Source organism: Protomyctophum parallelum (assembly GCF_964188405.1).
Source record: "Protomyctophum parallelum genome assembly, chromosome: 14".
Classification (NCBI taxonomy): domain Eukaryota; kingdom Metazoa; phylum Chordata; class Actinopteri; order Myctophiformes; family Myctophidae; genus Protomyctophum; species Protomyctophum parallelum.
This window is the reverse complement of record NC_139709.1, coordinates 44,902,871-44,974,959: the sequence shown is the minus strand read 5'-3', so window position 1 is coordinate 44,974,959 and position 72,089 is coordinate 44,902,871. Positions and strand designations below refer to the sequence as shown.

Genomic DNA, 72,089 nt, shown 5'->3' with positions numbered 1-72,089 from the left:
CAATAGGCGTTAAGATCACGTCCCCTGCCCGGAGAGCATTTGCAAGCAGGGATTACTAAGAACTCAACTCAATTAATGATAAGATTGTAGACATATGTGCAAGTCAAATATTGCAGGGGTTGAACCTGTCGCTCATATGGTTTAATCAGCACGGACGGCCATAGCTTTCATACAAAAGCTACATACAAGCCACGGATAAAATGCTGAATGAAGGGGACCTTTTTTACTCTTTTCTTTTGCCTCTCACATTTAGAACCAGTTTGTTGTTGTTGGTCAAATGGATATGATGCATGGATAATGAATGACTCACCCCCCTAGGAGTCATGGATTCCAGTAGTATGAAGTAGCCTATAACAGTAGTTTTCAACCCTATTCATATCAAGGCCCATTATTTAAGGCCCATTATTTGGCATTTGAAACACGGACCACCTTGATCACTGACTAGAACTTTTATTTGGAGAAAATAAATAAATGGGGCTAAGGAGTCAGGGCTCCATATGACTTCACACAGCAGCTACTGTATCCTACAGCAACACATAAATGGGAGGAATTAATTGGCATTGACTAAATTGGGGAGAAACGGGGGTGAAAGATATTCTATATCTTGGCTAGAGTTAAATATATGAATCATAAATATATTACCCACCTCAATGTTATAAAATAATGTTATAAAACTTTGATCTGATTAGTTTTTCTTGCAGTTGACACCGAATCTGAGAAGAATTTAACATAAAAGCATAAATAATTCAAGAGGACTAAAGAAAGCTAAAAAAGCCTACTCGATTTCATATTTTGGTACTATACTATACCACCATCCCTGTCCACTTTGGGCCCTTTTATTCTTTCTATCTCCCCATCTCTATTCAGTGGCATTAGATTGTGAGGGCACACAGAGGGTAGGCTACAATGGAAGCTTATATGGCTAGCACACCCGGTCTGTTAGCTATTCCACAATTCTTACCCAATAAATGTTAAAGAAAGTGTACTGGAAAGACTGTGTGTGTGTGTGTGTGTGTGTGTGTGTGTGTGTGTGTGTGTGTGTGTGTGTGTGTGTGTGTGTGTGTGTGTGTGTGTGTGTGTGTGTGTGTGTGTGTGTGTGTGTGTGTGTGTGTGTGTGTGTGTGTGTGTGTGTTTGCGTGCGTAACTGTGCATGTGTGCGTTACAAAACAAAACTATAATTAATAATATCATGTCACAATGACATAAAAGATCTCATGACCCAGAAACATAGTGAAGACCTCAGGCTACCTTTCCTTGAACTTGCACCTCAAAGGACCCTCTCACAAACACATCTCACCTCAGAGTCTGAGCATGGAGGAGTGAATAACTCATCTGGTACTCAACGCTCAGTGATGTACACATGCTAAATATAGACAGCCTATACTCTACAGTATACAACTGACATAGGTCAAGCTAACATCAGACAGGGGTTAAGTGGTGTCTCTCTCTCTCTCTCTCTCTCTCTCTCTCTCTCTCTCTCTCTCTCTCTCTCTCTCTCTCTCTCTCTCTCTCTCTCTCTCTCTCTCTCTCTCTCTCTCTCTCTCTCTCTCTCTCTCTCTCTCTCTCTCTCTCTCTCTCTCTCTCTCTCTCTCTCTCTTCCCCCTCTCTCTCTGTACATGTGTTGCATGTGCTTGTATAGCCTACTTGCTGCATGTTAGTGCACACAAAGTGTATTGTAAAACACACACGTGCACTAACATGCAAGCATGCACTCTCTAGATTCTATAATCTAGACTCTTCTCTTACCTCATCTGCCCCCCTGTTTTGATTGATGATCGAATAGTTTATTGAACACTAATGTGAAAACACAGTACAGTAAAAACACTCAAAAAGGATAGCTCACCAAAAAAAGTCCTTGCAGTCTTGTTTCCATTTAGGCCCTATGCAATCATCTCATAGACATGACATGAATAATAACAACAAAATTCAATATCATCAATAACAACAACAAAAAAGTAAAAATGCATGTACAGAGGGGGGGGGGGGAATGAATGGGGGGTCACCTGTTTAAGGGGGAAGGATCATTTCCTCTCCCTTGTAAAATTTGAAAGGTGGATTTTCATGTTTCCTGTTTTAAAAGATGCAAGCGATCATCAGTTTTTGAGGGAGAACCCTAACCTGGGTCCTTACCATAGAGTTATATATAATCGGTCCATACCATACCCATGCTCACTCGACTGATAAGCTTCCTGAATCCTGATAGGCTAAGGCTGCTGCTGTCCCCCAGCTGTGGTCCGTGGACAAACTCCTCCATGTAGTCAGAACTACATATAAACACATTCTCACTCTCATGTGACAGTGATGAGAGTGATGTTGTTTTCGTCGACTATAATACTATGACGAAAAATGTTCGTCGACTACCTTTTTCCACTGAGGAAAACTAAATGGAAACTAAATTAAAACTAAGCTACGATGACTAAAACTAAGACTTATATACTGACTGAATTTCGTCAACAAATAAAAACTAGACTAAAATGTTAGGAAGGGACTAGTGGACAAGAGACCCAGTATAGGCTACCGGTAAGTCATTTTACACTTGGCTGCATGCTGAAAATAACAGATCTACAAGCTCACAACGCATCGCAGTGTGACACGTTGTGAGCTTGTAGATTGAATATTTTCAGCAAGTGTAAAATCTGTCATTACAACGGCATCAAGGCCCAGCAAAATACATTTTAGTCAACTAAATCAAATGGTAGATTTAGTCGACTAAAATTGCATGACACTTAGTCGACAATAAAACATTCCAGGTGACTAAAATCTGACTAAAACTAAATTCAGTCCAAAGACATGACTAAACTAAAATAGAAATGTGCTGTTGATCACAAATGTCAACAACAATAATAATAATAATAATAATAATAATAATAATAATAATAATAATAATAGGGGTAAGATAAGAAGAAGAAGAAGAAGAAGAAGAATGACCCGTTTTTAAGGACTAGCCTACTGCTCTCTTTGCACTCTGATTTCACACTAGCCTAAAGTTGCACTGGAAAAGAATATCTGCTAAATGTCTGAAATTCCATTGTTCTCCACTCGTTAGAGTAGGCTGTGTTTAAAGACAATATGTACAAGACCAATATAAACTAGAAAAAGTGCCCTTCTGGGCACAGGTCTCCACCAGGATAGGAATGTAGGACATTGCAGCTTGCCTTCATCTGGTGGTTGGATAAAAGGGCAACAAAAGTAAACTAGAACTGCACTCTGTCGAGTGCATACTTGCTTGTTGCACACTAGTAGGCCATAAATGGCCAACTAGTGCGCAAGCAGAGCGTGCAAGTACTTTCGACCGCTGTAGGTGTAACTATTTGTTACCTACCTACTTCATACTGCACCGAGGACTGCCATTTGATGTTTATGCAAGAAAACAGCAAATCTGTGCTTGGTTTGCTAGGACCAGATTACACAATTGACCATATTTCTTACGTCATCATTGAGAGCTAGTCATACATATACACAACACGTACTCTGGTCCCAGCAGATCAGGCACAATTTGCTATTTTATGTTATACTGATTATGTAGTATACGTATGGCTAGCTGTAAATGATGACGTAGGACATACATATACATATACTATATAGAGTGTGTAGTTGTAAGTTGATTAGCTGATTACTGTGGTTACTTTGCGCCAAAAACCGTGACAGCTGTCCCGCCATTTGATGTTTATGCAAGAAAACAGCAAATGTTTTGCTGGGACCAAACGACCACAAATGACCATATTTCTTAAATGATGACGTAAGAGATATGGTCATTTGTGGTCGTTTGGTCCCAGCATAACAGGCACAGATTTGATGTTTTTCTGCATAAACATCGAATGGCGGGACAGCTGTCACGGCGGAAGAGACCGGGCGAAATTATTACTTGCGCGCTCTGCTTGCGCAAGTAATAACCCATGAGGAAATAAGGAGAGAGAGAGAGAGAGAGAGAGAGAGAGAGAGAGAGAGAGAGAGAGAGAAACACATGATAGCCTACTAACAAATAAATTGTATTATTATTATTATTATTATTATTCATGTATGAATCCAACGCTATTTATATTTTTAATACAACTGATTCCATTTCTGAGCAAAACGATAACCGCCCGTTGCCCGGCGACGAATCTAACCAATCAGGGTGCGATCAACCGGCCGGGGTATGGGATCACCAGAGCCATAGAAGCTCTGAGCCTGTGCTTTGAGCGAACACCGTTTCTGATTGGTGGAGATGCCCGTTGTAACCATGGTAGCGCCGCAGCGCGTTATTTAAGTTGGGCCAGAGCGTCACTGTCGGGTCGTCCCGTGTTGGTTATGACGTGGTGTCTGGTAGGTTGTGACGTGGCGGCCCGTGTCGGTTTGACGTTGCTTTGTTGACAGAATCACTTTCTGGTTGGTGGAGCTGCGCGGTAACCATGGTAGCGGCGTGGTCGCATCAGTGTGACGTTGCTTTGTTGACAGAATCACTTTCTGGTTGGTGGAGCTGCGTGGTAACCATGGTAGCGGCGTGGTCACATCAGCGACAGTGTGACGTTGCTTTGTTGACAGAATCACCGTTTCTGGTTGGTGGAGCTGCGCGGTAACCATGGTAGCAGCGTGATTTATTTGTTTACTGAACCAGAGCTGATCTGGAATAAAAAGGGCTGCAGCCTGTCACAGACAAACACCTTTGATTTAGTGTTAATGGAAATCCTGTCTACTAGTGCTAGCAAGCAGAATAGTCACACAAGTTTTACCAACTGTATTATGGTGGAAACAACTGACATGGAATCCTCCAGAATTTTCGGAGCACCGCTGAAGAGCCTACAGTGTCATACTGACCACGGGGATGTGCCAAGGTTCCTGGTGGGAGCATGTGCCATGCTGCTGGAGCACACTGACAAAGAGGGCCTGTTCAGACTAGCAGGTTCCAAAACTAAACAAGAAGCACTCAGGGTCCAGCTGGATGCGGGCAAGGAAGAGTGTCTGTCCACAGCAGATCCCCATATTGTGGCCGGCCTGGTGAAGCAGTTCTTCAGGGAGCTTCCAGAACCCATCCTGCCCACCGAGCTGCATGATGCCTTTCTGAAGGCCCAGGAGCTGACCAGTGAGGAGGACAGAACCACCGCCACACTGCTGCTGTCTTGCAAACTGCCTGACAGAAACATCAGCGTGCTGCGCTACCTTTTTGACTTCCTCCACAGTGTGTCCAAGAGGAGTGCAAAGAACAAGATGGACAGCAATAACCTGTCTGTGGTCTTCACCCCTAACCTCCTTCCACCTAACCTCCTTCCACCTGGAGAGGAAACTGAGAAGAACCAACTGAGAAGAACCAACTTGGTTTCCATCTTAAACAACCTCAAGCTGCAGAGAGCAGTCATTCAGTGCTTCATAGAGAATGCTCAGGACTTCGGTGTGTTACCACAGTGCCTCTTGGAGAAAGTCATGTTTGGCGGTGAGACCAGCGAGACCAGCGAGACCAGCGAGACCAGCGATCCACTGCCTCCTCAAGACAGAGAGGAGAACACCCTAGGACAGAGGGCAAAGAAGCAACTTACAAGATTTGCAACTTGGATTCACAGGACATTTGGTTGCTATGTGCCTCCTGCCTCCTAAGACTTCAGCCAGGCTTTCCTGGGTACGGGAAGCGAGTCCAAGAGCTCAAAGTACTTCAGTACATCCGATGTAAGTAATGTAAATTATATGATGATCTGAACAGACTTGAACATTTAACATTTAAGGCCTAAAAATACACTTGCAACAAATTGCTACAAAACCTGTGATCAGCCATTCATTAGGGGCATACTGTAGTTGAAGGATACATTTAGGTCTGCTAATTATGTACCATGCATTTTCAAATCCTATATACTTTACGTATTACTTCAGACCATTTTCCAAATGCTTTATTTTTTACATAATTACGTCATTTACAAATAAATAGCTTATTTAACATTGAGGTTTTCTACAATGTTCTATTTTCATCCTTCCATGTTAGTAAAATGGCAAGCCATGCACTACTCTGTAGTGATGTTTGTGCCTTGAGCAAACTTTCTTTGGACATTGGAAGCAAGTGTGAGAGCAAAGGTCCACAAAAATTACAATTCTTAGTTACACAATTTAGGGTTTATCATTATAATTTAGCAAACTGACAGTCACGTGGTTAGCACGTTTCCCAGGGCTTATTGGGTTAGTTTAGATGCAAAGTATGACACACAGAGCAACTATGAACATTAATATTAGATAATCATAACAATAAGGCTGAACTATATGGTGACTTACTTGAATACATTAATAAGGAAGAGGTGTTACACCAACTTTTATAAATATGAATGTGATTCTACTGACGCACATACAATATGCTGGTCAGACTAGGTCAATAAATGTATATAATCTGTTTGATTGTTGATGTTTGAATTATAAAATAAAATTGTTGCGTGTAAAAAAAAAAGATTACTGACAATAATATACAGTATGAACTTTAATTATGGTAAAGTATAGTAGAAGACAGCCAGCACTCAACAAAAAATTCCTTTTCACATTTTATTTGCCTCTGAGGGAGGCCGTTAAGGTTGAAAAATAAAACTACCGGTATGTGAAAATGTATTGAGTGCTGTGCTGGCCCTATTTTGAAAAACATTTTCAAATATCCGATCTACAAGCTCACAATGTGTCGATTTTGGCTATTTGAACAAAAAATATGTTAAGAAAAAGCCTAAAAAGGTTTTGTCATAAATAAGGGGTAAGGCGGCACCCAAGATAGGGCCATTATATAGTAAATCTGCTGTAGTGGGGCTGCTCAGTGAGTGAATGTCTGGAGCTGTATGAGTACCAAGCAGAAAGAGTTGACTTACAATAAGAACTATTCTGTGTTTTGCTCCAAGGACCTTGACAGCAGCTACTACACAGCCTATGTGAAATCCCTTCTAAAGAAAAAGTCATCAACCCCCAGGTGAACAAATAAGATACATTTACTCTCATGTTATTGGAGTACAGTACTTATGTTGATTTTCTGTGAAATGCACTTCTGGATCACATGGCTCACTTTAAAGGGGAATACCACTCATTTCAACATTGAACTATTATCTTAGGAAAGGAAGAAAAAAACAACTTCTGTTTAGCCTAGAACTGGAGGTATAGAACTATGGGCTCATGTGATAAATATGATTTTCCTGTGCTGTCCAGCTCTACAAGCACAGACAAACCAACACTGTCTCAAAAAGTAGCTGATACACTAAAGAGTTACATTTACACTCCAGAGAAAGGTGAGTCTTTCCGAACAAACATTTGTTTTGTTTTTGTTGTAGTAGTGTTGTGTATGAATGAATGAAAATTTTATTTTCGTGTCATGCCACTTTGGCCCATCCTATATGGGATTATATGACACATTTCACAGAATACACTGAATACAACTGACACTTCCTGTTCATACATATTTGTAAATTATTCGAACAAACAAACAAAGAAAAGAAAACAAATAAAATAAAATAAAACGAAAACAATCATAACAAGGCCATTTTACATGTAAATGGCCCTCCTCCTCATTAAAAAGTCTCTCCCTAATGGAGTTGTAGAATGGACAATAAAAAACAAAATGCATTTAATTTGCTTTAGATCACACAGACTACATAGTCTATCCTCCTCCACCGTGCCTACATATCTATCTTGTGTAATGTAATAAATGTAACAATTTGAGTTTTTATAGTTAGTAAAATAAAAATGCAATTTTTCTTCTAGTATTCCGTTTTCCCCTCAAGCTGTCCATCTCAGCATTTGTTGCCTTTGTGGCAATCTACCATGTAAGTTATCCAAGAATACAATACACTTGCACCTGCACCTAGAGGCTAGAGCACTGTATTATTACCCTTTAGTCTCATCTTATAGTGTGTGTGTGTGTGTGTGTGTGTGTGTGTGTGTGTGTGTGTGTGTGTGTGTGTGTGTGTGTGTGTGTGTGTGTGTGTGTGTGTGTGTGTGTGTGTGAATTAAATAACATAGCTCCTACAGCTCTGTAAATGTACAACTTGTCTCCTTTCAGATGGCATTGTTGCTGGTCGTTCAAGTTATTCCTACTCTCCATATTGTCCATGCTGGCATTGATGAAAACATCGCCTTCCTGCTGCTTGGCTTTGACATCGTCCTCTCTGACGACAGAATGGAGGTTGTCCAAATTGTGACTTTCTATACTTGGTTGTTGGAAGGTGGGTAATTGTTTGCATTGATTGGATGGATGTCAACTGAACCAAATTTACAGTTCTTTGAATTTCCCCCCTCAGACCAATCCGTTGTTATGGGATATTATGTGAATATGGACGCTATATCTTGTATTTCATGCAGATCTGTTTTATTCTCCCTTCATACCATGCTATTGTCGTTGACAGTGTGCTACCTGTGTGCGATGACATTATCGTGTATCGTCAGTCTGGTCATGCTCATGCGATCAATGGTACTTCATAGGTTAGTAGCTATACTTTGATTCCTCATGCAGATCTAGAAGTGTACAATCCATTTAAATTGATCACCGATATATTGTATGCCAAACATCCCTCAGATACAGTTAATTTTCATTCATACTGTATATTTATTAAGTAATCATAACCATTTTTTGCAGTACACTTCATTTTAATTTCGTCCAGAAATAATGCAGGTGTATCTAAGCCCGAACGTTTTTTCCTTTGTGGTTTTAATACCAACATTGATTTGTGGTGTAATCCATGTAATATCATATGACATGGCCGAATAAACCTACTGTATCATTAAATACAGTATTTGAATAATGCCTAGGACTTTTGACTATCACAACTTGGCAGTGAACATAGACTAAAAAAGAATCATCTCCCCATTATCAAACTGTGACGATCGTATTGGAATCCGCAGTGTTATTTTATTTTTTTTAAACATATGTTTATTCATTTTCTTTACAGTACAAATAAGTATTTTCAAAACAATTGACATATATTTTTTCGGGGCTATTTGTTTGGGCTATAGAACCATCATGTGATCACTGGATATTCCTCTTCCTCCATTTCAGATCAAACCTCAAAGGACTTTATAAGGGAGACATTTACAGTATTTATAACAGCCAGAAAACAATCCACCCATCCAACCCTGGCATTGTGTGCTGGATGTAGCCTGGTTAATAAACCAGACTAATATCGCACGGATCCACGGGATATTAGTCTGGGGAGGCTCAGCTTGGATTTCATTTCCAGGGAAACATTTTCTCTTTGACGCAATTGGTCAGAGCTACTGTCAGTCAAAGGTCTCAAGCATTGAACGTCACTGTACCAAAGCCCGCCCATATTGCATACCGTGTCCCTATTGGGCGCACACGTTTTCGTGTGTAGAAAATGGGCGTACAATTGAGCCTCTCCAGACCGAAATCCGCCGGTAGGCAATTTTTTTTTGCCAACGGCTGATTCGGTCTGGTTTATTAACCAGGCTATGCTGGATGGGCTTGACAGGGTACCAGGCTGCAATCATCTCCCTAGGTAAAATCAACCTAAGATATACTTAACTTACCTTGAGGGGGCAAATGCATACACGACTATAATAATAAATTATTGATGAATTAATGATGAACTCATCCATTAATTCATCACAAATTTATCGTGAACTCATTCATCATTGGTCCTCAGCATTACTAATGGTAAAGTCACTATGTGTAATATCATTAGTTAAAGAGGGTATTCCACAACTCCACTTCTAGGCCAAGGATGAGTGCGTAAAAAGATCACAGTGCCATTTCAAATGTTTTAAAGACCATGAAAATATCTATCGACAGTTCAGTTATTGATCTGTGTGCAGTGCACTGACTATGAATTATCCCAATTGATGGTTTTTAGATGGATTGATTATTTTGCATTTTCTTGACAGGAATGGTAATCCAGACTCCCGTGTTCTTCATCTGCTTCGTGTTTTTGGTTTTCTTGATCATTATCCTCTTCGTCTTTGGCCGAAACCTCATTCTCTTCCAAATGGCTGCAAAGGCATGGTGAGCTAACCCCTAAAACCTTTATTCTTAGAAAAACTGACCTGAGTTGCAACTGAACTCTTTTTTCCATCTAAACATCCATGCTAAACCCCTTATCCCTAAACTACTTTGCCTTTTTTACTATAATGAAGCATTTTTGAATAGTGAAAATAGCCAATCTACAAGCTCACAGCGTGTCGATGTAGATCGGCTATAGTTGAACTATTCCAAAACTATTTTCAAAATAGTAAAAAACGGGGTAAGTAGTTTAGGGATAAGGGGTTTAGCATTGACAAAAATAGAGCCCCAAATCTCCTTGCCATAAAAAGCTCACATGTAGATCTGCTATTTTTGGCTAATGTTTTCCCCAGAATATGAATGCAAGTGGTTAAACGTCAGTTTGTTTTCTATGAATTGCCTTCTCTACAGGCAAACCCTGAGTGTAAGTTTAAAGATAGATAGAACTAGAACTGCACTCTGTCGAGTGCATACTTGCTTGTTGCACACTAGTAGGCCATAAATGGCCAACTAGTGCGCAAGCAGAGCGCGCAAGTCCTTTCGACCGCTGTAAACTGTCAAATCTCAGTATCTCTGTGAAGGAACGTTTGAAATGTATAATTTTTAGATGTAACTATTTGCTACCTACCTACTTTATGCATATAAACACCTAGTATTATTAAGTATGATTCAAGTTTCTATCTATATAAGTTTGGGTGAAGAGCTAGTCATACATATACACACCACGTACTCTGGTCCCAGCAGATCAGGCACAACTTGCTATTTTATTTTTACTGATTATGTATACGTATGACTAGCTCTAAATGATGACGTAAGAGATATGGTCATTTGTGGTCGTTTGGTCCCAGCAAAGCAGGCATATACTATATAGGCATATACTATATATAGTATATATATATAGTATATAGGCATATACTATATACGTATACATATTACTATATAGAGTGTGTAGTTGTAAGTTGATTAGTGGTATACTGTGGTTACTTTGCGCCAAAAACTGTGACAGCTGTCAGCCATTTGATGTTTATGCAAGAAAACAGCAAATCTGTGCCTGGTTTGCTGGGACCAAACGACCACAAATGACCATATTTCTTACGTCATCATTAAGAGCTAGTCATACATATACACACCACGTACTCTGGTCCCAGCAGATCAGGCACAATTTGCAATTTTATTTTTTACTGATTATGTATATAGTATACGTATGACTAGCTCTAAATGATGACGTAAGAAATATATATAGTATATATATAGTATATAGGCATATACTTGTATACATATATACTCTATACTCTATACTGTATAAAGTGTGTAGTTGTAAGTTGATTAGCGGTATACTGTGGTTACTTTGCGCCAAAAACCGTGACAGCTGTCCCGCCATTTGATGTTTATGCAAGAAAACAGCTAATCTGTGCCTGGTTTGCTGGGACCAAATGACCACAAATGACCATATTTCTTACGTCATCATTAAGAGCTAGTCATACATATACACACCACGTACTCTGGTCCCAGCAGATCAGGCACAATTTGCTATTTTATTTTTACTGATTATGTATATAGTATACGTATGACTAGCTCTAAATGATGACGTAAGAAATATATATAGTATATATATAGTATATAGGCATATACTATATACGTATACATATATACTCTATACTCTATACTGTATAAAGTGTGTAGTTGTAAGTTGATTAGCGGTATACTGTGGTTACTTTGCGCCAAAAACCGTGACAGCTGTCCCGCCATTTGATGTTTATGCAAGAAAACAGCAAATCTGTGCCTGGTTTGCTGGGACCAAATGACCACAAAAGACCATATTTCTTACGTCATCATTAAGAGCTAGTCATACATATACACACCACGTACTCTGGTCCCAGCAGATCAGGCACAATTTGCTATTTTATTTTTACTGATTATGTATATAGTATACGTATGACTAGCTCTAAATGATGACGTAAGAAATATATATAGTATATAGTATATACTGTAGGCATATACTATATACGTATACATATATACTCTATACTCTATACTGTATAAAGTGTGTAGTTGTAAGTTGATTAGTGGTATACTGTGGTTACTTTGCGCCAAAAACCGTGACAGCTGTCCCGCCATTTGATGTTTATGCAAGAAAACAGCAAATCTGTGCCTGGTTTGCTGGGACCAAATGACCACAAATGACCATATTTCTTACGTCATCATTAAGAGCTAGTCATACATATACACACCACGTACTCTGGTCCCAGCAGATCAGGCACAATTTGCTATTTTATTTTTACTGATTATGTATATAGTATACGTATGACTAGCTCTAAATGATGACGTAAGAAATATGGTCATTTGTGGTCATTTGGTTCCAGCAAAACAGGCACAGATTTGATGTTTTTCTGCATAAACATCGAATGGCGGGACAGCTGTCACGGCGGAAGAGACCGGGCGAAAACATTACTTGCGCGCTCTGCTTGCGCAAGTAACTAGAGAGACTGTGTACCAATTTGCGCGATGTTTGGACAAAATCTGTAGGTGTACTGTGCAAAAACTTGTTTTGCACAAAGCGGCCTCCTGGTGGCGCTATAACAGGCCGTTCTGGAAATCTTGGGGCAGAGGTTCATCGTTGGCATCCAGGGAGTGTGTGTGCAAAATTTGGCATCGACCGGGTTAACGGTGCCGGAGATTAGCTGCTCACGGACACACACACGGACGGACGGACGGAGTGCAAAACATACTCTCCCCCCATGCCTTCGGCCTGGTGGAGACAATAACCAGACAGGAATTAAGCCAAGGAAATAGTTTGATAGAGTTAGAGTGCAATAACTCGCTCATCAGTGTAACAACACCATTCAACACCATTTGTATAGATGAGGTGAACTGTATACATGTGGACAATGACCTCTAGTGGCCAAATATTGAAATGTAAAGTTCAGTAGGCTTGCTACAGCAGCTTGATACTTTGACACTATTTTTTTTGCTTACATTTTGTCACCAGCAGAGGGTGACAACATGTAAGGAGATGTCATACAAATTAAACAAACTTTGCTTGGTGAGTTTTTATCAAAAAGTTATTTGTTGATTTTGAAACCTATAATCAGCAAGGATCTGGTAGCTATAGACACGCAAGACTAGCCAAGTTGTTTGGTTTTGTGTTTGAATTTGTTGTTTGAAGTCAGTCAAGTTTAGTCCACAGACTGGCCCAGAACTATAGCTCTGGTCCATAGCCTAGAGAGAACAGACAGGAGTGGAAGCCTTTGTTGCTGCCCTACATGCCAACACAAAGGGAAGGAAGGAAGGATCCAGGATGGAAGGAAGGAAGGAAGGATCCGAAGAAGGAAAGAAGGAACACATCCACAGGTTATTAAATGTAATATTCATATACCGGTAACCACTGTTCTCAGAAAGGTAGACCTTTCGGTAAGCCCCACCCACTCCACTCTGTCAGACCAGTCACCAGGGTAAGACTATCGAGATGCAACCTTACACCATAATGTCATTCAGAGTGAGAAATGTGACATTTCAAAGTAGAGTAACTTCACGCTTTCCCCCTGTAATTAAGATCATGTTTCACCTCCCTAATTCCATGCACCAGTTCCCCTTTGCGGATATATCTTATCAAACTGTCTGCAAGGGTCTGATAGGGAACAAATTAATTTTAGTACAGTGTTGTGAGCGAATAAAAGTGAACGGTTCACCAGAGTTTAAATCTCAGCATAGAGATTCAGCTGATAGTTTACTTGAGATTGAATCATAGAAGATTTGTTTGCATATGATTGTGTGAGTTTGGTTTCTAAGGCTTCCATGTGGTCAAGCTTCTGTCTCTCTCGATGAAGCTGACACGAGAGGTGCAAGTGTTGCCATGGACGCAGAGCCGCCTGGATCCCTGAATGGGTACAGGCCCACGGGCCCAAAAGTCAGTTGGGCCAACTATTGGGCCAACTAAGAGGTTCTACTCAAACATAAATTATATAAGGATATTACATGAAGGGTTGCTACCTTGTTGATAAAGTAGACTAGAGCAGTGGTCTGGTTCTCAAACCTTTTAATGTGAAGGACCCCCTTGACCTCATCTGAAAATATATTTGTTCCAGGGACCTTCGTGCAAGAACTGTGTTGTTAAAGGATTCAAAGATGATCAAGATGTTTGTAAAACAAAGCTGGATCTACAATATCCCAACCTGTCGTTGTGAGCTTGTAGATCGGCAATTGCATATAGCGTTAAAGTGGTTAAACTGATTTTGATGCCATATTAACTATTTTTGCTGTGAACCCCCTGGAACCTCCTCAATGACGCACAAGGGTGTGTGCTGGACTATAAGGTGTGTGGTGTCATGTGCTGAATCTCAGCTACACAGCACATGCATACAGAGTCTAGACTAGAGTCTGTGTTGCTCATGCAGTGGACAGAGAGCATGGCTCTAGCAAAGTCGATTTTAAAGCTTCCACTCCCTGAATGGCTCAACTAGAGAGTGGGTTCGGGGTTCCATGCCATTTCTAGGTTAATGAGTAGAGAATAGTACTAATTATCAGGGTTAAGGGGTTTAATTCCCTCCTTTGGGACCAGCTGATGAAATAATCTCTACAATGGGTTGTTATGTTGTGCCACTGCAACCTATCTCTAGTGCTTTCTAATTGCGTGCCATCGTAAACGCAAACATATAGTTGTAAACGATGCAGTAAGAGTATCCCTCCGTGAGAAACTCAATTTAGCTTTGATCATAGCAAAGCATAACAATAGACTTAATTACGAATAGCTGATGATACCGCAAGCAGGAAAACATATTGATGAAGTATAATATTAGATTAAATCGTTTGGGAGATATGAGGATCACCCCACACTATAATGGAAACCAACAGTAAATATTTAATCAGCAATTTGGTATGCCTTTCAAATATTCATGAAATCAAATCAAGCTAATCATAATATGATCTTTATTTCACTGTGTAATGAAACACCCCTCTACGTATTTCAATCAAGCATGACCAGACTTAACTGCATTAACTGCAGAGTTCGGAGAGACAATAGAACTTCAGCACTTCCTGGGTTCAGATATTTTACAAGGTCAAAGAGTTGGGAGTCGAACATGAAGTTAACAGCGTCCTTTGTACAGTAGGGAGGGAGATGCAACCACACATGATAATAGATTAAAACAGTCTGTTTTGTATTACGGTATGTCTATGGAGTCACCGGTAACATTACTCTTATAGACCTCCAGGTGTGGTTATAATATTCAAATTCAAATATGTCTTCCCTGTGTATTTTTGGTTTCTTCCTGAGAACTGAAAGATAGAGTCAAAAGGCCCAATCGAAATATCACCACTTTAGTGACATCATAACCCTGCAAAATCAAAATCAGAGTAAATGGCATGAACATTTGAATGCTTTAAATTAGCTAGGATACCAGGTAAACATCCAACCTGGTATCTGTCTGAGGAACATGCTATCTGAATAAGCATCTGTGGTTAAGCGATAACTGTTTATGTGAACAAGTAATCGACATACTGTACACCTGCAGAAGATAGATACAATATCAAAATATATAACAAGAAGGAATGAGGAATGAGGAGTGCTGGGGGTTGAGAGGTGAAGAGGTGAGTTCTCAGGCTATAATTATAAATATACTGTTGTACCTTCACGGTCCATACAAGACCTAATTGAAGCTTGGCGACAAAGAGCACACCTTCAGGGTCAAACAATATTTTTGGCCTCTCATCATAGTGAAACAGTGTATAATGTTTGACCTTAGGGAACACACATGCACAGTGCTGTGTCCTACTTTGTTCATTTAGATGGTTTCATGCTCCCTGCCCCCTGGGACCTTTGCCACGGGCTGAGATACAGTAACCATTGTGTTTTTCATGAGATGCAATAATGGCCTTCTTGCTATATCTGTGTTAACATCAGTTTCAGATCGATTGCACCTTATGAGATATCTGGTTGCAGTGAGGTCCTCTAATATTGTATTCATTTCCACCAGAAAGTTACCTGTTGGTGTCTGCATGGAGGAATGATAATACAATGTTATTTATTATAACATACTTATCTTTGCAGCCTATTCAGTCAATCCTGTACCCTGCAGCCACACACTATTATACGGTAGCCTACTGTACTTTTGCCACAGAATAGTCTACTGCACATGTACATGTCAACAACAGTATGCACTGTGTCCTATTGATGTCCTATTGTCCCTGTGCCATGTGTCAGTATTGAAATTCAGGTAATACAAATATTTATTGTTTTAATACGATTATACTGTACTTAAACATCCACATCCCTTAAGATTAAGAAAGTTGTGTGGTCTTGGAGGTGTGTGTGTGTGTGTGTGTGTGTGTGTGTGTGTGTGTGTGTGTGTGTGTGTGTGTGTGTGTGTGTGTGTGTGTGTGTGTGTGTGTGTGTGTGTGTGTGTGTGTGTGTGTGTGTGCGTGTGCGTGTGTGTGTATTGTCCATTAATAGGTGGTGTCCCTTCCAAATAAAGTAAATCCAAAGATATGCTCAAAGCCAACACTGTATAACTGTGTACTATACGCAATCAGTGACGGACTGTTCTTATCTGGTGTGAGAGCATTGTTCTGCTCTGTCGCTGGAACATTCCACCAATGAACTGGTGATATCAAATTTAATTGGTTTTCAACTACAGGCTTTCATGGCTGCATATGGACAGTAAGTGTAGTAACATCCACATCCAATGAATTCAGCTAGTTGGTTGATTGCAAATGCACGCTTATAGAAGTGGGGGTAGACTGCCGAGTGCATCAACGGATTCCCTGCATATGACAGACTTTGTGTTAGCAAAGCTTGCAGGCTGATCAAAGATTCTAGGTAGGTACCATAGACTGTAAAACCCAACGCGTTTCAGATGCAGGCAAGGGGCAAGTAGCTTCGTAGTCTCAGAGTTAAAGAAAGGAAAGCTTGGGAAATGCTTATAGCCTGAGCTATCAATGGAACAATGGGCTGTGACGAGGATAAAACCTAGTATATATGTCCTTTTAGTATAGCCATGGCCTGTTTAGGGGTTGTGTCTTTCTCAGTGACACAGAGTCAGGAGGTCTGATTACCAAATGGTACGACAACCTACATGAATTGATGTTGTTGGTAAACCACTGTTGCATCTGACACCATGGTGAAAACTGATATTGTCCTAAAACCCTCCAACACAAAATCCTGAAGAATAACATGAACAAGGTGCTTCTCAGATTGATTCTATTCATTGTAACTATCAACATTCAGCACACTATACACATGTGCACTCTGAACTAGCTTACACTGTATTGGTTCGATCACATCATTAGAAATAACTTAAGTGCGAACAATTTGGTGTTTAGTAAGTGAGAATGTGTTTAAGGATTTTGCCAAAAGCTGATGGATTCAACAAATGGGTTTATTCCACTGAATGGTTCAGAGAGAATGGGCCGGGGTTTAGTTTTTAACGCAATTCAGAGAAACTTTAATCGTAAACTAATTTGAGTACTTCAGAATCCAACTCCATTCATAGTGGCATCTCTTAAAATACAATCCTGAAATGCATGCTGCCTGTTTTCAAATTGAAGCACTGAAGCAAGTCGTGAAGCAAACACAGAGATTACAATAATCCTCCAGAAAGTTGAAGAATTAAGAATAAAATGACCTTAAACTAATTCTTATACTGCCTCCTGAGTCGTTCTAGGCCATTCCACAACTCCGGGGAAGGCAAGGGCCCCAGCATCTTAAAAACCCAAGCACAATTTACAATGTAACACTCTCAGGGTTAAAAATGAACATTGACAATTTGTCAGGGTATATATGTGACAAGAAACCGTGTCTAACTCGAGCAAGAACCCATCGGGGAGTCAGTCAGGTGCTGTTCCCAGGGGCTTGAACGACAATCCGCCTGCAAGCACGGAGGATACCTGGAGACAAGAGATAAAGAAAAAGAAAGAAGAACTACATCGTCTTGCTAATCCATTGACGAGAGACTCAGTCATCGGGAACAAAAAGGAACAGGGACCAAAGCGACCCATACGGGGTGATGGCAGCGAGGTTCGAATAAACACAAAGTGACGATAACAAAACAATAAAATGTAGTCACAACTATTTTAATCTTAATTGGAATGTTGTCGTATGTTAAGATTTTATCACCTTGAGAAATTAATGCTGATTGGCAGGGATTAAAGGCAAAGGTGAAGTGGTAATTGGTGGGGATTATGCAAAACAGGTATTATGACGATAAATAGACGGCCTTGTATATCTTAATTTGAAATAGGACATCTCAGCATATACGTCTAAGACTATTAGAAATTATTTGAGCCCCTTTTCCGTGGTGTTTAAAAGTGATCTTTGCATGTAGTTGTAGGCCAAGGTTGAAAGCATGAGAACATGCTGTCCAAACAGAATAGCATGAAGATGTGAAACCTATATAAAGCAGTGGTTCTCAAAGAGAGGTCCGGGGACTCCCAGGGGTCCTTGGGGTGGTTCCAGGGGGTCCCCCCAGCTAAAGTAATTAATATTATATACCATCACAATGAATTTAACCACTTCATCTATTCACGTGTTGGCTATTCAAAAAATGCAGATCTGCAAGCTCACAGCGTGTCACTATAGTGCACCACTGCAGCTCCTCTATTTTTTAACATTTCTAATGGAACCGGCGCTGAAGATACCAATTAATAGATCAAAATAAAGGAGGATCGAAGACCAATGAATGGAAATAAAATCCATACCTATATGAATATTGTAATAGTTTTAAAGAACTATATAAATACCTTCAATAGCCAATAGATAAATGGTTCCTTTTCTCATTGATGGTAGGCCATTCCCCAAAGTTATTCCCCAATGTTATTCAGGCTTTCATTCCAATCAACTATAAGCACCACCTGTTGATTTCACATTTACTATTACTGTATGTTCACCCTGGAGGAAAGAGAGAGAGAGAGAGAGAGAGAGAGAGAGAGAGAGAGAGAGAGAGAGAGAGAGAGAGAGAGAAACACGCACACACACACGCAGTCACGCACGCACGCACGCACGCACGCACGCACACACACACACACACACACACACACACACAGTGACACACACACACACACACACACACACACACCGGGAAGAAAGATAGAAAGGAGAGAAAAAAAAACAAAGGCAGGGAGAGTGAAGAGAAAGATAGAGAAGTTGGAGAGAAATAGATAAGATAGAGATAAATAGCTTCCAGGGGGGAGGGAGAGAGAGAGAGAGAGAGAGAGAGAGAGAGAGAGAGAGAGAGAGCTGTTCATGGTGCTGATTCGTCGACAGGGGTCGTTCAGTCTCTCCAGCTTTTCACACAGCAGGAACTTCAGACACTTTGTCCGCCGCGAGCTGCGTCTCAAAGAGCAACAATCACAAGGACAAACTTCAATTTCGTGTAACTAAATTACTGCTGGAACACAATGGCTGCTCTTAACGGAAACGACGCCCGGGATATGGGAACCTCCGAAAGCCAACAAAGATGCAAGTTCAAAAGGAAGCGTAGAAGAAGATGTCAAAGCAAAGGTTAGTTGTTTTAGTTTTCAACAGCTACGCTATACATTTTTTTTTTTACTTTTGTTGTATGTGATTGATAGGATATCGTAAATAGTTTGTCATGCATATCCCTCAATCCCTGGAACAGACTGCCCTGCCTACAGAGATAAGTTTTCCGTTTTTTGGCTCATAAGAATTGTCTCATCATTGAGAATTCCACAGTTTGATACACGGTATAGAATAGATCATGATGGACTTAAAATTCCTATAGGAATTTTAAGTCCATATCTATGTGATATAATTCTGGAGATCGAACAAATAATTGGTTCGATATATCATGCGTAAAAAGTACATGTGATGTGACAGATGTGTCCGTGCGCTTGTACGCCGACCTCACATGCCCACACTTGATTCTCTCTCTCTCTTTCTCTCGCTCTAATATAATACCATGTTCCATTAGGCTATTGTGTGCATTCCTGTACTCTGTGTTTCTCATATCTTAATATAGTGAAAGTCTCATCACAATGAGAGCTCTGAGCAATCATAATTATAGCAGTCTGGGCAACAGGTCAGCCCTTTAGGATTACTCCCATTGTCATCCCATTTCCAACACTAATCCACAGCAAATGCTGCAGATTACTCCATGATGGCTTTTGTACTCATATCTAAAATGCATATTCAAAGTGCCTGCTAAGCCTATTCCATTTTCATTACTCAGCCATTGCCTTTTTTTTGCTCTCACTATAACCTACTTGGACTAGGAATAAAGGTTCCCATTTCAAAATTGTATCCTTACATGTGACATTTATCTAGAAATTTGATAACTACTGGAAAGTCAAAAGATCCTTCTAAAATGAAATCATATTTTTGAAAAACAAAAGCCATAATGTGATAGTGACCGTTATATAAATAGTATTCCATGCATATGGAGACAGCCAGAGCCATATATGGAGTGTGTCATGAGGCGTGATGTGGCGTGACATGTCACAAGGCGTGACAGGGCGTCTTACTGGTTACTTACTCCATTACTGGTTACTGGTTACTTATTCCATATCATCAGTAAGACGCCCTGAGGGCAAGAAGCGAGGTGATGGCAGACTGCTGGGCGAGCGCTGGCGCCGGCTCGTCATTTCAAAACAACAAATCAACATGTATTGGCTATAAAATGTAGTTTGACGAATTGTTACGATTGTCCTGAATTCAGAGAGGGGGGGTTCCAGCAGATTATACACAGCTGCTACTTCAATGCCCAAAATATGTCAATGTTTTTTGGATGACGTATCCGGCATTCAGCCATGGGATTTGAAGCAGTTTGGATCTGTAAGGAACACAGTTACACACACAGTCAAACTTAGCGGAGCACGTTGGCACGCCATTTCACTGATGGGATTCTGCAATCTGTGGTAGAGGACTCCTTAGTGGCTTTGGGTTCATGGAAACACATTAGCAATGTGCTTCTGGCCATTTAACTAAATCAGCAATAGGGCGTGCAAACCTCGGGGGGTGTTTGGAAATAAGCATGTTGCTAATATCAGGGATGACTTGTATATTATGGGACAAATAGCTGGATAAAAAAATCTGTACTATATGAGTTATGATGGAGTTACACACACAACCCTGGACGAAATGCTGTTAAATGTTGCTCACATTTCATCTGGCCAGGCTGAGATGTTGCAAGTTGTTGCAGCAGGAGATAGAATTCTATACACACATACACATACACGCGCAAACACACACGCACACACACACACACACACACACACACACACACACACACACACACACACACACACACACACACACACACACACACACACACACACACACACACTCGCTTTCTCTATTTCTCATATCTTCAACAACACGCAGGCACACATGCACGTACACACACGCGCAAGCACAGAGACACGTGCGTAAAGGCCCCCCACAGGGCTTCATCCTTCCTCTGCTGGCTTCCCTGCTTCCCTCTCTCTCATCACCCTCACCCCTCTGACACTCTGCAACCTTTGAAGTGTAATTCTAATTAAATAAATACGAGTTTCAAGGCAAATGTACAGTACAACACTGTAAAAAGAAAACTTTTCTTTCCTGATTTGAACTTCCTCTGACATAATGAACAGGGAATGGAAACTCACTGTACCATGTTGAGTTTGAATCTGTTGTTCATGTGTATAATATGTCCTGAGAACAGAGAGGGCTCTGTTTTAGTCAGCATGCTATCAGACAGCTGAGGATTAACCCAAAGAAAGTTAAATGTATAGAATTGGTATTTAGCAAAACATAACACCACTGCAGGCTTCATAGGAACCAGGGCCCGGGGCCTTACTCGCATTACTTGTTTTTTTGATTGATTGAAATCTTTATTAACAGTTTGTAGAATTTACAGTACATTTTAAGCACAAACTCAATACAAAGACTGTCAACTGTGAGTGGACGACCCAATTAAGCATTACACTTGTTTACAACAGGGTCCACATTGTTCAATTCATCAAAACATTTAAAGACATACAAACATTTAGAGACATACAAATAGACATTTCTCTGTAGGTAAAGAACAGAACAGGAATTCATCATATGGGAAGCAAAAAAGGGAAAAGATACAATATACAGTGAGGGAAAATGGGGTGGGGGGTGGGGGGGATTCAGATTTTACAGAGGCCAGTTTCGAATTGCAGCCATCCATAGGTGCCCTTTGAGAGCGGTTTTGAAGGAGTCAAGGGATTCACATGTCTTAATGACTGTTGGTAGGGCGTTCCACATTTTGGTGGCATAGGAGCGAAAAGAATTTAGTCCCTTGTTTGTGCCGAATCTGGGTTGTACATGGTTTGTTGCACTCCCTCTGGTGTTGTGGGTGTGGACTTCGTTTACATTAAGGAAGTATTTAGACAGGTACATGGGTATCTTGGTGGTGTATCGAATCTTGTGGACCAGACCCATTGCAAGATGCTGTACTCTGTCGTCGACCCTAAGCCATCCCAGCCTGTCAAAGTGGGCAGGGGTGAGGTGGGTTCGGGGGGTGAGGCCAAGTAGGAGCCTGACCAGTTTGTTTTGAGAGGTCTGGAGCCTTGTTTTAAGGGCCTTTGAGGTGCTGTGGTACCAAGAGGTGGATGCATAGTCAAAGAAACCTTGTACGAGGGCTCCTGTTAAGGTCTTCAAGGTGTTTTTGCTGACCAGTGAGGAGATCCTGTCGCATTACTTGTTTCTTGTTTTTCTCCCTTTAATTTTTTCAAACTGTTTATGTCAGTAGTTCTCAACTTTTTTGTGCAACAGACCCCCAAATTGATATGTATCTGATCACGGACCCCCCATTTCTTGTAAAGCGACTTTGAGTACCAAGAAAAGCGATATATAAATTGGATGTATTATTGAGGGGCACTAGCCTCTCCAACATCTGGTTTCAGTCATGACGTCATGTGGCAGCCAATTAAGGCTATGTTTGTGTTTTTCATGCGCCCCAAACATAAGCAAAAAGGAACATCAGCATGCCCCCCGTGGCGTCATGTGACAGCTAAGTCTATGGACTTTTTAATGTTTGCTTTAAGCATGCCCCCTGTGACATACAAAAACAAACAAAGACACCCCTCACTTAATTTTGTATTATTTAGCTTTCACAACCAAACACAGGTACCCCAACCTGTATAGCATGGGGCTATTGGACTGACTGTATTACGACACTGAATCCATTGGTTGAACAGTGATAGAGGAAAGGTACCCAAGGGAATTAAGCACATCATAGGCATATAGCCTATCAACTCCAACAACCAAACACAATGTGCAATGAGCCTATATTAACCTCCGTCTCCACTAAACGCACCACTGCGACACCCCCCAGCCCCCCACCCCTCTTCTCTCTCTCTCTCTCTCTCTCTCTCTCTCTCTCTCTCTCTCATTACTTGATGTCAGTGCTTGACTGGTTTTCTCTCCCTTTGACTTTGGGCTTATCAAAAAGTTATTTAATCCACAGATTAAGGCAAACACCATCATTATGATGTATAATCTCCAAAGTAATCTCCATTAAATGATATGAATTTGTTCCAACCTTCCTGACACTTTCTTTAGTAATGTTGGATGTCTTCAACCGTGCAGACAGGAAGGTGCTGCAAAGTACAACCAACGCATACTTACTCAGCTTGCCTTTCTACGAAAACCCGGTTTGTGTTTCAACCATATACAAAACCATTATATTGCAATGACAGATGGCTTCTGATGTTGCTCAAAGTCTGTCTGTCTTATGTTATGTGGTTGTGTTCCACTATCCGTGTGTTGCTGCTATTCAAACCAAACTGAGGAGGCAGAAATTAGATTATTGTAATTTGGGTATTACTATTATGTGTGTTTTACATGTGTGCACTGTGCACCAATCCCCTTGAAAATAAATTCCCCTTATATCTAATTTTATCATCCACACCTGAACATTTACCACAAACAAATCAAATTAACAGGAATGGTACAAATAAGAAGAAAGCAATTGACATGAGAAGTTTGTACTTTTTGTTTGTAGAATCAGCAAACAATAGTCGGCCTTTTTCAGTATCTTCTGTGCTGCCCTTTGAAACGACTTTTTACTTCAATGCAGGAAAACTGGATTTAACTGCTTTTGGAAAGCAATTTACGTGTTCTTGAATCAGAAGTAGGTAATTGCCCTGCTGTGTGTGAGGATCCACAATACATGATGGCTTCTAAACAGTAAAAAAGAGAGAGAGATTATGTTGAAAAGTTGTGAGGATTCAATACTTAAGACATGATTCTATTCTTTGTATGGCTATTCTAAAACATTAATTGTATGTTTTTAATAACTGTGGAAAACACCTTAAGCCATTGACTATACTGGTGGTAACAGACCTGATAAAGAAACAAGAATGGAGATGTTTTCTAGTGAGAGTTGTTGAATTCATAGTGGAAAGTGAGGACAGTTTAATCAAAGTCACACAAAGAGATTTCAGTGCCGGGAGACTTCAAGGCCAACACCTTAAACTAGTTTCCATCCATATGTATTCAAAGATTCTTAAATTGTCACAGAAGCAGTGTAGAAAACACCTCAGAAAATACTGAGCAGGGTTCAATGTGAAGAAACCCCATTCGATTTCAAGTCCAATGCCTTAACCTCTCAGCCATCACAGTTTGCTGATTTGAATACAACAACAACAAGCAGACAAGTTAATAGACACCTTCTGTTGGGACTTTGTCACGTTGAAAATAATGACTTCACTGTATGTACAGTAGCAGACACGTTCTCATCTGATTGGAACGTGTTGATAATTGAATAATACCAGATTAGAGCCCACGTGGAAATATTGAAAGGGGGTGCCGTTTCTTTGATTATGACGGAGACAGTTTCACATAAAACGAGGCTATCACTCTGTTTTGTGAGAGTCAATGCCTTTCAAAAGGATTAAAGTGAGGATTTGAATAGAGTTGCTATTTCAAAAGCACGGATAATGATATCCTCCAAAAATAAAACTTTGTTTTCACTCCCGACGGTGACTCATAACTTTAATTTCAGCACACTGTGCTTAATTTCCTGCCAACAATAATCAGTATAGGTGTTGGAATGGCATGGTAAGATGAGTTGTCAGTCATGGGGTGCAGCCATCAGAACACAAATAAACTCTGTGGAAAACTGAGTGCATCTGTGGTTCCTTCGATGGGCCGAATTGAAAGCATTGTTGGACGAGCGCTTTTCTCCCTTAATACTATGACCCTATGTAGCCTTAATAAAGACTTTACTTAGTTACATTCCACCACTGTCTCTTTCTCTCTCTAACTGACACTGTGGTTTGTCCACATATGTGACAGAACAATCTCATTGTAGGAATGAACAATTGAACAGTACAACACAGGCTGTGGTATAGCTCCTGTTGCAGCCCCGGTGGCCTAATGGATAAGGCACTGGCCTCCTAAGCCAGGGATTATGGGTTCGAGTCCCATCTGGGGTGACTGATAGCAGAGTGGCGCAGCGGAAGCGTGCTGGGCCCATAACCCAGAGGTCGATGGATCGAAACCATCCTCTGCTAAGAGTTTTAAAATAGAAAGTGCACTCTGGGGGAAGCTGATTGCATTTTTGGTGTCTCCAATGTTTGTTTATTTTGCTCCCTTAATACTGACTGTCACAGCCCCGGTGGCCCAATGGATAAGGCCCTGGCCTCCTAGCCCTCTGTTGGGTGAACTTTTTGTATTCCGTATTTTAACCGAAAGGTTCACATGACCCTTTTGACAATTGTGTGGTGACACTTAAAAACCTTTGTGCAAACGTATGCATTTAGCCTAAACCTTTGTTTTAGTCTCCTATATCAGTCTCTCTGTCTTGCATTGCTGGAGGCGGCTATTACCACGCTCTCCACACAGTCCTTTCCTTGTTTCATTTCCCTAATGACTATTACAATGAGAGAGAATTACAGAGGGAAACATTTAAATGGGAGAAAGCTTAAAGCTTGCCTGCTGTCCGTAGTAGTTTTTGTCTGTCTTTACAATGATTTGTTTAGAATATTTGCCTGGAATAAGCTCTTAATGATGCAGAGTATTACTTTTGTAAAATACTTAAGCACAAGCAAGTTAACAGGCACAAATTGTGTGGGGACTTAAGACAGTTTCCTTGAAAAATGTCGAAAGTATGATGTAGTTTACTACTTTGATTGTTTCTGCTAAACAATCATACTGAACACCATGTAAGTGAAAATTAGAGACAACCAGTGGTAGAAACCTTTTGGCCACATAACAGAATTTGATAACTCTTTTGAGATGATTGTTGAAGTATTATGATCACTCCGGAACAAGAAGATTCATCGGCCAGCCCAGAACATGTTTTCACTGTGTTACAGAAAGTATTTGCACGGGTATTTAACTTTTTTTCTTTTTAAAGATTTGTTTTAGGCTTTTCTGCCTTTATTGATAGTATCAAGTGAAGAGAGAAGGGGAGAGAAATGCAGCAAAGGTTGTCATGAACGGGACTGGAACACGCAGTCAGGCCAAAGTCTATAGGCCTATGTGGCATGCACCTGGACCACTTGGCCAGCGGGCAGCCAGGGTGTTGTACCTTTATTCAAAAGATGCAGACAGCAATGTCCTCAAGGGTAATTTAACCAAGAGGGTGTAAAAATGGACCCGCTATCTCACACAGTTAAATTAACATTTGCTTTTGGAATCCCTTTTCCAAACCACTCACCAACTCAGCAACAATCAGTGAGAGGGCCAGTGACATATTTGCTCAAATGAAGGTCCAGGTGGTATATTCCTTATCAGCCCAAACACAGCCCTGCCTGCATGCAATGTGGGTCTGGCAGAGATTACTGAAGCAGCCACTGAAACACCCCTCTGCATCCAGTCAGTGTGGACTTGGAAGCCAGCAGTGGTGGACAATGATATTATACTCAAGTAGAAAAACACAAGTATTCAAAAGCAAGGCAATTGGGTGGCGTAGTGCATGGTGAAGTAGCTGCCCACCACAATGGAGTTTGGGGGTGTTCAAATCTACCCTGGTGCATCTGGCTTTTGTCATCTCTACGAACACAGGCTAGGGGGTAGCACCTGTCAGCAGAGAGTGTTGGGCGGGAGGCTATGTCCTCCCGGTTGAGGCTCCTCACAAGAAGGTGAGTCAGTAGGATTCAGCAGATAACACACAGAAATGTATGTAGGAGGAAATAATTGGCATGTGACTGACTGAATTGGGGAGGAAAAGGGTTTAAATAGCAACAAGAGAAAAAATATTCCAAAAGACAAGTACAAGTGCTAGTGCCCCTCAATAATACATCCAATTTATATAGCGCTTTCTTGGTACTCAAAGTCGCTTTACTTGTGGTTAGGTCATTTTTTTAGTCTGGATCCCTGGCCTGGGCCGACCAAGCGCTCCAGGCACCTATAGGCTGGTAATCCATAGCCTGGTTAATAAACCAGACCGAATCAGCCGTTTCGTAATATCTTGAAAAAACTAAAACTAAGTTTGAGTCCCTTCCTAGAAATTAGTGTAAATTACTTTATACGTCATACTTTAAATGCTTAGTATGAGGTATAAAATACAGCAGCCTTGTGTTCATAAAACAGAAAGATTTGGTATTGGGTAAGACTGGCGATATGTATCTTTCCCTGCTTCGTCTCAACCATTACTCAATGGCTCTGGTCTCAGCCACCGCGGTGGATATTAGACATTCCGTTTTATTTTATTTTTTATGTTGCCACTACTGTTGGAGCAGCCATAAACTACACAGGTTCATCTCGATGTTCTGGGCATCTTTGTAATGTTAGTGTTAGTGAAAAAGCAGGTAAAGGAGTAAAGTTTGAGGCAAACTAACATCAGTCACTCTGCTGTTCACTGTAGTGGAAGAGGTGCGCCTGGTGAGGGTTTTATCCCCGCAGCTACGTCGAGTCCGCCTACAGGAAATACGTAGGCTGCGACCATGAAACTGCTACGGAATCGGTCTATACTGGAAGCCAGGCAACCTTTCAGCACACACAGACAGAGAAGCCCAGTGGACACACCACAGTCAAACTAAGTGCTAATTGCTAATTATTCTGAGCATTTGCGTTAATCTACTCGAATAATCCCAGCAATGTAAATGAATTGTTCTTGAAACCATCTGGTTCACCCTACAGGTCAAACATTGTGAGGAAAATCAGAGCTAAATTATACCAACCAATCATTATACCAACCTAACTTAATACGAGATATGAACCTGACTTCACTTTAACAAGTAAGTATGGAAATACCATAACTTACAACATAATTAGACTTGGAGATCAAGCAATTAAAAACTCCCACATTTAACAAGTCTGGAATGCAAATTCCAGAGCATAAAAATGGACCCATAAGTATTGACCCGTAAGGGTCAATTTCCACACTCTGAGTCAAAATATCACACTCTGGATTTTAATATGCAGCACCAAAACATTGATAATTCACAGTGAAAATAATGCAGTTTGGAGAGATCGCCCAAAAAAAGTTGTCTATTTCTTTGCCCTTGAGGAAAGGCAACGCGCATTACAAGCAAATGAGAGCGCTTCCCATTAATTATGCCTAGCAAATGAGATTATCCACAGCTGTCAGAGAGCCCCCCCACACACACACACACACACACACACACACACACACACACACACACACACACACACACTGATGCCATGCCTAATTTCATTATTCTATTAAATCAGGATCATTAACAATGGCTGGATGAAGAAATTTGACTTCTGAGGTTTGATAAACATGCATGCTTTAGAACAGGGATGTCAAACTCAAATACACAGTGGGCCAAAATAAAGAAATTGGTACAAGTCGAGGGCCGGACTGTGTTTCAACACACGGGCCATTTTTGGTGAGAGGGGTAGCTGAAAGTGAAAGTTGACCACAAGTGATATACTTTCACTGCTGATCAATAGTGAAGAGAAGACGCATGCTTGCGCTTGCGGGCCCTCGATACGTGACAATGCACTCACAGTGCATTGTGGGACTTGTAGTAATATGGTGGTCCGTGCAATATACCAGAGGGCCAGTTCTAATACCAATTAAATATCATCCCGCGGGCCAAAGATAATTCATTCACGGGCCTGATTTGGCCCCCGGGCCTTGAGTTTGACATATATGCTTTAGAATGTGACATACATTTTCTCCTCCTCTCCTCTCCTCTCCTCTCCTCTCCTCTCCTCTCCTCTCCTCTCCTCTCCTCTCGTGTTAATTTTGTTGACTAAGACTAAACAATTTCAGTAGACTAAATAGGACTAACTAACACATAATTATAATAATTATTCAAAAGACGACTAAATCAAAATCTGCTGGAAAAAACGAACACTCCTCTCCTCTGCTCTCCTCCTCTCTCCTGTCTTGTCTCATGAGAATGACAGTCAAATTGACGGTTATGTAAAGTAAGTAACTGTGATGACCGTACACATTTCTACAGTCGGTGCTGGAGTGCCAGCATCACAACACAACTGTAGTCAAGGGGGAAAAAACAGAATAATATTTGTGCTACCAACAAGCACTGAATAAAACATGATTATTAGTAGCTTGTTTATGGTGTTGTATAATTTTCCTTTTTTTTTTTTACAACCCGTGTGAGGCTCATATTTATGATGGGTGCTCATAATTCTGGAAGGTACTATATTTAACACTGTCAATTCTGCAAGCACCCACATGTACCCTCGAGCAGTGGTTCCCAAATTTTAAACTTTAAACAAAAGAAATTGGAATTGTTTGAGGAAAATTTGGGATTTGTTTATAGTTTTAAAAATCTTTTGAAATAATATACAGGCATATATCTGTTTTTAAATAGAAAGAAAAAATCTGATTTACTAGCGACGCATAAAAATTGGTCCACGACACAAAGATGGGTCCCTAGCATCCCTATTCTGGAGAATCAGCTTGTAGATCGGCTATTTTTGACAAAGAGGGAAATACTTGCAGACTTACAGAGATATAAGTATATATTGTTACATCCAAAACCGTTATATAAACAAACTGTGCTCCTATGGATCCAATGTAGTTATTATTTAGTCATTAAACGCCGCTTACAAAGACCTGAATTGTGGAACCTGGGTAATGGAATTCATACCATGTGTCCATCAAAGGCTTGAACGTGCCGCCAATTATGTCAAGGTTGGAGGTTCAATTCTGTGTCGAAAGCCTAATACTCCATAGTACGTGTGGCTTGCTGACTAAGAAGAAGTGATCACTGTTTTTGGTAAGCGACACATACTGTTCTGCGATGGAGTAGCTCTTAATTAAGCTCAACTCAGCCATTGGAGAGCATGGCACAACACCTGCCGAGGTTTAAAGGCAGCTCCTGCTAAACGCTACACAGTGTGGGTGGCAGCAGACGGCAAAGGCGCCGCCACATCACTATAACAAAAGCCTTACGAGAACAAAGGCGTTAAAACCTGTTGAGTCACTTAACAGTTGGATAAAATATAAAAGTATGTGGAATGCCTGAAACCGGCACCCTTTAAATGGTAATAAGTGCAGTGTGCCTAGCAGTAGTTACAAAGGAGTCCTACTTTACATTTCCCAGAATTTGTGCGATCAAACTGACAGGTACATTAGCCAAGGCATTGCCAGGTCGCATCCTGATTAACCCGTACTTACTCTGAACACAAAGCGGAAGAGAGGATGAGTGCATGGGTGTGTGCGCGTGTGCGTGTGTGCGCGTGTGTGTGTGTGTGTGTGTGTGAGTGCGGTGCGGTGCGGTGCAGTGCAGTGCATTGCACATGTGCATGAATATGTGCATGTGTGTGGGAGAGCGAGAGTGCAAACAGAAAACCATAAATGATAGAGAGGAGAGGAATCAGGGGTTACGATGATGAAACTTGAAGACAAACACCATTACTATTTCTATTTCATCCTAAAATAAACATCCTCATTAAGCCGAGATGATGCAGGACATTCCCTCCTCCTCCCCAACCTTCACCTGTCACCTTCAGAAAGCCAAGGAATCACATCATTACAATTACAATTTTACATCCCCCCCGCCCGGCCCTCGCCCATACCAACCCACTGCTTAATAGCCTTGTACGCCTAATATAACAGCAAGTTGCAAGGTTAATGCATAATAGTTTAGTGTACAACTGTTCATTATCTTCATTATCATATGCAGTGCCCCCTATTATAATTTCACACAGACAATACATAAATGCTCTAGAAGTTCTGCCACACCTAGGCAGAAGATTTAGGAAAGAATGTTTGATTCAGTGGTATTAATAGTTTCTTTTTGGAAAAACAAATGGCTTCTGGTCTGCAAGTCATGGAATGTAGAAACCAGGGTACTTAGTTCTGTACAGTTACAGTAGGCTATTGGCATTCCTGGACGCAACTAGTCCCCCGAGAACTTGTGTGTTATAGCTTCAAGTAACCTATATCCTACCAGAAATGTGTCTCCGTCTATTAGCTCACATAATCTCAAGAACCATTTTCAATGTCCCAATTACAGAACATGTTTGCATTTAGCAAAGAGAACACACCATTGTGTGAAAATGTGCTGCTCTTTCCATTAATTAGTCGTTCCATATTGTGAATCCAAGTAAAAGCAATGATCCCTTTTAAGGAGTGCGGCCTCAACATGTACTTTCAGTATGTCGTCATTATTAGGAGTAGTAGATGAAGCAAGAACCTATTACTGCGTGTGCACACTGCCACTACTTCACGGTGCGGTTTAATTCATTGTGGGCGGGAACCCCTTTTGGTGTTTGGTGTTTGGTGTTAGCTATTGAAAAATAGCAGATCTACAAGCTCATAGCGCGCCACCGAGTGTCGCGCTACGAGCTTGTAGGTCTGCTATTTTAGAAAATTCGCAGAACGACTGACATAGAAACATATAGCCTTTTCAGAATACTGTCAGGATGTAGAAGACATTTTTAGAATCTGACCTCAGGTCAGAATGGTTTAACCCATTCTGAACGGGCACCCATTTTGGTGTCAGCATCATGTTATGCTTTAGCTATTTAAAAATAGCAGATCTACAAGCTCATATCGCGCCACCGAGTGGCGCGATACGAGCTTGTAGGTCTGCTATTTTTTGAAAAATCGAAGAGCGACTGACATTTTTAGAATCTGATCTCAGGTCAGAATGGGTTAATCAGACCAGTGTGTGTCCGGTGGAAACCTCGTGTGAATCTGATCTCGGGTCAGAATGGGTTAATTCCGTTCTACATGGTAGAGCTGACATCGGGTACTATAGCACTCTCACAGGCTGCTCCGTGCACTTCTTGCCGTACCAAATGAGCGTTGTGCTAAATAGCTGCAAGGTATCCGATAAATCTAAGGGGAATTGGGGTCATTGGTTCAGGGGCTAACACTAACCCAGATTGCCCCACATATATGTGCAGGGCAATCTGTTAAATTGTCAATGCGGAAGTACCATGTATCTCCCGGCGAAGCCAAGTCTCAACATGAATAATGGAGAAAAGAAAGAGAGAAGATTAGTTTCTCGGACTCATCTGGCATAAACCCTGTAGCGCATTATGTGTCACATCTGTGGGCTATGTTGTTTTAAATGCAGAATATCATACTTGGAGTGAGACACTATTATTACATGTACCACTTATGTAAGAAATAACAAAGACGGGAGGGGGTCATTAAAAAGTGATTACAGATCTTTTGTCAGTGTTCACACATACGTAAAAGTCAAACTAATATCATAATTATCATCATTATAATGGAAAAAGGATGATATGTTATCATTATAGTATAATCATTAAACTCTTCAAAGCTAATAGACACCGCAGGGAGAACGCAGGCTTCTCCAAATCCTTCTCTTCCAATTCCTTGGACGCTGTGAATCACTGCATCCCATCACGTGACAATAAAATGACCACGCCACGTCCGTCCCCTCAAACCCCTTCACAGTGGTGGAAAAAGTACTCAAATGTTGTACTTAAGTAAAAGTATCAATACTGTAATCTAGAAATACTCTGTTACAAGTAAAAGTCCGGAATTCAAAATGTACTTGTAGTAAAAGTACTAAAGTATTGGCATCAAAATGTACCAAAAGTAAAAGTAGTCATTATGCAGAATGTCTCATTTCAGGTTTTCAAATGCAGTCACAGCATGATGAGGTTAATGTATGTTTCTTTTTTTGTAATACTAATCAAAATCTACAAAGTAACTAGTAACTAAAGTTTTAAAATAAATGCAGTGGAGTAAAAGTACAGTATTTGCCTCTGAGATGTAGTGGAGTAGAAGTAAAAGCATTGGAAATTGGAAATTCTCCAGTAAAGTACAAATACCTAAAACATTTACTTAAGTACAGTTGTAATGTACTTAGTTACTTTCCACCACTGCCCCTGTATGCTCCTCCATATTAACCCATTCTGACCGGGCACCCATTTTGGTGTTGGCATCATGTTATGCTTTAGCTATTGAAAAATAGCAGATCTACAAGCTCATATCGCGCCACCGAGTGGCGCGATACGAGCTTGTAGGTCTGCTATTTTTGAAAAAAATCGAAGAACGACTGACATTTTTTTAATCTGATCTCAGGTCAGAATGGGTTAAACTCCAAACTCTGGGATCCTCCTCTGTGTGCTCCCGCTGTCTCTCCACCCTTTCCTTCTTTACCTCTCATCAAAAGTCCTCTCAAACTATTACGGTTCGCTACACACAAATGTAACGATATCACGATGGGAGCTGAATTCAGAAAAGTCTCTCCAGCTTCTCATTTCTAATCAGGCTCCTAGATCTCCCACGTTTGAAATCCTTGGCTCGTACCTTTCAATTACCCCCAGCTCGCTCTGAGCTGCCTCGATGTTTGTTTTCCTCTCCCTTCCCTTTAGAGAGTACTGTAATGGCCTCGCCTTCCTCCTTCCCGGCTTCACATGTTATGTTTGTATCATCGCCATAAATGTGTTTACCTCGAGTCCATCTCATTACTTTTACGGTCGACGGTGAATATGAAACCATACGGTGGAAGCATCACTCACTGTACAGCGATTTCGGTACAGGGCCGGTTTCCTCTGCAGGAAAATGTTGTAATATCCAGTAGGGAAATGTCAATTCAGTATTGTTAACGTTTGTGATGCTCAATTAACAGATGGTGTCGGTGGTGCCGTTGTAGGGCGAAGCAATGGTTTAACAACCGTCATCAACTCCATGAGGCACAGAGACGTTGGAATGACGTCTGCTGAAGAGGGACACGATTCAGGTAAATGAATATGTTTTAGTGTGCCGTCTAGGCGTGCTAGGCCGTTTGTCCATGTCGGCTACTTGGTTCATCAAATATTTATTGACCCATCGACATTAATTATGAAAATACAAAAAAGATGAAATATGGAGATATGTGGAAAGCTCTGGTCAGAACACACAATATGTGGGTTCTAATTTTTCCAGTTCAATCAAAAGTTTAATAGTTGCATCCTAAATGTAAGTCTGTTTTTCTTCATATCTGTTCATTCCTGAAAAGCTGATATTTGGGAGTATTTTCACCACCAACAACACAGTGTTTTCATGCAGAGACGTGCAGCGGAATCGGCTGATTTAAAAGCTCACAATATTGATTTTTGTCAGGTCCCAGTGGTGTGGAGGTAAAAGAGAACCAGGATCACAGAAACCAGGTGGACTGTGAGGTACCAGCAACACATCACCTAGCAGGATGCTTCTGCACAACCCTCCCTACGGGTGGGATGAGACCGCTGAAGAGGAAGCAGCCATTGGTGGACGGACAAGACAGACTGCTTGACCAGAATCAACCTAAGAGAGCCTGTAAGAGAGCAGTGTGGACTGTCAGTCCCAAAAATGCCTTAGTTCAGCTGAACGAGCTGCGGCCAGGCCTGCGCTACGAGATCATGTCCAAGACCGGCCCACTGCACGCGCCAGTGTTTTCTATCGGCGTAGAGGTGAACGGGCTCTGGTTCGAGGGCCGTGGAACAACCAAGAAACAGGCCAAGATGAGGGCAGCGGAGCTGGCTCTGCGTTCCTTCATCCAGTTCCCCAATGCCTCCCAGACTCACCTTGCCATGGGAAACTTCACCAGTCACCCTGTGGATTTCACCGCCGACAGGCTGGACATCCCTGACGTGTTCCTCAAAGACTTTGAGTCATCCTTGCGTGAAAAGTGTGACCTCATGCACCGTAAGCCAGGGAGGACAGAGTTGATCTCCAGCATGTGTAAACGAGGACAACTTGTGCGTCTCAAGTTAGACTTGCTGTCCTCAGCTAATTTAAAGAGGCAGCTGGTTAGTGCTTCACTTTCAGAGCAGCTCAGTCCAGTGGCACTGCTGAACAAACTGCACCCGGGGCTCAGGTACATCTGCCTGACGGAGAGGCTGCAGGGCCGGCCAGTGCGGAGTTTCGTGATGGTGGTCCGGGTGATAGGACAGATATTTGAGGGCTCTGGCCACAGTAAATTGCTGGCTAAGGCCCAGGCAGCCGCTGCAGCGCTGCAGGCTCTCTACCACATCAGCCTGGGGATGGACAGGAGGCTACCGGGCCACACTACCAGCAGAGACAAAAGCCAGCTGCCTCAGGTGAGCAGGTCCATCTTTAAAGTGTGGATCAGTTGTGTGTTTTCACACATACTAATACAATGTTGCAGTCATGAAAATGATAAACCGAAATAAATAAAACAAGTGAGAAACTCCAAGGCAGGAAACGAAGTACCAAACAAAAACCCTGATTTGATATTTTAAAACACGTTTTACCTCATTATTTGGCAGTGTAGTCTCCCCACGCTGAATGGGTCATTGAATTTGCCCTGACTGCTATGGTCATCCAGCCCTCTAAATGGTCTGGATAAATGTGTCTGAGGTGCTTGCAATGCTACCAAATGGACTGTGCAATGTAACACTAAGGCCACTGTGTCCTGAGGCTCAAGAGGTGAATGGTGTCCTGCATGCTCAAGCGTGGCTTCAGAACTACTTCATAATGCCTCTTTGACCGCAAAGAATCTTCCTCATGGCATCTTGCTGTCACGCATTGTAAATTTAAGCAGAATGTCTCACCACACACAAAGAGATGATGCAAGGGGTATTTTTAGATTAGACTGTTTCAGGGTGTGGGAGATGCCTCTGCAGAGGTCTGTCTGTCTGTCTGTCTGTCTGTCGTGAGTCATGGATGTATTTATGTATGTAGGGTATGTCTACCTCCACAAAAGTAGACCAATTACAGGCCGCCCTTTCTAGGTCCATGACATCAAGAAACTGAATAAATGACTGATGAAGTGACAGACAGGGTGTGAAAGTTGTATTAGTTCAAAAGCAGTAATTCTTAATCCATTTGGCTAACAAGCAGCCAGGCTGTTGCAGTGTGTGACTTCTCCATTGAACACCACATTGTGATTTGTTCACAAACTGCACATATTACTATCACTAGCAAGTGAATGGTAATTGGTATACAGTAAAACTGTATACCAATTACTGTATACTGTATACATTCGGTGTAGTGTAGGCTTTTCAGTTACATGATCCCCCTCTGGCTGTCATAATACCTCTTGGTTTTCTTTCACTCCTGCATATGAGTTCTCTCACGGCTCACTCTTCTGCTGATCACTTAGCATAACACCCCCCTACCTCCCCCAACCCATACCCCCATACTCCAATTTGAACTGTCTATCAGCCACTGTGACGCATTAATGAACATTATTACAGCACATTAGGAGGAATCAAGGAGGAGCGGCCGCCAGCCCAAGGAGACGCAGACCAAGCGAGGAGGCGGTGTGAAGAGCATATTAATTTGGCTGATAATTGTTTAACACACTCATTACACATGACCTTGTGTGCCATCGCCATACAGCAGGTATAGCATCTCATGTTCTTTCAGCTTCCTCCCCAAGTCCCCAACTTTATGTGAATGGCTATTAGCACTGGGTGAATGCTTGTAGCCTGCTTCATGATGTATACTGTACTTAGTCATACAACGGAGGGTGCAATAGGCATATCATATCGTCTCTGTTGGGTGGAAACCTGTCCAAAACTGTTACTCTTCAGGATTCAAATTAAAAAATAGCAAAAAGTAGCAGATCTACAAGCTCCAAATGTGTCACTTTGCGCCGCGTTTCGATCTTGTACTACTACTACTTTTGATGCTTTTGTGTGATGCTGTACGATCAAGTAAGGTGTTCATTTACCCCCCCCCCCCCCAAAAAAAAACCCATTCGAATGTGAAGATAAGATGTTTCTGCCTGACAGCAGCGATAAACTCCACTGTTTTTTCAGCCTTATATCTTTATTGGTAGGAGTAATGATACAGCTGCTGTTAAGTCCACCAAAGTGCTGCACAGAAAATCACACAATTAAAAGGGAACACAGAAATATAAGATGATGCTAATAAAATAAACTAATGCAAATTCAACAACTGAGCTAGCAAAAAATCACTATATACTGGGGGACAGATTGATATTTATTCAGTATTCAGCAGGACAAGCATGGTTATGCGTATGCCCATGACAAATATTATTTTCCGTTTCCTAGTATAAAATGTTCAAATTGACTAAACAATCACAAATCTGACAGTGAAGTGGACGTAGAGCGGTGCCCGTGGGGCCTCTACAGCGGTGCCCATTGGGCACTGGCCTACTTGGAATGATGCAAGTTTGGAAATGCGTGCTGCAAGATAACAAAAGGCTGCCTATTACATTAGCCCCGCTCTGAGCTAGCTAGCTGCGACAGAGCAGATCAGAGGCAGGAACGTAGGGACGCGCAGCTAGCCACTGTCGGTGCTGGAGGCGGTACAATGGGATGTCAATAAGGAAGTCAAGGAAGGAAGGAAGAGAGAATTTCAACGCTGCCAAAACGGTCAAACACAGATTAAAAATACTTAATGGCTTCTGCCTTCTGCGCCAAAGGAAAATTATCTGACGTTTCCGTTGTCTCCTATAGCTCCTATATGCTTCTTTTGAAACATATCACAATCACTAAAAAGCCGCAGCACTGACGTTTCCGAAGGTATGTGCGTCTATGTAACATTTAGCCTGGGACAGATGGGACGGGACCCTACGTAAAGTGTTGTGTAAACAAACTGTACGTAGGGTTCCGAGCGGGGCTACCTATTACATAGTGTAATATGGAGTGTTATGGAGCTGCCCACTTCTGATTGATTACTGGAAGTTCATCATGTCTACTGTCTCTGATATCATAGAGGTTGAAATACCACATGATCAAATAATTTGGTTACTGGGTTACATTGATCAACACAAATTCTAACAAAGAGTATTTTGTGTTACTCACCAGTACAGCTGCGAAGAAAATTATCTTGGAAATCTGAAAATTCACCTTCACAGAGACACTGGCTGAATGAGCTTTCATCATACTGTACTCCTGAAAAGATACTGTACAATGTAAGGAGAAAGCCTGCTACTTTTGAAAAGATATGGGGTAGGTTCTTTGAAGTTTTACCTTCAATATCAGTATGAATACTTACTGCTTCTGTTGTTCTGTCTGTTCCAGTGTGTTCGGGCAAAAGAGTCCCCAGGCTACCAGAGCACCATATATTGGTCTGGACTGGACCACAGTGAAATGGCCAGGGGGTGTTTGAGTTATGTATTAGAGCTGCTAATGATAATGGGATATGTTGTTTATCTTGCAATAGTGGCCATAATTTATATTTACTTACCGGTGTAGTGATATAGATTTATAGGCTCATGTGATGTGGGTTATGTGGGGTTCAGAAGTGTTGCATGTTTGACCGGTAATATGGTAGAGTCTGCACTGATTGTTTCAGCTGCCTATAAAAGGCTGCCAGGAAGCACACACCCACTCAGTGTTAGATCAGTGAGAGGGCATGGTGGAGCTGCACACCAACATGTCCTATCTGTTTGCTGCGTGTGTTCTGCCATTTCCCATGCTGTAATCTTCTTTTGGGAATAAACCACGGTGTGGCTGCTTTTTACCTCCTGACTCTGTGCTAATTTCCAGCCGCTTATTGGGCCAAGCCTACATTCTGTAATTCATTGTTTTAAATGATGATGTCTGCATTATCATTAAAAAAAAGAAAAGAAAAAAAGAAAAGGAAAAAAATGCGTTGGAGCCTACAGTGGTGCCTGTTGGGCACTGACCCTTTGTCAGGCATGCCAAAATATGGAATCTATGCAGACGTCAGAATTATGTCAGAACAGGACAGCTCCATATACGTACCCTGGGCAGAGGCCTTTTTGGGCCGGTTCTGGACAACCGTGGGTCCGAACGATTAGACACCGGGCACTGCACCCCCTGCGGTGGTGTGGCATGCGTGTGTTGAATTTGAAGTGGGTGGGAGCGAACGGTTCTCGAGTTACGTGGATCACACACACACACACACACACACACACACACACACACACACACACACACACACACACACACACACACAGACAGACAGAGACATGGTCCAACATACTACTTAGCCTGGCATGGCCAGACTAATATCACTGCATAGATATTAGTCTGGAACTTCGGTGTGGAAGATTTATTTCCCTGGGGCGGTTACAAACAGATTCCCACGTCACAGCAAAAAAAGTCTCACTTTAAATAGTGGGCTCCCATTGGTCAGCGGTCACCCACAACTGGGTGACCAACTGGGTGAGGGAAATGTAATTCAAATTCAGGATTGAGGAGTGCCAGACCCAATCTGTCCAGGCAGGGCATTTTGTTCCTGTGGCAGATTAGTTTGGTTTACAGGCTACATACTACTAGCACTGGTAGTGCTATGCTGGAACAAGGGGAGGTCACATGGGCCTGGTGCCATTAAGGAATACAGAGGGACTTGAACCAACCACCTACCCCTTGAGCTACACTAAAATGTTTGGCTCCTACCAAGCAGCATATCCACACATTTATTTAGTCAGAAATTGGTATAAATATTGAGGGAGACTGGCCCTTGAACCTGCTATATCCATGGGCATCAAATATGATCTGTCTCCACCCACATTAGTGGCTGAGTTGGACAGTTTGACAGATATATTATTATGGATGGCTGCTGTGGCTTCTCCCCTATGCCACGTCGTCAAAGCTTTCCTGCTGCCTGTTTTGATAAAAAAGACAAGAAAAGAACCGGCGTGCAGGACAGCCCACGTTTTTCACTTTGAAAAGAATAACACCCATATCCATGGATATATCCAGATACTGTAGATATTTCCATTGTATTCATTAGGGAATACAACTCTATGATGGGAACTCGTGATTGCTCAGAATGACACCCTTCGTGCCAAAGTATGCCAGACCCAGGGAATATGAGGACACTCGGTCCAAATCCCTCATAACTCTGAGGGAGTTCAGGCAGAGGAGAGAACTCATGACAGTCAATGACAGTCTGTCACACACAGACTCGCTGCAGTGAGTCTGTGTGTAGTGAGTACTGTGGTCCAGGTTTGTTCTGACAGCACCATGTGAATTACTGCAGACATTCATGAGCTTTCCAGTTTTGGTCCGAGGCATAAGAAATAAATACATAAAAAATTGAAAAGCAGAGACCTTGGTGTGCCGTAGCTTTAGGTATTGGAAAAACCCAAGTCAAGGCGAATTTGTTGAGATATAACTGTATAAGTATTAAACCAAAGGGCTTGAACAGAGAGCTTTATTTTTGTAATAGTTTTGTGGAAAAATATAAATTTGTGAGCTAGTCCAGCCACACTGAGAGCTCTTTTATAAGGGAGAACTAACCAACACAGCACATTGACACAGAAAGAACATGAACACCCTACCGAATACTGAGAAAATATCGGACATTTAGTCATTTAATCACCACCTTGTTTGTCTACTTTCAGTAGGCCTACTTGGGATTGAACCCAGAAGCTTGATCCATCCATCCATCTTCAACCGCTTATCCGTAGTCGGGTTGCGGGGGCAACAGCTCCACCAGAGAGCTCCAGACTTCCCTCTCCAGAGCAACATTAGTGACATTAGTGACGAGACGTTCCAAGGCCAGTGAGTCAATGTGTTTCCTCCAACTGCGCCTTGGTCTGCTCCGAGGTCTCCTCCCAGTGGGACGTGCCTCGAGGACCTCCCTAGGGAGACACCCGAAAACCACCTAAGCTGGCTCCTTTCCAGGCGAAGAAGCAGCGACTCTACTCCGAGTCTCTCTTGTGTGACTGAACTTCTCGAGTTACCGGTTTGACAAGTGTGACCATCCTGTATGAGTTAAGCAAACTATTGTTTGAGAGACAGCGTCTAGACCCGAGAGAGAAAAAGAGGGATACATTGATGTGACAAATAGTGAAAATAACTTAGGAAAATCAAATTGAATCAGGGCTATGATGATTTCCATGAGATCCATTTATCATGGTCGAGCATCACTCGATCTGTGTCTGTGTGTTTTGGTTTACATCATGGTCCAACATCACTCTCTCTCCATGTCACATTGTTCATATGGTTGACATTAAGCCTGATGAAGACAGTTTAGCTGATTAAACATCGGTCTTGTCTTTACATGTCTTCATGAATGAATGTATGGCAACTCAATAATGTTTATCCCCACTAGCAGTATGCCTCTACGGATGGCAATTCCCATCTGCCAGCTGATTTGTCCACTGTGGTCCCAAACAAGATAGGCTACTGTATCTTGAAAACTACTAACTGAATTGCTGTGATCGAACCCTGCTGATTTTGTTATCCCATAGCTTTTCCTCTTGTGCCACCCCTTGGCCATTTTGACCTAGGTGTGGTGCTACATTGGTTTACTTGTCACCGTAACTTACTTTATTTCACTTTAAAACTTTTCAGGTAAAGGTTCAACAGACATTGGCCTGGTTGGGTGTAAAGAGCAACAAAGCCTCTAGGGGGCATCCATTTATTCTTGTTCTTAGTTACCATGGTCCCAACGGCACAATGCATGATCCATCTATTTATTCATCGGTTCTCCTGCAGGGCTTTGCAGAGGCAATTTTCCACCTGGTGAGCGAAAAATACAGACAGCTGACAGACAGTTGCTGCTCTACCTCGCAAGCCCGTCATCACAAGGTGCTGGCAGGGATCGTAATGACCAGAGGTGGGTACTGCGACATGTCCCATTGACTTTTAATGCCAAAGGCAAATGTTTCACTGCAGCAGGAGGCAGTTGCAGCATTGAATCAAACAAAGTTATGTGGCATTTTTACAGGGAAAAGAACACAAGCTGAAATCTACACATTTTATAGTCACTGCTAATTTAATCACAACAATTTGTTCATCAGGGAATGTTCGATCCAAGTTTTGATTTGGTGGCTTAATTGTTGCTAGCGGATAAAACCAAATTAAATAATCTAACAAACAAACAGACTTTCTAGGATTTTACATGGAGACAGACATCTTTAACAGCCCATGAATGTTTCATGAGGTGGGATTGCAGCATAACAATTTAACAATAATCATATTTCACAGCCTTAGTCATTGTTATGTCAGACACTATTCATCAGACCATCTCAATCTGTTGTATGCTGTTCTCAGACATGATGTTACACTGTCAGAATGTCATCAGTGTGTTCTTTTCATTAACCCTAATAGTCCAGTATTACTTAGATTAACACTGCCTATTTTATCACGTACAGTAAGTACGCACTTTTAGTATGTTTGTGTTACAACATTGTTGAAAATCAAATGCATTTTTCCCGTCTACCTGTCATTTCTATCCTCTCTCCCTCACCGCATCTCTACACCTCTTCACTCCATCCCCCTCTCTTCTCCACCACTCATCTTTCTGTCATTTCTCTCTCACAAACTCTCTTCCTCCCCTTTCCTTCCCCCTATACTTGTCTCTCTTCCTCCCCTCTCCCATCCCCTCTTCCATATCTACTTCCCTCCCTTTCTTCCTCCATTATGTTCCTTTCTTCTCTCCATTCCCTCTTGTCCTCCCTTCCTCTAAATCCCTCCCTCCCCTCCGGGCAGGTTTTGACCTGTACGAGGCCCAGGTTGTGGCTCTGGGTTCGGGGACCAGGTGTCTGAGTGGTGACGTCATCAGCCACCATGGTTCAACGCTCAACGACTGCCACGCTGAGGTCATCGCCAGGAGGGCGTTGGTTCGATTCCTCTACTCTCAGCTGGAACTGGCTCTCTGGTAAGGCCTGAAGACAGGCTGGTTGAAGTCTGGCTATAGAGATGACCACTTACATTACATTGCTTACATTTTAGTGATCTTCAGTTATTTTTTAAATGTGAACCTATAGTAATGGCTTAGAGATTATTTGACCTGTATTAAGGATTTGACTAATAATCGAATAATCGGATAAAACACATTACAGCGACCGTTTGCAAAGCACCACTGCCAACACTTCCAAAAAATCTCTGCCAGTGGCAGGAGATCATGCATGTGTGTCTGACTGTCTGTAGGCCAATCAATATTTAAAACAGTGATTACACATGGAATAGAGTTCCAAAAAAACATGTTTAGTTAGCAAGGGCACCCTAGTGCCTACCTGAGCTCATCATCTCCAACTGAGTGAGTAAAACATGTTCTTTCCATGTCTCAACTGTGTCCATAAAGCAAACAACCAGACGACGTGGACCAGTCCATCTTCATACCAAATAAAGGCTCTGGATACAGACTGAGAGGCGGCGTCCTGTTCCACATGTTTGTCAGCTCCTCGCCGTGTGGAGACGCACGTCTCAACTGTCCATATGAACTCACTGCTAGCAGTAAGATAAACACACCCTGCCGTTTCTCTTAATACTAATATTCAAAATAATGTCACATTGGAGGAGAGAAATCATCACATGAGGTACAATCAGCTGATGTTTGTCTAACACTGGTACATTTACTGTAAAATCGATTAAATCAGCACTTATTCCCCTGTAAAAGTCAAATCAGAAAATGAAATAAAAATAGGCATAACATGGCTGTTCAAATTGTGGGGATTTGAAAACGAGATCTTCCATTCACAGCTCAGATCCTTTGCCCATGCATTTATTCTTTCTTCCCCTCTCCTTTCCAAATGGCCTACCTGGTGCCCGGCCCTCACTTTGAAATGTCATATCGTCTGGTGGAATGCCCATAACTTATTGTTATACATTATCTATCAGGATTCAAATAAAAAAACAACAAAAGTAGAATATCTACAAACTCAAAATGTCTGCTACTTGTGACTCTTTTGTGTGATGCTGTCAAGCTGAATAATCAAGTAGGACAACAATGATAAGCTGTCTATGCCTCCCCTTCCATTGACCCCAGACATTCCTGTTTAATATGGAAGTATTCCTTGTTGACTCTCTGGCCCTCTGTCCCTCAGACACCAGCAGCCACAGGTTGGTGAGGAAGTTTCACTGTCACCTAAGAATGAAGATAGGAGGAGGGGAGGGGACGCTTCCTGTCACAGCAGCACCCAGAGCCAATCAGAAATGTGATATCGGAGCGTTGCCGGGAAGACGTCACCATGTCACCATGTCCTGCACCGACAAAATAGCGAGGTCAGGAGTGTTAATTTAACTCTGAACTCTGAGACTGTACGTTTAACCCACTTGACCTGGACTTGACCTGAGTTGACTTTGTACTTGTAGACCTGTTGTGTTTTAGCTAATGTTCCCCCCGAGAATATGGATGTTGGGATTCACGTGTTTTCAACGTTACTTCAATCTCTGTGTGTCACTCTCATTTGATTGGTTCTTTGATTGAGCACTTTATTGAAAATCAATTCAAAATGATAATTACTCAAAAATACACAATGTTTCCATTGTGGTCCTCTAAATGCTTGCCTCTTTCACACACTTCTCTAGTTTTCTATCCACCTCTCTATCTCTGAGTAAAGATAACAACGTGACGCATTATGAGCTTTTCAGAGAAGAGATTTGGTGTTGAGTAGACAGGGAAAACGGTAGGGCTATAGACCCCTGGGGAACACCGGTCAATGAAGCACAATAGGAGTTTAAGTGGTTTAAGGCACATACTGTACAGTAAAGCCATAATCCAACATGTCTCCTCTTCATGACTTAAGTGAATCAAAAGGGGGAACTGTATAGTTAGTGTGGTCGCTATAGGCAAGACACTATTGTTCTCGGTCCGAGAATCTTTTATTAACTTTTGTACAACAGAAAGGTGAAGCTTTTGGTCATGCTTCACACACTGTTGTCACTGGTCATTTCACAGCGGATTCCTGGCGACTCGCAACATCACAATATGTGATATGTAGACTGCATTTCCAAACTGATTTCTCTCGACTCGCATCAGTGCAACGTATTACACTTGCAATTTCACAGAATTGCACCTTTCTAGTTTTCATCTGGATTCAGCCGGCCAGGTTATTTCCCTCAAGGAGCAGGTGGCTGACTGGCTGTGATATGGTGAAACAGCTTGCTAATAGGCTGTAGTGTCTAGAAGGTCAGATGCTGGTTAAACTGTCATGCTTCCCAGAGTGGCTATAGCTTCATGGTGCAGAGGAACCCACTGATGGACGGCTGCTTTCCATGTCCACACCCATACAGTAACTACTGCAGCCTATAGGCTACTCTTGGCTGGCATGGCATCAAATCCCATGCCAGTCTTTTAATGGCAAATAACCTCCGTTTGATATGTGTTAGGCCACAGATTGAGGGACTCAGGGACGTAGCTGACCATTTGGTTGCCCTACTCGTAGGATATTTGTGCTGCCCCCCCTCCCGACGAGAGCGCTGCTATTCCTCATCCAGATCGGCTATTTTCGCTGTTTGTGAGGACGCACACACGGCCGCCCATTCAGCCGCGGACAGATTTGTTATTTTTAGGGTCGGCTTGGCACTTTTTGGCACATTTTGTTGCCCCCCTATTCGTGTTGCCCTACTCGCAGTGCGTATTGCGCGTAGGTAGCGACGGCACTGGAGGGACTCACCTGAGCAATCCACATCCCAGGGTCTAGCGCATTGAGAAACGGGGTTAGACTCGCGCACTCTGGCTGATACTGTCAATAATCCTTTCCGACCGGGTGCAGTACGTTGTTCAGACTAGTCATTGGTCCGACAAATGACAACCCACCTCATCTCCTAACCTAACCATAACAGGTAACCGCAAGCACAGGAGCAGACGCTAGACGCTAATGCACTGAATTACATGCGGTCCCCCTCCGACCTACTTAGTAGTCAAGAGTATATTCATTGTCAATGAACATTGACACACCTAAATCTTAGCACACCCATTACCCATTTTGATTAGCTGTGTAGCCTGTGTTGCTTGCCTTACATCACAGTTAAAGACATCCTGTGATGTTTTCACCCTGCTGTAGTTTCTAACCTGGACCCGGAAAACAAACCAGGGTTTCATCTCCCTTTAACAGGTGGAACGTTGTGGGCCTGCAGGGTGCTCTCCTGTCCGGCCTGGTGGAGCCGGTGTACCTGTGCAGTCTGACAGTGGGGACACTGTGCCACAGCGGCCACCTGGCCAGAGCCATGGCACGGCGTCTCAGACACATCACTCACCTGCCCTTCCCCTACAAACCCAACCGCATGCTGCTGGGCTGTGAGTTCCACTGTTCCACCCAGAGTTTATATATTTATATATATTATGAATAATATATAATAAATAAAAATCCCTAGATCGTAACATTTGTTTTGAGAAGTGCTATAGCCTAGAAATCAGGGTTTCTCAAAGTGGGTGCCACAAAATACCGTAATATTTGGATTTGATCAATGTCACTTGCACTTTACTCTTCACCAAATATAGCAGCTTGTAGATCGACTATTTTTGGTAAATGTTTCCCCCCAGAATAGGGATGCTGGGATTGAAATGGTTAAACGCCAATATTAAATATTATCTGGTTTGATTTGTTTTGTTGGATATGAGCTGACCACCTCCAGTCAAAGAGAGGTTTTGTGACACCAAAGTACAGAATGGCAATTTATTTCTCCATGGTTCATTTGTCGAGTACACATCAACACATGGCTGCCTGGGTTGAAGCTATAGACTCAGTGAGAGATGCATGTTGCCTGAGTGAAGGCTGGAAAATGAATGAGGGCTGTGGACTGCTTATATAGAGCGTCGCAGTCCCGCCCCCCCCTCGAGAGACCCGGAAAAGAATTCCCTGATCATTTTCCTCATAGACCTTTCAAAAAGTATTTATTTAAAGACTTTTACGCCCATACTGCTCACGGTCTTTAAATAAATACTTTTTTAAATGTCTATGGGGAAAATGCATTGGGAATTATTTCCTGGGCCTGGCGTTGTCATGAAAGGGGGTGGGACTGTGGCGCTCTATAGGGCACACCCGAACTGTCATTGGCCAATGAGTTAAGTGGTGATGATGGCAAACACATGCCTCTCATTGTGCATGGGAACTGTCCACCAGAGGGTCCCATTTAGACAGCTTGGAGACAATTCGCAACAATTATGTTCAATCTGTCCTAATGGAAACTCTCTCAAGTTTTCCTCATGACATACTGTATCTTAATATGACATCCGGTGCTATAAAGTAATGTAATTTAGGGGTGCCGTGGATGAACAAGTTATTTACAGGGGTGCCCGGCGCCAAAGATGTTTGCGAAGCACTCCTATAAATAATTATTAGATGGCAGGGGGAGAGACACACAGCAACAGCACGGCCAGACCTCGATAGACCGGTTCAAGTGATTAACAGCTATAGGTGAAGCCAGGATGAAAGCTTCCATCTGGTTTCAGCTGATCAGCAGGCTTCTCTTTGTCTTCCCCGTGACAGGTGTGAGCAGCAGTGAGGCTCGCCTGTCGGGCAGGTCTCCTACCCTCAGTGGGAACTGGAGCTGTGGGGACAGCGGTCTGGAGGAGGTCAGCACCTCCACGGGCCGCAGGGCCCAGTCGGGGACGCCGTCGCGGCTCTGCAAGCGTTCCCTCTTCACCCGCTGGCAGAGGCTGAAGGTACGTGTCGCTCCGAGAGACGGGAGGCCAGAAGGGTCAATATGAGAGTAAAGGGAAAGGCAGTTTCCTTCTGAAGAAGACCTTGTGTCGAAACGTTAATCTATAATAAAGCCTTGACTGGGAGCTTTTTTGGTAAATCAGTGTGCAGACTGCTATTTTTGTAAAAACACCTGTGATGGCCCCGGTTAGACTTTGGATGACAGCAGAGAGTGGTAATTATGTAGAAAAGCATTTGAATCACTTTGCACAACAAAACGCTCCCCACACCTTAATGTCACACATAACACTAGATGCAAAGACGCTTGAAAGAGACGCCATTTCTGGCTATGGCTCATTACATCTCAGAGAGAGACAGTGATAATAATACGGGGAAAAGAGAGAGAGAGAGAGAGAGAGAGAGAGAGAGAGAGAGAGAGAACAGAAAAAGGGGAAGAAGAGAGAGAAGGCTGCCAGGTGGAGAAATGGAGAGACTGAGAGATAGACCCAGATTGGAAACAGACAGAGAGAGATATATATGAAGTGAGAACAAAGAGAGAAACAGACAGTCAGAGACAGGGGGAGCATTAAAGACTGTGTGAGATATTATTATGAGTGAGTTAATGGCTGAAGGATGTTCAGTTGCATCGTGAGATCTAAATGGAGGTCGCTCAGTCAGCTGTTGAGGTCTGCACTTTGTCGGCTCATTTCATTCTTTTTCTGCTCCTTCTCCTCTCTGTCACGTCTCCATTCCTTTATCTTTGTGTTTATTACCATCCTTTTCTCTGCTTGTCCTTTCTCTAACCTGTATCCATCTCTGTCTCCATCTTTGTCTCTCTCTCTCTCTCTCTCTCTCTCTCTCTCGACTCACACACACACACACACACACACACACACACACACACACACACACACACACACACACACACACACACACACACACACACACACACACACACACACACACACACACACACACACACACACACACACACACACACCATCATTCTTTGTCTACAACAATGATTGTAGTCTCTCCATCCCCCCTCCATTTTCTACTCTACTTTTTTTGTTAAACTTTTCTCTTCACTCTGTTTTTTGCTATTTTAGTCATGTACTGCCTTTGGAAAATGTATGCATGATGTATTTAGTTTAGTACCCCCATGCACATGTTATACTTGTACAAATCAATCAATCAATCAATCAATCAATCAATCAATCAATCAATCAGTCAGTCAGTCAGTCAGTCAGTCAGTCAGTCAGTCAGTCAACCAACCAACCTTCTCTCTCCCCCTCTCAGTTGAACAGAGAAGCATCAGACACAGAGGACCGCACTGCTATAAGGACATACTCTGGTTCAAAGATGGCATCCCGGTCCTACCAGAGAGTCAGACAGCAGTTTTCCGTTGCTCTCCGGGATGGAGGGCTTGGGATCTGGACCAGAAAACCAACAGAACTCGACCAATTCACTGTCACTGTGTGAGGGTTGTGGTTAGGGTGTGTGTGTTTGTGTTCATTTTTAAAGATTTTGGTTCAGCATGAGCCAGCGAGTGAATGTTTGAAGGTATAGAGTGAGTGAATTATTATTGATGTAACACGTGTGTGTGTGTGTGTGTGTGTGTGTGTGTGTGTGTGCGCGTGTGCGTTTCAGCAACAGAGAGTGACTGAATGAGTGAATGGATTATTGAGTGATACAGTGAATAGTTCATACTGCTTCCCCATGTCCCAGTAAGAATAGCAATAGATGCCCAAACATTATTCTATGTCACGTTATCTAGTTTATAAGTGTAGTTCACAATTCACACTCAGACTTGTTGTTTACCATCAGTGTTAAATAATTCAGTTGAAAAGAAGATATTTATTTCCTTCATGGCTTTCAAAGGAATATTATTGCTTTGTTATGTTAATATTCTGAGCTCTGCTGAAGGTGATGGGTAGGCATCCAGTAATCTAATTAAAAGTTTGGGTTAGATTTATATTAAATATGTGACATATGCAGCTTATGTAACCCAAATGTTTGATCTGGTTATCTACATAGTAGATGCATTGTGATTTAGTTTCCTCTTCTCTCCATCTTTCATTTGTGTTCCAGCCTTGAAGTTGCTTGTAATATAGAAAGCAATGGAAAAAATCTATTTATTTTTTACCTATATGTGCTCCCAGTTTGTTGTTTTGACTTGGTTTCATGAAAGTGGCTGTACACAATATGACTACACAGCACCACCTAGCGGTAGAAACAGTCTGTATAATCAGTTTGGTTGACTTTGGTTTCAGCTTTCTTCATCAAAGTAGCCATTTAATTAATTTGTTTAATCACACAATTATAGTGTTGTTGTCTAGCAGTTGGTTCATTACATGCAGCTACAACACTTTTCAGCATCACTGTACCAGAAGCTAACTTTGATAATGTAATTGTATGGAATGGAGGATAATGGTCATGGCTATTTTTATCACTGGAATAAATTTACTAATTTGTGTTGCTGTGTTTTGCCCGTTTCTGTAAACATGAATGTGAACCATTCCACCTCACATTGAACTTGACCGAGTGAATAAAGATAGGCTAATCAGTCACTTAGGCATAGGTAACATGGACTGTAGTAACCATGATAAACACCATTCAAACATTCTGATGGACAGACCTGTGTTTAGTATGAACCCACCCGATATCTCCATGTGGAAACATCATGCCACTCTATGCCCACAGATAGTGATATCAATCTGTATGACCTCTCCTTATTTGCACAATATTGACTACAAACACATCTTTAAAAAAAAGTGGGTAAGAAAAACTAAAAGCAGTGAAACTGCACAAACATTTTATTTAGATTTTTACAAGCAGAAGCTTGTTCCTCATTACATTGCTATGATCTAAAAAAAACAACAACTGTGCAGTGGTGTTTGTCTTTGTTACACACAATGTCACTTCCATCACACAAAACATTGTTAGTTCAACACCCAATAGCCAACTAGGTGACAATGAAAATTGTGCTAAGGTGTACTTCTCCGGTGAACAGCTGTGAAGCAGGTTTATGTGCACAAATTGAGAAATGATTTGGTTATATTGGACATATCACCATGTCAGAGGAGTGACAACAAAGATTGGAACATTATTTCCCTTTATACTGTATTATATCTATAGTGTCTAGCTCCTTATTGACTGGTTAAGACACCTGTGGGCCACATTAGATTGGTTTCCATTTTAAATGTGAAGTTCTGGGAACTCAAGACTACATTAGATCACGTTTTGATGCCCTCCCTCCCCTCCCCCTGATTTCCCAGTACATTTTGTAAACTGCTCGCATCACAAAATTATGCATTTAATTTGGTTTATTCAGGGAGGATGAGGTGTTACTGCTCCAACATGGTGTTATAACTATCAGAAACTACTATAGCCTAGACATTGTGTGACAAGTCTCCATTTGTAAAAACATGGATGAATACTGAACATATTGAATGGCTGGCTCAGTACTGTGAACTGAATGCATTCAGGCATGTTTGATATTATTCCTTATGAGTGCAAGGAAGTAAAGAGTATTGGCCAACAAAATAAACAGATACTGTACAACTTTTGATGTTGCTGCTGTATTTCAAACTGGATCATTTAAACCAGGGATGACCACTCCAAGAGCATTTAACTGTTTTAATGACATAGTAATCTATGAAATAGGTTAATTTTACTCAATTACTCAACAAGATTAAGATAATGGATAAAACAAACAAAATGTAACCACCTTAATCTAATTGACCTATTTAATTCAAAGAGGGTTATGATTCAAGACTGGCCAGTTTTATTGGATGAACTTCTGGTAAAAGTTATTGTGGAAATAACATTTACATTATGTGGCACACAATAATCCCTGGTTTAAAATATACATTAATTCATATTACTCAATCCTATCATTGTTTGTGAATGAAAACCTTTGACAGATTAAGTCATACAGTATGATAGAGCAATAAAATAGTTTTGCACAAAATGGAAAAATAAAACAAAACAGCAAAACATTTCAAATGCTGCAATACACTATAAAGCCAAAGGGGCCACTTTCTTTATATATTACAATTCATATGATACAAATATTAAGTTTACAAAGAAAAGAAAATAGATATATCAATTGGCAATTATTAATATATCAAAAAAGAAAGAAATGTGCACTCAACACAAAGCAGGGTAAATGTTAATAATGCCAATGCAATGACGTGATTTTCATTTCTCGGTACAAATTGGCAAATCACGTCACAAATCTAAACGCCAAAAGATGTGCTTGTTTGTGTCACAGTACAGGACTGTAGTACCTACAGTAAGTCATTCAAATACACTTACAGTACTACAAAGTTCAACAGCAACGGTCTTTCGGGGGCCGGAATGTGAAATGCCTGTCCCGTTTCGATGACATGACAGACTCAAAACACTCAAAACGTTTTTAGACACAGCTTTCCATCACCTACCAAACACACATGTACATCCTAATAACGTCACAATTAACGCCATACCCCCCAATACACCAAAACCCACATCACAATCACTCTTTTCTATTCTCTTCTATGCGGTTTTTGTTTGGCAGGCTGTATTTATTGGCAGTGGGTAAGCAAGCAGAGTAAATATATTGCATCACGACACTCTTAAGTGAATTCAAAGTACCATAAACAAATGTGACACTGGTGTCAGACAGTGGTGTGTAGATAGATCCCTTATGCCAATATTTCAATAATAAAGATGAAAGGCTAAAGGGCACTGCGAAGAATAAGGGGTTAAGGTACATCGTTCAGCGGTTCTAGGACAATAGCTAATCTGGGTAACACTGGAAATGTTTTGGGACTACTTCCAATATTTAAAATTCAACACCCATTCAAAATATGTATCATTACATAACAGAAAAGTATGTGACATACTAGCGTCATGTCCAGGGGGTGTACTTGTACATCATGCTGCCTCACGCTACAGAAACAGGAGATAGGCTCCTGCCCTATGGGCCTCATGGCTCGGCAAGGCTACTTACTTTACTTGCATAACAGAACAGTGCTTCCCTAATGCTAGAGAGTACAGCTGGTTTCTATTTCTGCCACCTAATCAGGGATCCATAAAAAAAACCTGGGGCATCAGGCGAATGCAGTTATTATTTACTAAGCTAGCAGTAAGCTGGAGCTCCAGCATGGTGAGAGAGAACGTTCTATCAAGCAATCTCTGAAAATCACACCTACTTTTCCACAAACTGGAATCGGTTGATTTATTCTGCAGAACTGCCTTCAAACGATAACAAAATGTACCTTACAGTGCCCAACAAAGAAAACATGTATAATTTCCCTACCTTTTTGATACTCGATTCCCAGTCATACCCAACAGCCAAGTTATTCGTTTTTTTAAAGACTTGTGGCTTCATTTACACACTCACATACAAAGTGGTTATAACTACTGGTTGGTCACACATGTGCCCTTTGCACATGAGTATTTTAAAATGGCACAATACTGAGTCCTAATATGCATATATACATATGGACTCATTTGTAATGTATTGTCAGCAAGGATTGTGTCAATTTAGCAAAGGCATACTTTCTAAAACCCACAACCAAAATAAAGGAAAATTAACAGCAAATGTTTTCTTTTCTTTTTTTGGTCTGTTTCTTTTTAAAGGTGCATAACTAGAACACAACTCCACTATTAACTCAATTTCAGTACATTATAGAATACGTTTTTTCTCCCTAAAATCATTTATAACATTTTGTTACTGCAGTTTTTTGTCCCCCTCGGTTATTTTATAGAACTTGTTTTCCACAAATTGGGCCATCTCTAATATATCAGTATTAAGCAGATGAGTTATTTAATTTTCCAAGTTGTTCCTATATTTACCATTTGTCCCTCTGTGCTCTTTTTTTATCAGCAGCAAATTCATATAAGTAAATAAAACTAAAATAAACAGCGTACAGAGTACAAGCAAACGGGATCCTTCACATTGTCTACACAGGGGGTGTGGTTCAATGTGAGATATGGCTCTCACATGCACACAGAGCATATACTGTATGCACAGAGCTCGCAAGCACACGCACACGCACACGCACACGCACACGCACACGCACACACACACACACACACACACACACACACACACAGTGCATATTGGAGAGAGTGGGAGACAGTGCTAGACACTGAGATATATACACATACACACACACATATATGCACAAGTATTAGTATTGTGTGTATGCTTATAGGCAGACGACTGTGTATGTTTTGTGCTTGCGTGTGTGAGTGTGTAGGTACAGCCAGGTTTTGAAGGGGCCATGGCTCAGCCTCAGGGGGCCCGTGGTGGGCCGTGGGTTTGTACTCATTTCTCCTGCAGCAGGGCAGGGATGTTGATGTTCCAGCCGATGGCCTGCCTGTCGAAGCCACAGCTGAACAGGTTGCAGGAGGAGTTATCCTCACACCAGGCCGAGCAACAGACCATACGCCGGTGGCCCTGCGCCAGAGGACGCATCGGTTAGCATGGCAGAAGCTGAAGACAACCACAGATCTCTGCGTTCCCACTCAGACATTTTGCCAACAGTCGTAGTATGTATATATATATATATATATATATATTTTTTTTTACCCATTAAGATCTGTGGCCGATTCTACAAATGCCTTCTAAATCAGCAGTTCTCAACTTCTCATAACCTCTCAAACTTGTTCCTGCCAAGGACCCCCCAAATGGACCCTTATCTGAACATGTTTTGTCCCAGAAGAGAAGATTTGCGGTAAGGCTAAAAAAAAAAACACTTTCAAGAATCTTCGGCTCGAAGTGTCGTGCCGTGAGCTTGTAGATCTGCTATTTTTGAGACACAGACACTTTGCCGGTTTTAATGGGTTAAAAAAAATTGCAAATATGCTTGTCACACAGAGTTTGCTTATCAATTATTTCCATGACGGAATAATATTCAATTCTTTCACTGACTGTCTGAAACCAGCATCATAATGTTACTCTGACTCACAAAACATTAGCAAGTAGACCAGGGTTCCCCAATAAATTTTCCTCAAGGGCCATATTTTGACTAGGGTACCAGGCTGGGGGCCGAGTCGGCACACGCGAGGTCCTGGTCTTGCCGTGAAAATTAATTTTCAGGGCAAGACCCCATTTGAAAAGGACCCCCAGTTTGACATGCAGAGGCTACTGACCCCCATTTAATGCCATTTATATCTGGGACCCCCCCCCCCCCAAAGAAACCCCTCTTTTAAAAACAATTCTTCCAGGGGCCACAAGGGGGCCGCTAATTGGGGAACCCTGATGTAGACTATCTATTATTGTAGTGACACAGCCTATAGATGGCACTCTTTACCATAGTCCTGCATATAGCACGTTCAATGTTTTGGTGCCACGCCCTCTTCACGGGAGAAATTAATTAGTCAATGAACAGATCTAGAGCTTGTAGATCTGGTATTGTCCCAACCCTAATAATGTGTAATATAGAGGTGTTTTGATAATGAAATGCTGTAAGAATGAGGATGAAACACACCTGTCTGTTGCTGCGTGGTAGGCGAGCCAGCCGCACCCCAGACATGTCAAACAGCCGCACCTGTCGATTGTCATGAGGAAGAGCGATGATTCTTTGGTTCACCGATACGCTTATCCTGAAATACACAGAACCAAGGAAAATAGATTAGGAGGCGGTTAAGTACAGTATAAGCACGTAAGAGAAACCTGTTTTTTGTGTAGCCCTCTGGCGGGGAGACACTTTCTGTCTGTGGCGACAAACAATCAAATCATGGTTAAAGTTATTATTGTTTTTACCAATCACATGCATTGACAGATCAGCTGAAAATGAATCTGGTAACCCATTGGCAAAAAAAAAGGAAGCTACTAAATATGTTTTGAGAGATTAGGTGGGCAATCCACAAATCCGTTTAAAAATAATAATAATATTGCAATAGGTAAAGCCCAGAGTCCCTGTATTTTCATGTATCCTACCATCTGAAGGATTCAGGTTATTTTTATCTTCTTTTCCTCTGTGTTAACTAAATGCAAATGAAACTAACACTAAACTAAACCAATAAACAATAGACTGTTTGAGCTGCTACCGTCTGACAACAATAGACACTAAAAGGCCTGTCACCACACACACACACACACACACACACACACACACACACACACACACACTGAACAGTAAATTGCTAACACAAAATTGCTTCTCCCTTATAAATGTGGGGTTGGATATATCTTGGAATAATAGCCTAGCCTAGCCCTACCCTGAAGCTGGAAGAACCTTGAACATACCTGTTGACAGCTGAGTCGGTGCGGATGGTTGCTATGGGCGACCTCATGTTCTTCAGATCCCACACCTTGACCGTGCGGTCGTCGCTCCCGGAGACCACGTTGTCTCCCACTGTGAACACGGCTGATGTCACCGTACTGAGGACAGGACAAAGAACCTCAACATGCGTCTACAGCAGGGGACTTGCACAGATTAACCCATTCTGACCTGAGATCAGATTCATACCAGGTTTTCCGCCGGACACACACTGGTCTGATGAACCCATTCTGACCTGAGATCAGATTCTAAAAAATGTCAGTCGTTCTTCGATTTTTCAAAAAATAGCAGACCTACAAGCTCGTATCGCGCCACTCGGTGGCGCGATATGAGCTTGTAGATCTGCTATTTTTCAATAGCTAAAGCATAACATGATGCCGACACCAAAATGGGTGCCCGGTCAGAAGGGGTTAAAGCAAAATAAAATCTCACGACTGAAAAATATTGTTAGGCTAATCTGTAATTTGTGAAGGAGCCCCCCCGCACACTAGCGCTGCGCTTCATTAAAAATGTAGCCATATTTGCTAAGTGTACTTAAGTTTGCTATTAAGTTTGCCCTTGCTTGTTTTTGTTTTTAATATCCAAGATCATTAGGGTTTTCTGGAAGACATACATTTTATTGCTAGTTTGACCACTTTAAATACTTTTTAATCTTAAAGGACCTATAACATAAAATTCTACTTTTTCAATTTCTTTTGTGTTTTTGGAGCTCCCATGTGTGTTTTCTATCCCCACAAATAACCAATTTTGAACAATCAGGCCTTCATGTCATATGGGTGTTTTAATGGAAATTGCTCTCAGAAACAGCTCGACTGATTTTGGCCTCATCGTGATGTCATCAATGTCACCCTACTTTGTATAATTCCTCCATTTCTTCAGTCTTCAGTTGCAAATTTGCATTTCCACTTTGTTTACAATGTCCACCATTGTTGATTTTCCAAGCTGGCATGGAATGGAAACAAGCCTGGTTTTATCTAGCATTAGTATTATAATGACTCAAATATTAAATAATCTGCATATCAGCACCCTCTCCACCTCAGGACAGTGTGGTACTGCAGCTAAAACTGCTTTCAAAGTCCAGAAAGAATTGACAAGGCCTGGTTATATCAGAGTGACGATTGAGGCTCAAACCATTAGAAATAACTTTGAGGGACATAGACAATATGATTATTAAATATTAAAAGCAGTTTTAAAATGCATGTTATTTGCGCTTTAAATGTGTTGTAAGCTTGTAGCCTAATTTGTAGCCAAATCTTGTGTGGAAGGAATGAACCACTTGAAGCCTAGCAACAACTGACCGCATCACTGTCATGCCAATAATCACGGAAAAGCACACCCTCTCATGTAATATTGCTTCATTTACCCCTCTGCTTCCCACGCAACATAAAACAAAATCAAGCTCAAAATCAGCTCTTCATGACCCACAGTGTTCTGTCCATCGCAGGAAACTTTGCTAGTGGCAAATACAACCGCGGCAGCGGCTCACATGAGACTAGTCTAGACCTTTAATCGAAGCCGACACACAGTTTATTCAAGGATAATGAATATGGTTTTATTCATTAGTGGCACCCTTCCTGGTGTGAAATCTGATTGGTCGTGGTCACATAAGAGAAGGATGGATTTCTGACTACTCAGTGTGTGTGTGTGTGTGTGTGTGTGTGGTGGTACTGTACTGACTCAGTGTGTCCTTGGAAGACATTGACAGAGTGGATGGATGGGTCTCTGAAGTCCCACAGTCTGAAGGTGGTGTCCCTGGATGAGGTGACCACCAGGCGCTGGGTGGGGTGAGTACAGCAGTGGGTCAGCTCCTGATCATGACCTGCACACACGCACACACACACACACACACACACACACACACACACACACACACACACACACACACACACACACACACACACACACACACACACACACACACACACACACACACACACACACACACACACATCACATCACATCAGCACAACTCCATCGTGCTGAGCTGATTGTTTTAAAAGCAGCTCTCAACATGTCAACATGTATAACCCCGGTAACACACGAGGGACCAAAACGAATCTTACCGGTGAGCGCGTGAACCAACTCCGACGTCTCCACGTCGTACAGATTGGCAGCGCGGTCCCAGGACGCCGTCACCGCCTGCTTCCCCCCGACCAGCCAGTCGGCGGCGATCACCACCCCCTGGTGGCTGCGCAGGGTGGTGGTGGGCAGCCGCACAGACGGACAGTCGCTGGAGCCGTCGGCGCCGTCCACCCCTCCCCCGCCCTCCGCCTCGTCCTTGTCCGAGAAGTCCACGTCGTCCTCGCATGGAGTCTGTTGCTGTGGTAACGGTGGTGGTGTAGTGTAGTGGGGATGAATGACATGCTGGCACACTGGTTCATATACTAGAAGACCTGTTCTACAATATCATCTGAATGAAGCTCATTTGTCTCATCTGGGAATATATATTCGTAGTTATGTACACATGTATATGTGTACAACATAAACATTTGGATGTTTTATTGTTAATAATTGTCAACCAATAATGAGTCACACACACACACACACACACACACACACACACACACACAACCTTACAGTGATGTCAGCCACAGGTTGTGGTGTGGGCAGCTGGACCATGTATCTCCAGATATGAGCCGTCTGGTCACCTGAGGCTAAAGCAGGAAAGAGGAGAGATAACTGTGTTAACGTGAAGCCCACTTCAAACCAAGCTGCCATTTTATGCCCGTTGGGAACTCATTCCCCTGCAGTTAAGCAATACCCATTGTACCCTAGTGTCCATATTCTGGGGTGTTTTGGGTTGTTTTTTTTGTTTTCAGCTTAAAGAATTGGTGTATAGCAAGACCATTCTGACCATTTTGTTATGATTTGATTCACACACACAGAATGTCTGACATCCTTACCTGTTAGAGCCATTTGTTCAGTAGGGTGGAACTTGATAGAGTTGACTGAAGAAAGAGAGAGAAAGACAGTGCTGAACAAGATTATACATACCGGTACATTTCAACAGAAATATTTGAGTATTATGGGTGTATGTTTCCACTGTAATGGCAATCAATTTCCCTGACGAGTAGCTAATGTGCGTCTTCCAATGCTAAACCAATAATTTCCAATCAGAAGTAAAAGGCTACCAAAACCACATGAAACAATGACCAAAGCTGTCATCCCGACCCTCACAGGTCCATTTGTACCTGACCCTTGATGGCCGACATATTTAAGGAGGCACTTTCCAGTCTCGATGCTCCACAGCATGGCACTGTGATCTGTTGATGGAAGTGAACCATGCATGCATATACACAAGTTAAAGTCACTTCAAACTGACAGCATACAAACAGTTGCTTCTGAACAAGCAATATGATGAGCCAAGAGCTGTGTGTGTTATTTATTTGCGGCTAGGAGTTGCTTAGCAACACATGCAGTATGTCGTCTCTGAACTGTTACTTTTCAGGATTCAAATTAAAAAGTATCAGATCTACAAGCTCGAATTGCGGCAAGCATTTACAGAAAAAACCCCCAAAGGTTAGAATATGGAGATAAGAGGTTTCTTCCCGACAGCATCGATATGTACCACTGAATTACCCACATGAACTCTATCATTCCAAATCCTATTGTGGGCATGACGTCATAACAGGCAAATAGCTGTTTTCAGCAATGAGATTTGGAGTAGAGGGAAAAAAGAAGGGGGCCAATTACAGATCCCTGGGGACCCTGGCCAAATAATTATTTTGTATTGAAGTAGTTTTTCACTCTTTAAATTGTGATTTCTCAAAACACAAAATCAGATTGGTGGATTGTTCAGGTATGATAATCAGATACCATGGCTGTGACATCTGCTTTGTACAGTTCTAAAATATCCCTCTGTCTGTCTGGGGCGAAGTAAAGAACATTAGGATGCAGCCTGGAGCCTATTGGCTATTTGCTACCCTGCAGTTGGCCCTAACAGGAGGCACCAGGCTGCAGCATTAGTCTTGTCTGGTCTGTAAACTGTTTCCATTTCACCTATACACTCCTACATTAGGCCAGAAATAGACCATACGGTTGGTCATTATAGATTCATTTCACCATTACAATGGCTTGCCTAGTTTAAAAGTGTAAAATGAGACAGACAAAACGAAAGACAAGCCCATGGTACAGTCATTATATCCCCCCGTAAAGGCCATCGTTACTCCCCTTAGGTGCAATATTATGACAATATCCCATGGGCTGTTCTGAGTTAGATCAGATAAACACAAAAACTGTTGTATAAAAAGCAATAAGAGCACTGAGGTGAAATAAATAAATAAATACATGGAGACCTAACAAGTGATAAAATACAGTGTGCGTGTGTATAAAAAGCACATTCAATTTATTGTTGTAGTCCTTTTTTGCACGACCTGACCATGCACTCCTGTGATGTCGATTGCGTGGGACAAGGGCGGATTAGAACGATTCTATACAAAAATCCCTGACACATTGGTCCGATTGTTTGATAAACATTCCACTCCATACTGTATATACTGTATGGGTGCACCTGTTTAAGGGTGCAACATTCTTTTCATTCATGGAATTCATACTGTACATGCAAAGTTGCAACTGGACTGAGGTCACACATAAACGGACAGCAAGGTAACGGAAGACTAGACTTGCGCTAGTCTCGCGTAGCCAGACATTTATTCCACAATGTCCGAATGCTACAGTACAGCCCATTATATTGAAAATTGTGGGAGTCAGTCAACAGTCTGGCTCCAGACAATAAAGGAAGACAGTACCTGCAGATGCGGTACCCAAGACCACCGGCTGGGTCCTGGTCACGCTCAGGTCCCAGATCCCATCTCTGTGTCCCACATACTCCCTCACCAGTTGACACACGGCTCTGGAAGTTGTGGTCTTGAAACTTGACACGATCTGAGGGGAACGCACACATGCTATATTAAGACCTCCGATTTATACTGCATTTCTAGGACTCAAAACAGGGTTCCTACACCTTCTTACAATTAGTTTATTGTTCCAGACCTAGAATTCTTTTTAGCCAGTTGTTTAGGGGTTTCATAAGATTTACTGAATTGATACAGTGCTTGGGTGGTTATGGATGTCTTGCTATGACGTATTATTACCGCATACCTAAAGATATTCTATACCAATATTGCAACATGTCAAATTGTCCATTGACCACTGCTGGCTGACAAGACAGTGGTCATCTCAGACAGAACATTTGATTTTGATTCAATACTCCTGGCTTTTTGATCTAGTCAGGTTCTGGAGATAATGGAATTCAACAGATTTTCCAGGCTGTGTAGGAACCCCGCTCTGTGGGAGGGAAGCCGGGGTGAGCAGCAGAAGTCGGGACCATGGGGAAACCATCAGCGGGGGGTCCTGCATATGCCGGGGCAAAGAAGCTTGGGTTGACGGACATTATTTGCATCAAATGAACCGGGATTTGCAAACAAAGAATCTTAGCGTTTGCTTTCTCCTCATCGTGTGTATCACATGGTTGGAGCTTGTTACAGTAAGGGGAGTCATTACATTTTATTTCTCTGACAGTCAAACGAAATACACGTTTGTCATCAACAATATACCTTGCTAAAGTAATTGTCCGACTGCTGCAAAGCACCCGTTTCGTGCACCGTGGACTCGGAAAACAAACGCTAAGATTTGTTTGCAACCCCTGAACAAAGTCTTGTGTCGACTTGGATGAAAAGAATGTAGCAGTACTAGGGCTGTCGGGTTGAATCTTAAGATTTGAATCCAATTGAATGCTGTACAGAACTTTTTAATTATTCGAATCGTAAGTTATGCTTTCAAAAGATAATTGTGTCACCGATTCAGAATCATTAATCATAAATTATTTTAAATATTGAATATATTTTTGAGTATTTACTGTACAGTATGTAGTACTTGCTCTGTGTAAAAATGTACACTTGTGCAAGCCCAACCCTCGTGAAAGATGCTGGGAGCATCATTCATCCATGCTGTGTAGTGTATACAGGCTCTGCTGTTGCTCTGCTTGTCGGAGTGTCTTCTCTTCTAGGGGTCCCTGGCACAAAGCATTTTCAGATGGGGGTCCGCGGCCAACTACAGATACATTTGGGGGTCCTTGTCTTGACACGAAAATGTTTGAGAACCACTGGTCTAGGAAATAGCGTCAGATACTGATGTAGTTAGCTCTTGTTTTAAAAGTGTAATAACAGTGATTTTCTGATGTCAGCTTGGCTATGGTGTGCGTAATCTTTTTTTTTTATGAACAAATTAAACTATAAACCTTTATAAACCATAATATAATTAATGTGGTCGTGCCATTCCCTTGGCTGCTGCTGGTCATGCAGCAGTCTGTCTATAGTGCAATTTATTAATGACCAAAACAATTAGGATTGACTGAAATTGATTCCAATTTTGAAACATTTTAATAGATCTGGATTCAAATCAGATTTTATGAGAGAATTGACAGCCCTAATCAGTACTGTAGGTTGCATTTATCAAAACTGGATTACTGTAAAATGCAAGGCTGCAAAGGAAAATGCTGGATGGGGGAGGTAAAGAATACCGAGTTATAATAAAACCAAAGACATTAAATGATAGTTGTTATCATCAACAGCCTGGCAGGTCGAGGTGTTTACGTTGAATATGGGGATGATACAAACAGGACTATGGGTCCGTTTCTGACACAGACCACTAAACAAGTTCCAACTGAAAAGAAGCAGGACAGAGGACAGCATAATTTAAGTAATCACACATTTGAAATGTAACCTCACTGTACACATGGAACAAAGCATAGCATTCAAATAGTTCAACTATCAATTTTGAAACAAATGTTAAATCAAATCAACACTATAGCTAAATAAAATAAATATATGAATTAAATAGATTATGTCAGTAGTAGTACTTATCCAAAGGCTATTGAAATGGTTGATACTGTATTTCTTGTCAGTTGTTAGCAGGGGTGCTTGTTGTTAGCAACTCAAGCAGCATGGGTTAGCTAACCTGCAGATTTTAATTATTAGATAATTCATTGTTACCCATGACAATGAATGATGGGATATGGTTTAACATTGATATTATATCAAAAAGGCGATATATTTGGCGTAGATGTTTTTTTTATTAAAGTGACTGAACGTGTAATCGGGTCTGTAATTGAAAATAGTCTGTGACCATCAATACCTTCTGCTGCATGTGATAACGACTAGGAATCCAACATCGGATCAAATGTAGCAGAATCACGGCATGCTACATTTAACGATTAGGCAACAAGAGTTTTAAGGAAAGGCCAAGCTAACTTGGCTCACAGGGGATAATGGCCTACATGCTTCAGGGAGTGGTCTGTCATATTGCCAATCTTAATTATATAATATTGTAAATATGTTTGAAAATATCCCATCCACACCAAGTATTTTATTTCGAGTTGTCTGAATTATTTTTGTGTACAGTATGCCTTTCTGCAAGCAACTCAATTTCCTCTTGAATTGTGACCTCTTGTTCAATGATGTGAGATCAGGACAGACTGGACAGTAACTTGATATGGAAAATGTTTTCCCAACAGACCACACACTGTCATAATAGAGTAAAGTCATGGCAAACAAATGTCCTTTTTCACCTCTACTTATTCTCAAGGCAATTAAGGGCATTTTGAAGGTAACAACCACTCAAGAGAAAAGGTCCCTCCATTGTGTAGAGCAGCGTTTCTCAAAGTGGGGTCCAGGGATGCCCAGGGGTCCTTGAGGGGGCTTGCAGACAAATGTTTGATAGTTCGGAATCAATGGGACTCTTATGGGTCTGTAACTCTGAGTGTACAAATGTCCATTTGTACACTCAAGAGTTAAATTGGTGTCTCAGAGATAAACATTTTATCAAATGGGGGTCACTAATTCAGCTGTGAAAATCTTCCCTTATGGGGGTCTACAGGGCTAATATGTGTCAATTTGGGATCCTTGACATGAAAAGGTTTGAGAACCATTGGTGTACAGGTTTTAGCTCACCAGCCAAATGTCTAATAGACAGAGGTGAAAGTAGGCCAGGCCGGTACGAGATTCAGCACACAGTACCAGGAAGAGGGGACAGCAGCTGCCTGCCAAAAACCACACCATCACATTTTCCAACAATCTGCTAATGTTAGGTCACCATTAACAACAATGTTTTCTTATGAATTGTGTGTTTTGTGCCCAGGACAGACAGACCTGTGTTATTTTTTTTAATCTGTACTGGTACACGGCTGCAGCACAGCCTTTCCAAAACTGTTTCGCTTATTGGCTAATGCCAACTTCTGCTGCAGCTGACTGATATCAAGTGTGTGTGTTCTTGGCAGGCGTTCGTTGCACAAATCACCACAAGTTGAATGGGTGTGTTCAGGGTTATGCATGAGGCTAAAGATCACCACAAATTGAATGGGTGTGTTCAGGGATATGCATGAAGCTGGGCTGAGAGGAGAACAATATGAATGATGAAGGTTGGGGTAGTACCAGCAAGAACATCCCTGCAGGAAGTTGAAACATTTTACCTTCTACCAACCTCTTTCTTTTTTTATTAAAAACATTTATCAGAGCATTTTTTTTATTTGTGTGGAATATCATGCATACATTTGATAGCGCATAACAACAAATTTGGTGAATAAAATCACTAGTGGTCAGAGCAGATTTTAAAGAGAGGGTCCAAATGAAAATAAATTAACCACTAAATATTGTTAAAAGAATCCTAGTTTTGAAACAAAGTGTCAGGTTTCTTCTTCATTTCTTTATGTGAGGAAAAGAGAGATTTTGCAATGTATCATTTCTTCTGTCTAAAATTGTAGGTGTGCACATGCCAGCACAGTTAAAGTATAGACGTGACGTGAAGTGACGGGCGCATAACCGTATTGTGTGTAACACTCTAACTCTAAGACAGTACTGTGCTGTATGTTGACGCCAACAGGATAGCACACCACCGGGTTTATTCATGTGCAGTTGTGCACTCACTGTACTAGTGTATACACTGTACAATATGAGCCACTAAGGCTGATATCGTTACAAATATTACTCATGCTGAGCCATCAATGTTATTTTATTGATCTAAAAATATGCCCGTACTATGAGTCACCAAGGCTGATATTTTGTTACAAATATTACTCGTGCTGAGCCATCAATGCTATTTTATGGATATAAAAAGTCGTCCGTACTGTGAGCCTGAGCCATCACTGCTGTTGATACCGGTATTACTGCCCTATGATATTTTGTTATGCGTTGAATCAACAAAGCTGATATCTTGTTGCAAAACGTGTTGGGTGGCTTCCGCTAAATGAAAAATCAAACTGCATTTGGCGCTTGGCCGGTGTTAATTTTGGACTCTGATTGTGTGCCATTATGTAAATGCCAACAAGTTCAGTTAAAAACTAGAAGTGATGTCAAACTAACAAAAACAAAAAGCACAACATAACTTTAAAAAACTCATTAGTGAGTTATTAATTAGCGTTGTAATTCTTTAATAAAACTATCAGGTTAAAATAAAAAAAATTTTTACAAAAACTGAACTCGTACTGTACATTTGAATGACCAGGGTTCTTGGGGAGGGAGGTTGGACTCCCTGGCTGGGCTGCTCATGCATATAGGCACACGGGAGGGAGGGGAAATAAACCAACAAAGTTACCCATGAATCTCCACCCCACAACTCCCAGCTGGTTACACTGAAGTTGCGGGTTCCACCTACTCTGGCATAGCAAGAATTTGAGCGAGGCTAAAGAGCAAAGATGGAAGAGAGAGCAAGTTCTTCAAGTCACGGGTTGCTTTGAAACGTTACAGGATCATGTGTCATTTATACTTCATCATCATCATACAACCTGTTCCACAAAGTGTCACTTTGACACAAATCCTTTACCTAGTGAATTGTGATGAGCGACAAAGTATAAATAAGCCTTAATGTTTTGACAAACTTGTCTAAGTAGCGTGTGACAAAAACTGCCAGTACATTATTTAATGCAATATAAATGATGAGTAGGACTTTAAGACTGTCAGCAATATTATACGTTACAAACATCTCCAATACCATAACATTCTAAAAACCTAAGTGGACTTATGTCCACTTAGGTTGGCAGGTTGGCTGCTTGCCAAAAGCACAATATTTACCTTGCTTGTAGAAGCCTTGTAGGTGGTCTTTAGTTTTTGTGACAGTTGGCTTGTGCTATGACTTGCTGTATGCAAGAAAATCCAGACAGAGAAAATATGTTATACACAGTAATATTATGCAGAAAATCTACTTAATGGTAAATGGTCTTAATGTAAGAACCATAACATGGCATGCCAGGAAATTCACTGTCAACTACTACAGGGTGATGAATACAGGCTGTAGCAAGCAATTTTACCCCCCCCCCCCCCCCCCCCACCAAACATGTTTATTGATTTCTCTTTACGACATAAAACAATTATTCACATATATTTTAAAATGGCAGCAAAAAACACTAAAACAAAATCTTCAAAGAAACAGGATATGTCCATGAATACAAAACAAAAACACAAACAAACAAATGCACAATGTCCCCATCACAGTCCCCCCCCCCCCCACCCCAATTTAGCTAGTATCTTCCCCAGATCCCGCCCCAAGTAGTAGTGCACTGACAAGGACCAACCAGATATTAATAATAATAATAATTCAAAGTTATAGCTGATTTATAAACATTTAAAGATTTTTTTTTTGTTCGCAGGTGTGCCCAGACGGTAAATTCTAAACAACAAGGATCTGTAGCAAAAAGAGGAACTGTCCTACTCGCTACAGTATGTGTCACACCTTTTGTTTTAAGTGCTCCTTTGGTTAAATCTCCTCCTTCAAGGGTGTGTCCCTCGGCTGCTAAACGGTCATTCAGGGTCTCGATTTCCCTGCGCACTGAAAATTAACAAAGAGATCAGGCATCATTAATAATAATACTTACATACATACATACACTGTATAGCACCTTTCATGACATGAAATGCAGCTCAAAGCGCTTTACAGAGCAATGACGAAAAACATAAAACAATTAAATTAAAATAATAGCAGTAATGCAATACAGTAAGGACACAAGAATTTAAAAGATCAACTAAAAGCAAGAGTGTAGAAGTAGGTCTTGAGCTGTGCTTTTTAGGCAAATCGAGCAAACCAGCTTGCTCGACAGACACATTGTTTTGTGTCAGTCTAATGGTACTTATAAAGCACTTTGAGTTAGGCCCACACCGAACTTGCAACTGAACAGTGCGAGTAGTTGCATGAAACCATTATCCCCGATGGCAGTTGCAAGGAGTTGCATTGGTGTGACATGTCCTTAAAACCGTTTTGTTGCAAGTAGTTGCATTGGTGCGCTTTGGGCCTTACAGTACCATCTGTGTATGTAAATAACGTTGTGAGGTCAGAGGTTAATAACTGTGAGGTCAAAATCCTAGAGCAGATTATTCAGGCCTATATGAAACTGCAAAATGGATTACTAAGGATAATAATATAAGCTATATCAAAGCTATAAAAGGCTGTAAAAATACGTTTTCTTTTTTTCTTTTTAATTATTATATAATAAAGTGAGTCTAAAAGTGGGCACCCTGGGTCGCCATTTTGAAAGAATGAAAGGGCACATAATGTGTTAAGAGTTACTCAGCATACAATAAATAAAATGAAAATGCAGCAGTAACACAAACACATCAAACAATAACCTCTTCACAGTATGAGGCTGGGATACTCTTTACTTTAGGTGGAAAACAACAGATGAGTCACCCACAGCTTGCCCTGGTACACTCCATGAAATGTAATGTCCAAAGATAAGTTGTTAAGAAGACGCCATCTAGGCATCAACCATGGAAAACAGACAAGATCTGTAAAAATGTCTGGCTTAGATATACTTACATTCAATGTTTTCTATGTAGAGGTTTTCAAACTCCCTCTCAATCTGACCAAACAGATCCAACAGATTGCTCCGAACAGCCAGGGGCAGTTTGGAGTCCTGTAAGAGAAAACGAAGATCAGACCCATCATGAAAAAACTAAACATCGACACACATGGGACCGGGTGAACTGGGAGAGTGGAGGGTGAAAAGTAGGATAGAAGGTTGCTTGTTTGAAACCTTGGACCAGCTTGGAAATATCTGGGCAGGGACTGGGCAATATGCCTTTGAGCCAGCCATCTGCGGTGCTGCTATGACAACAGAATTCCCCTTGGCGTCAATAAAGGTCTATATCTCTCTATCTTAACAGCCTCGAAACCAGCAGAGCTGCTCAGTGGCTAACGGAGGACTGTGTCTGTATGAGGCACCCTGTGGGTGTGTCCGTGTTTAACAGTTTGGATGTGAAGTGTCTATGTTTATTGTTTATCTGTACGGATGTTAAGAGTATCCATGTTTAACTATAATAATGTGAAGTGTCTGTTTAACTGTAGGCTATAGCTGTTTTGGTATTACCAGCACAATATAGAATACCGTCTACTTTTCACAGTATTGATGCTTTAGCACGTACTTATCGGCACCAGAACTTTTAGCAAAGTACCAGCACAGCAACTGTAGTGGATATAATATTGCTCTTGATGCATTATAACAATTTTCAAACAGGAAGGAAACAAGAGCTGAATCTATTTCAAGCTGTACAGCCAATGATCTCCTGGCACAGTACAAAACCCAATGCCACCTAAAGCCCTAGTGTGAGCACTAACAATGAAAAACAATGTTCACAAAACTATCCAAGAATGCCATACTGTAACCCAAATTTGACATCAAGATTCGAACATGATTAAGCAGCATGTTTTAAATTGTAATGGTTACATTCAGGTCATACTGAAAACCATTCAAAGCCTAAACTGAAGCACTAGTAAGTCCCAGTAATTTGTCTTCGGTGTTCAGTGAAGTGTAGTCTTGGTATTCATAGGATAACATTAACACAGCCTGACGTAACAAGAAAAGAAGGTCAGTCAGTGCTACAGTGCAAAACTGCCTTAGAAACATTAAGCTAGCCCTGCAGCAAAAATTGCTTACCAAGTCGGCACCTCCCAATGAAAGTCAAACCCACAAGAACTGCAGAAGATACAACAGGAAAGCCTCACGCCTCCCACAGGCCCCGCTGGCAGTACTGATCAAACATCTACTACATCAGCACAACACTAAAGCTAGATCTAAATTAATCTAAACAAAACAAAAAAACGAACTAAACTTAACATTGCCCACACTAACACTAGCCACCCGCACACTTACCTCCATCCTCAAGTAGGACTCCAGATTATCAGAAGACTAGGACCAAGTGAAACCAGTGAAAGATGGGGCGGGGGAGGGGGGGGGCGGCCACACACACACACACACACAGGGATGTGTGTGTGTTAATGTTAATTCTGATGCACGAGGTTGAATCAGGTCAAGCTATTTTACTTTGTAATTAATAAATTGGGCAAATCATTAATCAACAGGCAGGGACTGGGCTGCAACAAATGATGCCCTGGCTTAATCCTTGTTCTGCGCAAAGATATTTGGCCTGGATTATGAGATAGTTAGACTATACACTATACTATAGGACCAATATACATCAGTGTTTCATTCTATCAAATGACTTTTTGACGTGCATAGTGCTCTTTTACAAAAATATTTTCATAATGAAGAGCCAGACAGTGAGGCAAAAAAAGGAAGGCATCGTATGAGACATGATCTACCCAAAGAAGGAATGCATGTGACTCCAGAGACAGGGGTCTTAAGTTCACTCCCATGCATAGGCACAAATTCTAACATGCAAAATGCTGTTTAATCAGAGATGCCTTTAGATGACCAATGACCATGCATGGGCCGTGGCCATACTGGCACCAACACAAATATTACTTTGCCCTCTATACTCTGAAAGTCACTGGCTTAGATTTACTGGGACTAGCTTCCCTACAGGTGTCAACTCCAATGTTTGTACAATGGGCTAAAGGTTACAGCAGAGCTAGCACCGTGCCGTTTATTTTTCTGCACTTGGCATTGTTCATTTCACAAGTCTTCTGTGTCTGTGTCCATGGGCCTGGATAAATAGAAAGGCACATGCACTTCCTCACATACATTTATACTAAAGCGTGGGTCGCCTGAGGATGATAGCAGGTTGGCCAGCTCGGTGTAACCCCATCCTCACCTGTCCCTCCAGCATCTCTCTGTGCAGACCGATGCGGTCTTGCTCAGTGCTGTTGGTCCGTCTGATGGAGAGGCTGTGGGACTTCCTCTTCTGCTTGGCCTGGCGGGCCGCCTGGCTGTTCAAGCTTTCCACAGGCATGCCACCGTCCAGACCCCACCCAAGTGCTTATCTGAAACTGTCAATGTGGAGTGGCAGAGGACAGAAAATAGTGGCTTGGATAAAGAACTTGTCACAATTAAAGCAGATATTTTGTTCCAAAAACGACAACTATTGTTTATTGGGATATGCTGCTTTATGACGTAACTGTGTGTATGGTAAATATATAAGTACAATAAGAATTCAAATGTAGTTTTATGACCTGGTTTTATGATCATGGTTGAAAGATTTTAACCATACCGCTTGAACCTCTTTTGAAGTGGGTTATGTTATGAACCTAATAGGTTACCTATAATAAGCATGCATGTTCATTGTACTGTAAGGACAAATTCATTAAAGTCTGGTTCACCTGACATCACAAAGCCAGCATGTTTGCCCTTGAGTAGACGTGAGCATTTGCGTTAGCAGAAAAATACAAATAATGCAAATATTCTATTTCTAATTTCTAGTAGTAGTCAGCTAGTAAAAAAGAAACACTCCTACTGTTAACTATCATTATTTGATTGACATCATCATGTTAGGATAGGTGTTACAGCTATAGTTTCTATAGTTCTTACAATTGTTGAGACAATAACGTTAGGTGGAATTACTCAGAAGCTACTAAATGCTGACGAATGCATGCGTCCGTGCGTGGATGTGTGTGTACAGTGTATACATGCTTAAAAGACAATGTTAAAAAGGTGTTATATCCAAATTGGCGACCTACTGAATTATGTGATGCATTAGGCTACAATACTGTGCACAAAGGCTGGCAAGTCACCGAATGTTGACAGTAGAGATCAATTTGTATGTAAAACCCTCAGTTACACAAATACCGACAATTTGTGCCTCGATTCTCGAATGTAGGCTAAATGTTTTCCACGAATCTCAAAAACATATTGACGCACAATCCTGCCCCTTGCATGGCATGGTGATGATGCATCATGATGCATCATGATGCATATGTTAGAATTTAGCATCATTGCTATGCCATAAAAATGAAGGGGAAAGCAGTGTCGTCGGAGTAACGGAATTTAACGGTTCACCAATCTCGGTGTAAATAGGCTGCGTGCCTTGCTGCCGTGAGTTAGCAAACATCGTTAGTTAGCATGCCATTGCCAAAAACACCAGCAAAAACAGCTTCCCCAAATAATGGCCCCCAATTTACCTGGACGTCTAAAAGGGCAGATTTGTATCCCAAGCAACGCTGGTAAATGATGCTGGAACCATTTTCTTCTGTGTTGAAATATCTGCTGGCCTTCACCACTTCAGCACAACCCAGATGACAGCTGAGCTGAAACACACGGCAGCGTCTAGTGAGCAGATCTAATGAACAGATTTAAGACTTCCGGTGGACGATCTCTTCAAAATAAGAGTACCCTCTAGAGTATAAAAATAAGTAATTAAATCATTATAATAATAATAATAAAGTTATCTAAATGGATAAATGCTATTCACTGGAGTGCATGGACTTTATAAAGTGGACACTGGACAAAAGACGGCTCCGCGAGGCAACTATCTGGACATAAGAAAAAAACAAAGGAAATAGAGCATGCACCTCCACTCTAGCCCAGGTGCTAGACAAAAGGCAGTACAAGAGAAAAAATAGAGTCTGCAACACTGGTATGAAAAACTCAGCTCCACTGGTTTATTTGATTCAACGTTTCGATCCCTTAGGATCTTCTTCAGGAATAGTGTGACAGGGAATGGGTGTGTACCTATATACAGGAAGGGGTACAACTGATTGGCTCTAACGATGGGTGGTGACTCATGCCACCTAAGCCCAAACCAATTAGCCAGTTTCCAATGTCACAATAATAAACATGACAGGTTTAAATATACACAAATACAAAAATACAAAAATACAACAGGTACAGAATGTGTACACAATATGCAATATTTAAGCACAATAATACACATTGATTTCAGGATAGGACACAAAAAGATTGTCATGGATAACAAAAATCTAATTTGAAATTCCAGATGACTCATTTATTAATTGTTTGGTGTTGAAAATAAAAAAGAGGATAAAGTCCCAAAGCTCCTAGTGAGGAAGCTGAGACCATTACTTTAATTATCACCAATAGTATGTATAGTTTCATTATATAGATATTCCAC

At 41.5% G+C, this 72,089-nt stretch overlaps 2 protein-coding genes across 3 annotated transcripts; one reads left to right on the top strand and one right to left on the bottom strand.

The window, feature by feature from the left end:
- Window positions 1-19,273: 19,273 nt before the first annotated feature.
- LOC310870009 (double-stranded RNA-specific editase B2-like) lies at window positions 19,274-49,616 on the top strand. 2 transcript variants are annotated; one of them, XM_083781015.1, is made up of 10 exons: window positions 19,274-19,433; window positions 33,932-34,018; window positions 34,381-35,339; window positions 41,649-41,769; window positions 42,645-42,813; window positions 43,240-43,391; window positions 43,982-44,159; window positions 45,995-46,176; window positions 47,369-47,544; window positions 48,821-49,616. In XM_083781015.1, the coding sequence occupies exons 1-10, from the start codon at window positions 19,331-19,333 to the stop codon at window positions 49,001-49,003; spliced, it is 2,310 nt and encodes a 769-aa protein (XP_083637141.1). In that variant the 5' UTR covers window positions 19,274-19,330; the 3' UTR covers window positions 49,004-49,616. The 2 variants fall into 2 exon arrangements, with proteins under 2 accessions (XP_083637141.1, XP_083637140.1); XM_083781014.1 differs by having other exon boundaries at window positions 33,908-34,018.
- Window positions 49,617-50,319: 703 nt separating this feature from the next.
- On the bottom strand, window positions 50,320-71,276 carry LOC310870749 (WD repeat-containing protein 37). The gene is made up of 14 exons (XM_083782032.1): window positions 71,140-71,276; window positions 69,837-70,011; window positions 67,603-67,699; window positions 66,523-66,618; window positions 65,865-65,929; window positions 60,549-60,684; window positions 58,992-59,063; window positions 58,704-58,748; window positions 58,378-58,454; window positions 57,864-58,119; window positions 57,478-57,619; window positions 55,767-55,901; window positions 55,006-55,120; window positions 50,320-53,972 (listed from the first exon to the last, which is right to left on the bottom strand). The coding sequence occupies exons 2-14, from the start codon at window positions 69,972-69,974 to the stop codon at window positions 53,841-53,843; spliced, it is 1,506 nt and encodes a 501-aa protein (XP_083638158.1). The 5' UTR covers window positions 69,975-70,011; window positions 71,140-71,276; the 3' UTR covers window positions 50,320-53,840.
- Between the last annotated feature and the right edge of the window lie 813 nt (window positions 71,277-72,089).

What these genes read in the sequence shown, in the direction of transcription:
- LOC310870009 (XM_083781014.1), top strand. Translation starts at nt 19,331, where the DNA reads ATGGCTGCTCTTAACGGAAACGACGCCCGGGATATGGGAACCTCCGAA. An exon ending in AGGGATCGTAATGACCAGAG is followed by an intron (nt 41,770 to 42,644) that starts GTGGGTACTGCG and finishes CCCTCCGGGCAG; the next exon opens with GTTTTGACCTGTACGAGGCC. An exon ending in TGCACCGACAAAATAGCGAG is followed by an intron (nt 44,160 to 45,994) that starts GTCAGGAGTGTT and finishes TCCCTTTAACAG; the next exon opens with GTGGAACGTTGTGGGCCTGC.
- LOC310870749 (XM_083782032.1), bottom strand. Translation starts at nt 69,974, where the DNA reads ATGCCTGTGGAAAGCTTGAACAGCCAGGCGGCCCGCCAGGCCAAGCAG. An exon ending in CTACATAGAAAACATTGAAT is followed by an intron (nt 66,619 to 67,602) that starts GTAAGTATATCT and finishes GTTAATTTTCAG; the next exon opens with TGCGCAGGGAAATCGAGACC. An exon ending in GTTGGTTCACGCGCTCACCG is followed by an intron (nt 57,620 to 57,863) that starts GTAAGATTCGTT and finishes GCGTGTGTGCAG; the next exon opens with GTCATGATCAGGAGCTGACC.